Below are 72,089 nucleotides of genomic sequence, written 5' to 3'. Positions count from 1 at the left end.
GCAGATTTTTATACACACAGCTTCAGCTTTAGAAATGTTAATTTCTTTTCTTCATCTCTCTCATACACCCCAGAATAATTCACTGCTGAGTCACTTTAAAGTTGAAGTAACAAAACATCTGTTTACTCACAGTTTGTAGTTAGATTATATTCAGACAGGCTTATATATACATAATACTATACATTTGGATTATCAGCTCTCTCCATGTGCTTAGATGGTAATGGATGCTCACACCACCATAGATCCTCTCAGGTTAGGAGAGATCATGAGCTCCATGTGCTGTGTCTAACCCCCACAGGAAGTTGCATGGGTGTGACCTCTCTAAGTAATTCACATCAGAGGTCACAGAGTAATCACAGAGAAAAAACATTTCTGACAGGCAATGCATGTAAAATACAATACATTCCAACACTCTCCCCATCCGTACCTATCAGACTCTCACCGCTTAACACATACGTCTCCTGTGGATTTCTCTTCCCTAAGTGCATCACTTTGCATTTTTTCGCATTGAATTTTAATTGCCAAACCTTAGACCATTCTTCAAGCTTCCGCACTCCACTACTCACCTTTCCCTCCTCCGAGCGAATTCCATTCACCACCACCTTCTGGCGTCTGTCCGTCAACCAGTTCTTAATCCAGTTCACCACTTCGGGTCCTATCTTCAGCCCATCCAGTTTATTTAAGAGCCTCCTGTGGGGAACCGTGTCAAAAGCTCTGTACCTGCTAACCTACAACATTTTATGCATGTATTTATGTATTTATTACAGAGGTTTACAGTTAAATATATAAAAACAAAAAAGAAAATAGAAGTTACAATATTGGCAGAGAGAGAGAGAGAACTAGAGAGAGAGAGAGAGAGAGAGAGAGAGAGAGAGAGAGAGAGAGAGAGAGAGGAAAGGAAAGGATGGAGGGCAGAAGGGAATAACAAGAGAATGTTAGAAGGGAAGGAGAGTTGAGAGAAATAGGAAGGGGGGGAAGATAAGGGACAGAGGAAGGAAATGGGGAAGGGACCACATATAGGATAGAGGATGCCAAACAAAAGGAAGGGCCATCATTCCAAATAAGCAACATATTTCCTCTCCCCTCCCCCCAAGACCACAAGGAGGAGCAGTGGGATTTGACCTGGGCTTCCCTGATTGTCAACCTGATGATCTAACCACTAGGCTACTCCTCCACTCCTAATAATCTGATTGTGTGCATAAATTATTAGAATACTGGCATATATGTGTTTATGTGTCCAAATTCCAGATATGTGCCTATGAGCTATTCTGTAACAATGTACATATCTTTGATAATGTATAGTTTGCAGAAGGATGCACACATGGGTGGAGTCTGGGTGGAGCATGATTAGGGCGCACAGTTATGTACATAACTTTAGAATACTACATGTTGCACGCACATCTCCTGCAAGTAGATGCATGCCCTCACAACAGTTCTCTAGCTGGTGTAAGTGCTTGAGTTTATGCATGTACGCAAATATATATCTGGTTATGCCAGTATTCTGTAAAGAAAAGAAGGCACCTACTTTCCTTTATGAAATAGGTTCCTATAAGGTACTCTCTAGACATCCATATATAGGCTCACTGCTATAGAATTACCCCCTGTTTTGTTCTGTCTCCTGATGGGGGCTCTCTCTACTCAGAAGATTAGCATGCAGTTAACCAGAGTATAGAACATCAGTATGATGACTCAGAACTTGAACCAAAATCTTCTTTAATGCAAATTCAAACAAAAGGAAATAACTTACAATTAGATGTGCTGGACAAGAGTCTCTGCCTTCTAGAACTGGGAGTATGCTGTGAATACAGCAAGTCACCTTCACATCTTAGAAAAGCATGCTGCAGACACTCTCTCAACCCCACTGGAGAGAGAAGGGATGGACTACTGGCCCAGTATACACAGGGACATGGGCCAGCCAATAGGAAAAGTACCATAAGGCATAAGGAACAGGCCACTGCAGGAAGACTAAGATTTGTACTGCAAAGGCACTTCTTGACTTTTCTAAAGGCACAAGTAATGTAAATTGTTACAGGCAATGCAATCTGATTATAAACAATGTCCAACATATACATAAAAACAACATGCACCCTGCCTTGATGCAATTGGGGGCAGCACTCCCCGCATGGTATTAGTATATACCATTTTTTAACACCTTAACTTATCAATATCACCAAGTTAATGCAAAGTATATAAACAAAGCTGGATCTTGAAGGTTGACAACTTCTTGCTTGTCACTGGTCCACTGCACCTCTGGCACCTTCTCTCTTGCGGTCTCACATGAGCTGAAATGAGAGGCAGACAACACAAACAACAAACAATATGAAAGAGAGAGAAAAAAGTCTCTGAGTCTCTTTGTGGTGTGGATCACTGGCTCAATGATGGCTCTGCTGAAGAAGTTCCTTGTCTTCCAGGGAAGTCTTGGGTTTAAGTTCCCAGGTGGTGTCAAGTTGTTATTCATAATCTGTAGTTCTGCATCTGTGATGGCATTTTTGTGGTTAGGTGTCTGGTCTTTCATCCACCCAGGAACGCAAAGAAATCTTCTCGTACATTCCTCAATCTTCATCCCCCCAAGTGCAAAGGCCTGAAATACAAACTAATGCACTCATCAACCTTCTCCTACATGAGCACGCAGTTCTGGAACGCGTTGCCACGTCACCTGAAAACGGTCTATGAATTGACCAACTTCCGTAAAGCATTAAAAACTTATCTCTTTGACAAGATATATCACAATGAGCAACACATGTAACTGTACAACCTTAATACATCCAGCATTATCTTATAATGCCTTCTGCTCTTACACTATCATGTATTTCATCTTCATGTAACCCAAAACACTCTGTAAAGCCAAATGTATACTCTCTTCTATTTCAGTATCCATGACAAATTGTAAGCCACATTGAGCCTGCAAAGAGGTGGGATAATGTGGGATACAAATGTAACTAAATAAATAAAGAAAGAAAGATACAATGTTGGTGGCAAGAACGGTCATCTCTGGACAGATCTCTGTGTCCGAGTCAGATTCTTTAAGTTCAGAAGAGTTCTCTCTCACTGGAGAAGTGTGGTCAGGTTTTAGAAGAAAGTCTGGTCTTGATGGTTTCCACTAGATGAGATGTTGTCACTGCTCTGGTGGCACAATCTGCTGGATTTTGGTCAGTTGACATGTAATGCCACTGTTCTGGTCATGTTGACTTCCGTATATGCTCAACTCTGTTGCTGACATACACATAAAATCTGGTTTGGTTGTAGATATAGCCCAGAACAACTTTACTGTCAGTGTAAAATTTGACCATCTATTTGAATGTCCATTTCATTATCATTTCTGCTATCCCTACTGCTAGCACTGCTCCACACAATTCTAAATGTGACATGCTATGATTTGGTTGTGGTGCTAACTTGCCTTTGCCAAAGATGAATCCCACATGACATAGCCCATCTGTTTCTGTAGTTTTAATGTAGGCCACTGCTGCTATTATCTTTTCTGACATGTCTGAGAAGATGCAACTCTCTTTGTGAGAGGCAGTACTGAGTGCTGCAGGGATGTAAGTGCTTGGGATTTGCAGTTGTTCAAGAGTCTTTAGAAAAATCTTTCCATTTCTCCAATTCCTGTCACATTTCTGGTGGTAGGGGAACATCCCACTCATCAGTACTTTGGGAAAGTTCTCTTAGTAGGGATCTTGTTTAAATGGTGACTGGAGCCACAAACCCCAGTGGATCATACAGACTATTGACAGCCCGTAGGTTGCTTCTACAGGTGATGGACTGTTACCAACATCATGAACTCTCATTCAGTATTCCACAATCTCCTGGTTGATGCCGTTGTTATGGTACCACAGGACTCTCAAGTAATTTCTGTAGTCTGGGTGTACAACAAAGGAACAGAACATTTGTAGGATATCTGAAGTGAATCAAGACTCCTAATAGACTGTTAATCGTGTCAGGCTCAGAAAGCAGCACATTGTTGATTGAGATTCCTTGAAATTGAGCACTGGAATCAAACACAATCCTGATCTGGACTGGTTTTTTAGGATAATACACACCAAAAGGTAGCTAAGTACCAACATTTTTCATTGTCTTTTAATGGTGGAGCAGCTGGCTCTGCATGGCCATTATCCAGCATGTTCTGCATGAATGTTGTAAAGTGCTAGTTTCTCTCTGGTTTCCTTCTTGAAGTGTTTTGAAATGAAGCGAGATGAGAGAGAACTTCCTCTCTGTTGTTAGGTAGTCATGTTCTGGATGTCCAAAATGGTAGCGGAGCTACCCAGTTGTTGGACCAACTTCGAGATACTATCGGAGGATCTCATCTCCCAAACGCTTAAAAGATTCGCCAAATCTCATTGCAAATTAGACATATGCCCAAACAATCTTATGACATCTGCCCCTCAACAATTTATAACAGACCTAACGAATCATTTGAATTATATGTTACAAAATGGACCTACCACCCAGGAATGCTAAAAAACCATCCCGCACATTCCTTAATCTTCACTTCCCCAACTGCAAAGGTCTAAAATACAAACTAATGCATGCGTCAACCTTCTACTTGAGCACACAATTCTGGAACGCGCTACCGCGCAACTTAAAAACAATCTACGAACTAACTAACTAACTTCCGCAAACTACTGAAGACCCATCTCTTTAACAAGGTATACCACAAAGATCAACAAATGTGAACTCCTACACATACATCCAGAATTGCCTTACGATATTTGCTTGTTATACGACTATCATGCTTTATCATTATCATGTTACCCAAGATCCTTATGCAATACTAAATATCTATTTTCTAATGTATTTCCGCTATTCATGATGTAATGTAAGCCACATTGAGCCTGCAAAGAGGTGGGAAAATGTGGGATACAAATGCAATAAATAAATAAATAAATCCTTGTAGAATTCCTTTTCCTTGATTCTCAAGAATTCTCTGTCTTCTACTGAAAGTATTGGCTTGTCATCTTCCTTGCTGACTTGAAACACCAAGTTCCCCATATGTTCTCCTAACTCTGGTAGAGAGGTGTTCTGATTGATGATTGAGCCATGGTCTGGTTCTTCCCAACTGTAAATCTCCTTCATGTACAGATGATTATAACAAGGTTTGAACAGTGGTGCACCCATTTTCCAAGGCACACATTTTGTAGTTATCTACACTTGGTCTCCTCAGTCTGTTAAGGCAGACATCACCTACTTCCACACATCCCATGGTGAGCCAGTGGGTGTATGGGGCCTCGGGTGAACCTGCATGTGACCCATGAACTCTGATCAAGGTGGGTGCATCTCTTCCCAACAAGAGTAAGATCTTGGCATTCGGGTCAAAAGGCTGCAGATACTCCACTATTGGTTGGAGATGACAATGGTGTTGTGCAACCTCTGGTGCGGGAATTTCTTCTTGGTTATCAGGTATCAGATTATATTCAATAAGAGTCGGTAGATGGGTCTTGTTGCTACCATCCATCACTTCTATCATGTATCTACTTACTCTTCTCCCTGTCCTCTTTCTCATCCCTGAACAGGTCTTCAGGTGGTAGGGATAGTGAGTTTCTTGGATGTCAAATAGGTCAAAGAACTCTGTCCTTGCCAGGGACTGGTTACTCTGCTCATCTATGATGTACATCTTAATTGCCCTTACTGGTTGCTCTTTTGGATATGCTTTAGCTATACATATCTTGGTGCATAACCATACACTGCAGCCTCCTCTGCACACTTGTGTACAGTTTGGAGTAATTTTTGGTGGTGAGGCTTGTTCTACCTCCTTCTCCCCGCTGTGGCTTGACTCTGGGGCTGGGGTTTCTATAGATGTAGGCTTACTTTTGTCAGGGTGTAGATAACTGACATGCTGGTCACGATTGCACTCCACACACATGATGGCTGCTTTATAGTCTTGAGCCATGTGTTTGGATGAAGAGCAACATTTGTAATAAATTCTGTATTTTTTTCAAAAGATTTTTACATTTTCTTAAGGGTTTCTTCCTAAACCCTTTACATTTCTTATGAGGATGAAGTTTCTTGTGTATAGGACACTGTCTGTCTGGATCCTATACTTTCTCTATAGTAAGAGGATGATTAGTTGGTGGTGTAGCTGTGGACGACACATTTGTCATGTGTATAGCAATAGGTTTCTTGGTGTTGCTGTACGTCTTGACTGGCCTTTCATTTAGGAAGTACCTCAAATGTGAAGCTGGGATCATTTCTCCTCTTTGCCAAATCTCGGATAAACTTGACAAAGACTGTGAAGGGAGGAAGTTTATTTTGGTGGTTGTTTTTATACTTGGCACCTACTGATGACCATTTTTCTCATGTTATGTGGCAACTTTAATCTCATTTATGCCCCCAAGCTATATCCAAGTAGTGCAGGCCGGGAAGGTTTGAATCAGCTTTGAGTGCTTCCAGTTCCTGGAGGAGATCTAACCCCTGTAATTTGATATTATCTTTATTTATGATCTTTGGGAATCTCCTTATTCTTTTCATCAGTGCCTGTTGGATAGCTTCTGGGCTGCCATAGCACTGGTTAAGTCTCTCCCACATTTCTTTCAATCCTCTGGAGGGGTCATGCAGATATGTATCTGGTCTTCCCCGCACAAGCTCGGCTAACTCTGTTCATAGCCATTTTAATTTCAGGTTCATTTTTTGATTCAGGGTGGGCTTTATAATTGCTATGGCCTCCTTAAAGTTAGATTTCCATCTTCTCTGCTTTTCAGGGCAGTCATTGAACTGGGTATGCCCCATGTTTACCATCTTTTGTGAGCCATATATGTTGCTATATCTTCTCTCTCTGAAGTTTGTAATGTGTTGGCAGTAGGTACCTGTGGCTGGCTGCTTGCTGCAATTTGTGTAGGGTCAGGTGTGGAGTATGTCTGGTCAGGTGGCTCCTGCTTTATCTGAGCCTAGTTCCTGAGTGGCACAAGAGACTGTGGTTGAATTAAAGCAATTTCCCTTGCACTTTCCTGGGGTGAGAGCCAGTGATAGTGCATCTGTTTGAGTATGAGTGTGTGGATCACTGCAGTGGCAGTTCACTTCCTTGGCATGCTTTACCTTAGGCTTGCTTTTTTTCCAGTGAGCGAGACTTTAATGTATAGCAGTGGCGTAGCCAAGGGTGGTTTGGGCTCAGGCCCACCCAGTAGCAGCACACCTTTGATGTGGCTGGCAGGGATCCGCAAGCCCCACCAGCTGAAAACTCCCAATAACTGTCCCTCCTGCATACCTTGTAAATAGCAGATCTTCGCCTGCCTCAAGCAGCTCTGATACATACTGCTCACACTGGCCTCATAGCCTTCCCCTCTGATGAATTCCTTCCTATGCGTAAACAATAACTTGCGTCAGAGGGAAGGCTGTGGGGCCAACATGAGCAGTGTATATTAGTTACTGCTCGCTGCCAGTGAAAATCTGCTATTTAAGGGGTATGCGGGGGGGGGGGGGGGGGATGTTTGAGAGACCATATGGCATGCAGGCGAGAAAGGGAGAGACCAAATCACTTGTGGGTCAAGGCAGAGTTCTTCTGCCCACCCATCTTGGGCCTAGGCCCACCCAAAATTGGGTGTCTGGCTACGCCCCTGATGTATAGGAACGTGCTTGCTCAGTATCTGATGACTCTTTTGAGTCAGACTGTGACTGTGTGCTTTTGTGAGCCACAGTATGTGCCTTCACATATGCTGCTTGTTCGCTGGGCAGAATCTTCTGTTATAAAGTGGCTGAGCTGGATCTCCCCACCATCCTGCCTTGTGGCTTCTCCAGTGCTTTTACTTGGGCCTTGAGGATAACTGCTTCTAGGCGATGTCTAACTTTGCCTTCTTGCATTCTGAAGTGGCTTTCCCTTATTCTTCTTCCAATTCTGCTTCTAATTCTGCATTCCTGCATGCAGTGGCAGCCGCTGCTCTCACCTCTTCTACTTAAAATTTCTCAAGTTCCATGACTCTTCTTGTTCACTAAAAAAGAACTTTTGATTTGACATCCATTACATCCATTTGCAATTTAAAAGCAATCGACCATAGCATACCTGCTGGAATGGCTTGTCATGTGTAATTTAGAGAACTAGGAGGTCTAGAAGTTCTGTTGCTATGCCTAGAGCTGACTCATTCTCCTCTGCAGGACCTGTATGTGTTTCTGTGCCTATAACATATTGTGTCATCAGGGCCCGATGTGTAAAGTCTGTGGCCTGTTGTCTCTCCCTTTGGGTCAAACTGTCTGATGTATTTTTTCTACTTAGAAATTGACAATACTCTTGTGACTTTTGCTGATATTGCTTATAGGTTGCTTGCAATTGGTCTACATAGTGGTTCTCAGTCTAGTTTCTTTCTGATACCTCACTTATTTTCTGCACTACTTTGAACCAGAGTCTTTCCAGGACCAGGAAATACTTATGCACTTCTGTTTCACACTGCTCTCTGGCTTTCTCTGTAGGCCTATGTGTTCTTTTGGATTCTTCAGAGCTTTTTTCATTACTATGGCTGGCTTGTGCTACATCTAAATTGCCCTGTAATGCAGCCTGTATTACTTGTTTCCTCAATTCGGTGACCTCACATTCCTTACTGTCTTTGAATTGAGCCATAGCTCTGCACTAGTTGAAAATAAACCTTTTTTTTTTTTTTTTTTCTAACAGTGAATCTTCATGGCTCTGTGCCAAAAATATTACTTTTTGTTGAGAGGCTAGGAAGTCTATATAAGGCAGTCATTTTTTTTCTTTTGTGTGCAGTGAATGTGCTTTGGAGAGGGTGTGTGTGACTCAAATGGATGCTTTTTGCTTGAGACTGCAAGAAGCTGAACATCTTGCAGGCAGTGTTTCTTAGGTCTGTGCCCAAATTGATGGGCATTTTATTTGCAGTGATATGGGAAATATCAATGACATCATTGCATTTTGTTATCAAATGAAAATGAGCAGAAAAACAATGAAAATAATCCCCCCAATATTCAGCCGATGGCAGTGTGTGTTTTTTTAAATGCTGATTGTCAGTGGCTAAATGATCCTTCGATAATTAGTACCAGGCCATGTCCGGGCACCAGCACTGAATATTGGGGGATAATTTGGGGCGGGCAGGCTGCTGGAACTTACGCGGGCCTGGCTGTATTCAATCAGAGCTGCATAAGAGTTATACATCCTCAGATGAAAATCAGGCTGGGGTGCACATAACTGTTTTTTGTAAAAAATTTTTAAAAAAAAAGCCTCTGAACCCTTTCCTGCTCCCCCCAACAATGATCCTATTTTCTGCCTCCAACCCCCAGCTCGTGACAAGAAACCACCCCCAGAAGGCCCTGCCCCTCAGTTGTCCATGTAGGCTCTCCCACTGGGTCTACCTGTAGCTCTGGTGGTCTGTGGTGCTTGTTAGGGGCAGGAGCACAGGCCCCTTGCTCCTTCCCCTAGTGGCAACTGAAGAAGAATGGTTGCTGTGACCTCTCATAGCAGCTTGCTACACAGCACCACAAGCTGGTGGGGGGGCGCTGTGGGGGATTTCTTGCCACGGGCAGGGGGGAGGTGGGAAGGAAAGAGGGCCATTGTAGGAAGGGGCTTTTTAAAACAACAACAAAACAAAAGTTATATGGGCCCCAACCTGATATTTAGTGCTGGGACCAGCATAGCCAGGCCAGTCAAAGTTAGGAGAGCTTTGGAGATGTCCTAAATTTGGTTGCTTAGCTATGCGGGTGCTGGCACTGTATATTATTAGCACCTGCATAACCACGGGCTCCTCCCTAATGCTGCCTCCCCCCATACTGCCCCTGACCTGCCCCTTTTTTTGGCGGCATTCAGAAGCGATGTTCAGTGGTACTGCCCGCTTTAATGCCACTGAATATGGGGCGACAAGCGATTTAAGCGGGCAGGAGCCTCTCCTATCCACTTAAATTACTTTGAATATTGGCCTCAATGTTTTATTGTTTGCTGATAAGAATGCACACTCAAGAGGGCACCAATTGCGCATGTGCAAACTATTGAGTATTTACGCATAGGGTCTTATTCTATAAAGGTTATGCTCCTAAATTTATGCTAATTCTAAGAGCATAATAGGCCCTAAATTAAGAGCATAAATTTAGGAGCATAGATTATTCTTGTAATTTAGGAACATAAATTTAGGAGTATAACCATTATAGGATAAGGCCCATAGTGTGCACTCTTTCTAAAAGTGTGCCCACTTTGCAAATAGACAGAGCCCTTTCAAAAGAGTGTGCATTCAACAACTTTGCTCCTGTGATGAAGAAATGGCCAAACAAAAATAATGAATATTCCCGGAAACGATTCGAGAACCAATGCAAAACAAACATTTTCTGCCTTCCCATCCCTAACTGTTGATGCTGCTTTACCTTTCTCCCACTGACTGCTGCTGGCTAACTTAGACTCAGATATGTAGTGCTGGACCCTATCTGGTGCCCAGAGGTTAGGCAGATATGGCCAATATTCAGTGCTGTACCTGCATAGGTAATGGGGCTGACTTAGGACAGCAGTTTATGTGTCATATATGCCTTCTTAGCCATGGGGTACCAGTAATGACTATTGGTGGTGCCTGCATAATTCCCGATTCTTTTCCAACTCCAACCAGTCAATGCTGTCACAGTCAGAGCTAATATTCAACAGCACGGTCTGGTTAAGGATCAGCCTGTATAATTTAATTGGGCAGGAGCCTCTCCTGCCTTATTAAATGGCTTTAATTATTGATCCCTAAGAAGCTACCCAGCTAGATCAGTATGGCTGAAAATGATCCTCTGCTGAGTAGCTCGCAAAGATAAATGATTGTGTCGATGCTCCACCGGCAGTACTCAACGTTTCTTTAAATTCGACCCAGATATCAGGATATGGCACAGCATTGAATATCTAGGTCATCAGTGAACCCATAAGTTACAGATGTACCAGCTGATATTCAGTGCTGTTTTTTATGCGGTTCTGTCTGCTTGCTCAGGTTTGAATAGCCTTAGTATCCACAGATCTTCTGGTTCCACCCTGACTCTAGCCCTGGACCGGAAGATTTCCAAAACTGTGCCACTGAATTTTCTAACCCTCAGTTTCGAATCTGTGCTCTACTGTAGAAATTAGAGTATCACATCTTTGCAATTCTGCCATAATGCAACATATAAACCAAAAATAGTGAGCCCGAAAAAAGCTGTAATGTACCACCATACTATAAACTGCAGGTTGTTAAAGCTAGGACTTGATCCGTGGATCACAGGGGACCTCATGACTGTACCAGAACTCATGATGTACCTGTGAAATGTACCAAGTCTTATGAAACCTACTGTAGCCATACCTGGAATGTAATGTAGGGAGATCACAAATGCAACATAATGTTATAAACTGGAACACTGTGGAAGTCAAATGCCATCTTTCTTTTAAGGTTAAGGACTAACAATTATTGAAGTCTAGTTAGTCATTAAGGCAGTTTAATCACTCCAGTGTTTGAGCTGCAGTCTTCCAGCCTAATCACAGAGTGGGACTAACTCATAATATTCTTTCTGAAAGGTGAGAAAATGACAGATAATATGGCAGGCACACAGCCGCATTCCGGATCATCCTTTCTTATCGTCAATTTACCTGCCAGTGTCAAAATTGCAGAGCTGACAAAATCCCTGGCAAAAAAATAGTCATTAAATGGAATGCACGGCATTGGGAATACCGAGGGGTACTCATTACATTATCAAAAATGATGGTTTAAGGAAAGCTATCCAGGCTGTCATAAAATTAATTATTGCTGTCTTTGCATGCGCTGCATGAGATGTAATCATTGTCCCCATTGATTTGTGTATGTGCATGTGTAAGCAGAATCTAGAATATTGCTCCTGCCAAATGTGTCCATCTTCAGATGTCATTCTCATTTCAAAGTTGTAAGGCAAAACATTTTATTTGTAAGGAATACAGAGGAAGAGAGGGGTGGAGCCTGCACCACGAGAGAGAAATGGACACCTACTTCTCCTCTCTAATTCCTGACTAGAGTTTGAATCCCTCACTGTCATTATCACCTTTAATTAGTGATTTTCAACTTTTTTCTCGCAGCACTCTGAGAAGGTGCACAAATTGTACACACCATCAGTTTTTAAGGACATATATTTTATCATTTAATAAACGAGTATTAAGATTGTGTTTAAAGTTCAATAACTAAATTTGTAATCATTGTGTTATCTTTATAGTTGAATATTTTTACTTTACTTCTTGTATTCCACATCTACCCATAGAGTTCCGTGTGGATTACAATATGAGACAAACAGGCAGACCCTGTGAACAACCATTCGATATATCATATTATTATGTAGTTAGCCTATTCTAATTATAAAACTTCTTAAAACGGAAAGATTTTAGAGTCTTCCTAAAAGCAGGTAAGCTCTTATTTTTTCAAAAACACTATCATACTTATGATTAGAAGACAATAATCGTGCAGTCGTATTGTGAACAGTTTGCATCTTCCTCAGGTCTTTTTGAAAGCCTGCATAAATAATATTACTGTAATCTAAAATAGATAATAGTAAGCTTTGTACAAAATTATGAGAGTCAAAAATTATGAGAGTCAAAAATTATGAGAGTCAAAACAATTACAAATTCTTCTGAGTTTTCTCATCATAACAAATGATTTCTTAGTGAGTAAATTCACCTGTGAGTATAAAGACAGAGTTCTTGATATAGTAACACCTAAGATCTTAATGTTTACTTCAAAAGTAAAATGTGAACTACTTAACTTCAACACATTATCATTCCAAATATTTGTAGGTTGTCCTGATAAAAGAAACTTCGTCTTATCCTTGTTTAGCTTTAGGCCATGAGTTTTAATCCAGGTTTCAAGGAGTTGAATACAGTCTCTTACTCTGATAGCCGTATCCTCAACTGTCTTATTAATTTTATTTATTTATTTACTAGTAAAAAAGGCCCGTTTCTGACACAAATGAAACGGGCGCTAGCAAGGTTTTCCTCGGAGTGCGTATGTTTGAGTATGTGTGAGAGTGACTGTGTGTGAGAGAGAGAGAGAGAGAGAGTGAATGTGCGAGTATGTGTGTGTGACAGAGAGAGTGAGACTGGGTGCGAGTGTGTCTGTGAGAGGGAGAGTGTGTGTGATTCTCCTCTCTCCCCTGCCCCCCCTCCAGCCACCCAGCGATTCTCCTCTCTCCCCTGCCCCCCTGCAGCCACCCAGAGATTCTCCTGTCTCCCCTGCCCCCTCCAGCCACCCAGTGATTCTCCTCTCTCCCCTGCCCCCTCCAGCCATCCAGCGATTCTCCTCTGTCCCCTTCTCCCCCTCCAACCACCCAGCGATTCTCCTCTCTCCCCTGCCCCCCTCCAGCCACCCAGTGATTCTCCTCTGTCCCCTGCCCCCCCCTCCAGCCACCCAGCGATTCTCCTCGCTCCCCTGATTACCTCCGTCGAAGCGGCCACGTTATTGAAAGCCCTGCCCATCTGTAGCCTTCCCTTCAAGTTCGTTCCCTCAGAGTCCCGCCCTTGTGGAAAGAGGAAATGACGTCAGAAGGCGGGACTCTGAAGGAACAAACTCAAAGGGAAGGTTGGAGATGGGCAGGGCTTTCAATGACGCGGCCGCTTCGACGGTGAGTCAGGTGGCTCTTTCTTCAGATCAGAAGATAGAGGGCTCCAAGGGCGGGACACTGAGAGCGATCAGATCAGGAGATGGAGGGCTCCGAGGGCGGGGCACTGAGAGCGAGTGCGATTGCCTGTGGTTGGTCCCTTCTCCTTCTGATGTCACATTACCATGCAGCCTTCCCTGCCCTCGGAAGGCGGAGCGATTACGAAGCCTACGAACACTACAGGGCTTCACTACTACATGGCTTCACTGCCACGCTGCCACGGAGTCAGCTTCAGAACGTTGGATGTACGAATTATTATATTAGATTTGTAACACTTGTACCCCACATTTTCCCATTTGTGTCGGAAGATGGCCGCCCTTCTCCTTTGAAAATAAGCAGGATTGAACACCTCTCCGGTACTATGTAAGCCACATTGAGCCTACAAATAGGTGGGAAAATGTGGGATATAAATGTAATAAATAAATAAAATAATTTAACATAGACATTTAAACATTTATTTATTTATTTATTTAAGAGCATTTGATATACTGCCATTTGTGGCCATCACGGTGATTTACATAAACCAGGAGATATAAGCAGATAAAACAAGAACATAGATCCAAACTTTTAAAAACAAAGATCAAACAGGAAGGTAGGGGAGTTGAATAGCACAACAAATGCTACCAAAGAGAAATGCCTTACAAACTTGAGCTATAAATGGAAAAAGGGAGCCCAAAACCCAGCACAAATAGAAAAGGCCAAAAAAAAAGGCTTGGGTAATTCCCCTCCCCCCTCAAAGAAACCCAGGTCTTTAAAGCAGACTTAAACTTCTCAGAAGACTTGTGCCAAGATGAGGGAGCAAAGAGTTCCAGAGAATAGGTGCAATACATGAAAAAGCAGTTGAACTGAAAGAATCAAGCCTCTCTGGGTGACCATAGAGTTGGATCAAGGGAGAGCGCTAGATGTAGTGTATTTAGATCTTAGCAAAGCTTCTGACATGGTTTTGCTAAGATGACTAATAGATAAACTATGTGCCTTCAGTATGGGCCCTAAAATGACTAACTGGGTTAAGAACTGCTTGAGTGGAAGACGACAGAGGTAGTGATAAATGGAACTCATTCTGAGGAAAAGAATGTTACCAGTGGTGTGCCACAAGGTTCAGTTCTTGGGCCAGTTCTTTTTAACATTTTTGTAAGCGATATTGCTGAAGAGCTATCTGGTAAGGTTTGCCTCTTTGTGAATGATACCAAAATCTGCAATAGGGTAGACAACCCTGATGGTGTAGATAACATGAGGAAGGACTTAGGGAAGTTAGAGGAATGGTCTGGATTCCTACACCCCCTGTGCAGCATCTCTTTTCTCTCCCTCCCCTCCACTCCCATGGCCAACAATTTTCCTTCTCTCCAAACCCCCCTCCACTCCCATGCCCAAACAGCCCAACAATTTTCCCTCTCTCCAACCCCCCCTCCCAACCCTGTGCAGCATAGGGAGCATCACAGCACCGCAGCACCTTTCAAAGGGTAGCCGGCAGCATCGGCAGCATGTAAGAAAGAATCGCTGCGCTGCTGCTGGCTGACCCAGAAGCCTTCTCTCTGTTGCGTTTCTCCAAGGAAATTATGTCATAGTTGGGGGGAAAGCCACGGCAGAGGGAAGGTTTTTGGGTCAGCCAGAAGTAGTGATTCTTATACGCTGCTGACGACCCTTTAAACAGGTGTAGTGGAAGAGGGAAGGCTTCTGGGTCAGCCGACAGCAACAATTCTTACATGCTGCCGGCAACCCTTTGAACGGGAGCTCAGGCATTGACAAGGGTGCACTGCTGCTGGGTGGGCCTGAGGCCAAACTGGATAGGCCCAGGCCCACCCATAGCTACACCCCTGCCTTATTCATTGAGTTCCTCTTCCCTTGGTCTCTGGACCTGAGTTTTTGTTTCAACTTCTTTGGCCCAAATCTTTTTATTTCTCCTTAATCCTGACTGTTTCTACTTTGCTTATTTGGTCTAAGTCTCACATCCAGCTTCCTGGTCAAGTTTTTTTTTGCCCAACAAGAGGGAGAGCTATTTTAGATCTAGTCCTTTGTGCAGAGATTTCAACCTTTTTTGTCTCACGGCACACTTGCATGGTGCTAAAATTGTCAAAGCACACTCCACACAAGGCCAGTATTCAGTGGTGTGCTGGTAAATGTTTAACAACAGGCTCTCTCCCTGGTCCCCCTCTGTGCCCCCCCCCCCCCCCCAAATTGCAGAGCTGGCTATAGCCGGGGAGAGAGCCTGGGGGGGGGGTGGCAATGCATTATTCCAGGAAAAAAAGAATTAAATGATCCCAGGTTCCAATCTAATTCATGATTAATGTGCGATAAAATGCCATAAATAAGTAAATAAATAAATATAAACTTGTAATGTTGAGCACCTGATTCTCAAAGTGAACATATTCCAGACACTAAAATGAAAATAAAATGATTTTTTCTACCTTTGTTGTCTGGTGACTGTTTTTAAAAATACATTATATAAAAGCTGTCGAGACATGAAATTAACAAGCTTTTTTCAGTGTTTTTCATTTTAATTCTGATGGAGCCAGAAAAGCTATACTTGCTCTACCTCCTCCACACACCGGTTTAAAGACATGTCCAGGCTCTTCCACAGCACAGCAGGATGTACACCATATTGTGCATCCATACTGCCATATGTATGCCCCTCTGCTTCAAGAACTGCCAACGATGTGACAGAAAGTATTTTTTCTTTTTTTTTTACTTTCACAGTATTCATTTGTAAGCAGTAACTGAAAAGTGAGCTCTGATATTAGAGTGCTAATCTGCCTTACAGTAGCCACCAAGAATAGAAGGAAGCAAGAGCCTAATGTACCTTAAACCAAATGTTCTGAGAAGAGAACGCAGAAAAGATTCCTCAGTTCTTCATAAACACGACTCAAGAATTCCACATCCATTCCTGCCGAAGAAGGATCCAGAAGCACTTGCCAGCTGATGACAACAGGCATGCAAGTGATGGCAACAGGCTGCCAGCGCTGACTCTCCCCCGCTGGCGCTGCCGGTTCGCGCTTCAAAATGGCCGCCGAGACTTACAAGGGCGGCCTCCAAGACTTCAGCAGAAGTCTCGCGAGGCCGCCTCTGGAAGTCTCGGCGGCCATTTTTAAAGCGCGAACCGGTAGCGCCAGTGGGGGAGAGTCAGCGCTGGCAGCGGCAGGCAAGACTGCCCCGAAGAATTCGAAGAGTCAGGTTGGTGACAACCGGCTCTTGCGAGCTGACTCCAGCACACCACTGCCAGTATTTTACCTTCTAACCCCCCCCCCCCCCACATCCACACATAAGCCAGCATTTTTCCTTCTTTCTTCCCTCACCCACACCTCCACACATAGTCCAGTATTTTACCTTCCCTGTCCTCCACAAATAATCCAGCATTTATCTTCTCCTCCCCCCACCCTTATAAATAGTGCAGCATCTGTCCCTCCTGTCCCCTCTCTAACCAGTGGCCAGGGAGTTTCCCCTTATCCCTCTTGTGTACCTTTTAAAATGTTTTCTTATTTCAAGCGGTCAGCGAGTAGTGAGCAGCAATTCAAACAGCCTACTCACACCAACTCCAGAACCTTCTCTCTGGCATTTTCTGCCTATGCGGAAGCAGGAAGTTACACTAGAGAGAAGGCAGGGGTGATATGATACAAACGTTCAAATATTTGAAAGGTGTTAATCCGCAAATGAACCTTTTCCGGAGATGGGAAGGCGGTAGAACTAAAGGACATGAAATGAGATTGAAGAGGGGCAGACTCAAGAAAAATGTCAGGAAGTGTTTTTTCACGGAGAGGGTGGTGGATGCTTGGAATGCCCTTCCGTGGGAGGTGGTGGAGATGAAAACAGTAACGGAATTCAAACATGTGTGGGATAAACATAAAGGAATCCTGCTCGGAAGAAAGGGATCCCCAGAAGCTTAGCCAGGATTGGGAGGCAGAGCCGGTGGTGGGAGGCGGGGCTAACGATGGGCAGACTTATACGGTCTGTGCCCTGACAATGGCAGATACAAATCAAGGTAAGGTATACAGAAAAAGTAGCACACGTGAAATTATCTTGTTGGGCAGACTGGATGGACCATGCAGGTCTTTTTCTGCCGTCATCTACTATGTTACTATGTTACTATGTAGAGAGAAGGCTCTGTGGTTTGGCACGAATAGGCTGTATGAATCACTGCTCTCTGCTTGCTGATGCTGACTGTTAGAGACAAGAAAACTTTGACCCTCAACTCCCACAGTACACTTGTGTAACCTGCCATGGTGCACCTGTTGAAAAATGTTGCTTTAAATATATACACAGTGATCATATATATAACTCAAATATGTCTGTAAGCAAACAAAATAAAAATGAACAGGCATTCGGCAACCTAAGTGGTGGAAAAAGAACAAAACAAAATTTACCTACTCCAATGAAGATGGCAACACCAAGAGAAACGCAAGATCTTCTCGATCCTATTATGTTAGAACCAGGTACAATTAAATCTATTATTCAAGACAGTGCTCAAAATATTAATGCGGTGTAAAATGAAGTAGCAAATCTCACACTGCAAATTAAATCCTGCTCGGAATGTATGGCAGAAGCAGAGAACTGAATTTCCAGGTTAGAAAATGAGGCCTACAAATGACAAAACAACTGAGAAAAATTAGCACTGCTACACAGAGAATAGGAGGAAGCAAACAACAGGAGTGTAAGAGGGAAATGGGACCTAAAGGGGGAACCCTGCTAGTCCTGCCACCTTTCCCTCTTATTCCGTCAAAGAAAATAGATAAGCGGAAAAAAACAGATACTACTAAAGGTTTCCCCAGTAGAGGGCGCTGGGACGCAGTTCAGCCAAGGGGAGGGGAGGACTCTAGATGGGGGGAGGGAAGGTCTAGGAAAACCCTTGTGGTTCTGCCCAGTTGGAGAGAGGTTTCCTGGGAAAAATATGGGCTATATAAAACCTCAGGGTGAACAAGAAAGTGATGGAGAGGAGGAGACAAGCCAGCTCATGGAGGTGGAGGAATACCCAGGACTTGAGGAAACTAATGAGGAAACTATTACTACTACTATTTAGCATTTTAGCATTTTTATAGTGCTACAAGGCGTACGCAGCACTGCACAAATATAGAAGAAAGACAGTCCCTGCTCAAAGAGCAAAACTATGAGCTATGATAGAGGTCTATACAATAATGAGTGGCGTGGAAAGGGTAGAAGTGAATCACTTGTATAGTTTTTTCCAAAAATACTAGGGCTAGGGGGCACGCAATGAAGCTACAAAGTAGTAAATTTAAAATGAAACGGAGAAACTTTTCTTCACTCGATGTGCAATTAAACTCTGGAATTTGTTGCCAGAGAATGTAGTAAAAGCAGTTAGCTTAGTGGGGTTTAAAAAAGGTTTGGCTGGCTTCCTAAGGAAAAGTCCCTATACCATTATTAAAATTGACTTGGGGAAAATTCACTGCTTATTTCTAGGATAAGCAGCATAAAATGTATTGAACTTTTTGGGGATCTTACCAGATACTTGTGACCTGGATTGGCCACTGTTGGAAACTGGATATTGCTTTGAACAAGGTTTTGTGGACATTTTGTTTTTTTGGTCCATTAAAAAAAAAAAGTCCAAGTGCAAAATGCACAAAATCAAGCCATTAGGATGTAGGAGGAGCCAGCATTTTTAGTCGACTGGTCCCCCTGACATCCCAAGAAAGCAATAGGGCACCCTAGGGGGCACTGCAGTGGACTTCATAAAATACACCTAGGTACACATCTCACCATTGCTCCTTTACTTTGCCTGCTGAGCCCCTCAAACCCACCTAAAACCCACTACCCCCAACTGTACACTAGTACCATAGCCCTTACAGATGAAGGGGGCACCAATATGTGGGTACAGTGGGTTTCTGGTGAGCTTTGGAGGGCTCACAGTTTCCTCCACAAGTGTAACAGGTAGGGGGAGGTAGAAGTCTGGGTCCACCTGTCTGCAGTGCACTGCACCACTACTAGACTACTCCTGGGACCTGTATGCTATTCTAATGGACCTGAGTATAGCATCTGAGGCTGGCAAGTAATGTTTTTAATCACATTTTTTGGGGGGTGGGAGGGGCAAGTGACCACTGGGGGAGTAGAAGGAGGTCATCCCTGATTCCCTGTGGTCATCTGGTCATTTGGGGCACCTTTTTGTGCCTTATTCGGTATAAAAACAGGTCTAGCTTAAAACATCTGAGTTTTAGTCATGGACGGTTTTGTTTTGTTCCATTATGGTGGAAAAACGTCCAAGTGTTAGGAACACCCCATTGTAATTTGAACGCACTTGTGACGCACTTCATAGAAAAATGTGTAGAAATTGGTTTTGAAAATACCAATTTGGACGTTTTTGTGAGAAAAATGTCCAAATGCAGATTTATGAAACTTTTTAGACGTTTTTCTGTTTTGAAAATGAGCCCAATAGTAACATAGTAAGTGACGGCAGATAAAGACCTGTATGGTCGATTCAGTCTGCCCCAAAAGATAAACTCATTTTACATGGTACGTGATACTTTATATGTATACCCAAGTTTGATTTGTCCTTGCCATTCTCAGGGCACAGACCGTGGAAGTCTGCCCAGCACTGTTCTTGTACTAAAAGTTCTGAAGCTAATGTCAAAGCCCCTTAAAATTTACACTCCAGCCCATCAATTTCTATTCAGTCACGATCAGGGCACAGACCAGAGAAGTCTGCCCAGCACTGGTTTTGCTTCTCAATTACTGGTGTTGCCACCAAATCTCCACTAAGCTTCCATGGATCCATTCCTTCTAAACAGGATTCCTTTGTATTTGTCCCACGCATGTTTGAATTCCATTACCGTTTTCATTTCCACCACCTCCCATGGGAGGGCATTCCGCGTACAGTCTTTCCTCTTCTCCTGTTCAGTTCCATCCTGAGCTGCAGGCAAAAATAATAATCCTACACTTAGAATAGAGATAGGCGTTCTCTTTCCTTGACTGTGAAGCTAACAGATTTTAGGTCTTTGACTTACTGTAGATCTGCCCTGACTCTCTTGAAGTAGAGAGCTACAGCTACAGGATTCTATGGATTTGCTTAGATTTGTCCTCCACTGTACTTGTTTCCCTAGAATACTTTCAAATGATGGAATAGCTGACACTGTTTTTTAGTTCCCTCTAGTGGTCATCACCTGCTGTTGCTAAAGTGTGAAAGCAATGACGGACTACATTTTTTGACAGTAAATCCCATCTGATAAAGCTTTGACCCATAAGGTATGCTGAGAAAAAAATTTGATTTGCTTTCAGATCATTTTCAAATTTGTGGATAGTTTGTGCACAGTTTTTCAGTTCATTGCAGAAATTAATGTGTGGAAAATTTGATAAACGTAAATTTTGTAGTGCATGCAAATTAACTTTATTTACATTAATTTGGAGGCATGAAGGGACATTTTTGATATGATGCCCAAGTAAAAAAACAAAACAAAACACCTATCTGAAAATGCCCTGAGAAGCACACGTAAATGGGTGGTCAAGAAAGATGTTTTTCAACGTTCGAAAATACACCCAAAAACTGTCCACATTTAAGACAGACAGCAGACTGACATAGAAGTCTGTGTCTGTCAATAAAAAATCAGAAGATGTCTACATGTGGAGGTGGTCCTGTGGTTAAAAAACATCATCTGACAACATCAGGAAGCCCTCTGCACGTGAACCACATCTATATATGGTGTTGCATGTGGAAGGGTGTTTTCCATCTGGCCTCAACATGTCTCTCAGGAGAGAGTCAAATGTCTCTTCAGAGGAGTCTCAGCTACTTGCCCTCCTGTGCCTTAGGCACAGAAAGGAAATTTTCAAGAGGCATCACCATCCCACAATGTCTCCATGAGGGCCTGGAGGCTCATCATGAGCATACTGGCACTGTGACAGCAGAGCCAGCAGCAGAGAGCACTGCCACTCTCACAGAGACACAGGAACCGCAAGGCCAGGAGACCTCTGTAGGGAAGGAGAGCAGCAGGAGTTACCCCAGGAACCTATTTATTTATTTATTAGGATTTATTTACTGCCTTTTTGAAGGAATTCACTCAAGGCGGTGTACAGTAAGAATAGATCAAACATGAGCAATAGACAATTACAGCATTAAAAATATTCATAAAACAATACAAAGTATGGCATGGTATACTATTTACAATGTCAACGCAATACATAATAGAACATTATAATTGATAGCAAAGGGTAAAGTAAAGATGTAACATAGAGATAGGTAAGAAAGTAGGAAGAGTTAGAAAGTAAGGTGATTAATTTAAAGAAAGTTGCACATGAGGTCGGAGAAATGGTTAAATATTATCTCAGCTAGGTAGGAGTGGATAAACATATCCTGCTGCAGTATATGCAGCCTGAGTCACTCCTTGTGTGTGTGAGTGAGACTAACCAGTTAGTTACTTCTACCATTAAAGGCCTGGTTTAAGAGCCAAGCTTTCACCTGCTTCCTGAAGTAGAGATAGTCTTGTGTTAAGCGCAGCCTTTCAGTCAGTGCATTCTAGAGTGTGGGGGCTATGGCTACTCTGGAAAAGGCTTGCTTGCGGGTATCACGTCGTATAATATCTTTTGGAGAGAGTGTGGTTAGTGAAAGTCCTTGGGAGGACCTTAGTGTCCTTGGCGGTGTGTGAAGGATCATCCTATTTTTCAGGTACTCGGCGCCATTTCCTTTCAGGAAGCAGGTGAAAGTCTGGTTCTTCTCCTAAACCTTTAAAATATAGGGTGACTGAATATAAACTCATTCTGCATCTGGACTAGCTTGCTACACACACTGTAACTTAGATTACTTCATTATCTCCTACTTAACTATCCAACGAACTTGCCTTGAATTTAGCTAACTACCAAATTATCCCAACTGACTCTGTACCATGCATCTTGTTCCCGTCATATAATCTGCTCTTGGTCCCTCAGCTATACAGTAAGCCATATTGTAGAAAATCTTTAGTATCGTATTTGTTAGTTGAATGTTCTAATGCATGCTTATTAGGTGTATTATGCTAACATTGTATTATATCTCTGGTATTTGAATTCTTGTGCTGTTAAATGTGTATATTTTTGATACTGTTTCACGGTAGTTCTATGATTAGGTTTCAATTTACTGTTTTCAAGTTTAACTCTTTTATTGTATTAATGCTTTTTCTTGGTTATTTTACTATTGTTATGCTTTTAACAAAATTATAAATTTTATGTTAAACTGTACTTGCTGTACACAGACTTGGGTGAATCTCTTCATAAAGGCGGTTAATAAATAAATAAATAATCCTATTGAACCATTTCAGTAATTCCTTTCTGGACTGCCTATACTCTTTCTTTTCTCATTAAATAAGATTTTTTAATCTTGTAAATTGCAGTTTTGTAAATAGGACTCATCAGAAGAAAAGTACCTGGGATCCTCCTCTTCCTCCAATGAACGGTCATCTTCAGGATTGGATAAGACATCCCTCAGAGCAGTCCGAAACTGAGCCTGCCTCGACGCCGAGGAACGATGTCCTCGATGGCGGTGCCGAGAAGTTGACGCCTGCCTGGACTCCACTGAAGCTTCCTCCATCAACATCGAAGAGGAGTCAACCTGGGTGGCAGCCAACACCGATGCCGCAGGCAGCACCGAGGTCGGGGACTTCACCACAGGTGAAGGGCCAGATGCCACTGCAGCAGACGGTCTGGAAGGCGCAAGCACCCCTGACACCGAAGCAGACTGGCGCAGCAACCCTTCCAGAAGCTCTGGAAGCAGGGCCCTGATGTGCTCATTGAGAGCTGCCGTCGGACAAGGCTGCGGGGTCGTTAAAGGAGCCGGTGGCAGAATCTGTCAAAGCTCGGGAGCAGGTACCGGGCTGCTAGATCGACGCATCAGCACCTCCTGAATAGAGGGAGAGCGATCCTCTCGGTGCCGAATCTCTAGACGCTCCGGAGCTCCCAGCACCGTGTGTCGAAGGAGAACGATGATGATGCTTCTTCGCCTTCACTCTACGCCCGTCATCGAGACTCCTTGGTACCGATGAGGAAGACGTGGAATCCTCACGTCTCTTCGGGGCTGGGTCCGATGAAGGTCAGTCCTGGGGGCCCTGCATAGCAGGAGACCTCGAGACAGGTGGAGACCCACTCGATGCCTCACTGATCCCAGCACGAGTTGGTCGTTCCGCAGCCATTACTTTCGCTCCCGACATTGATGCGTCCCTCGATGTCGACGCCGCCAACCTCGGTACCAATGTTGATATTGACGTCGAAGGACCGGACTGAGCCCCAAAAAGCTTCTCTTGTTGGGCTTCTCAAGACACTTGGGTCCTTTTCTTCATGCGAAGACACAGACTGCAAGCAGCTGGGCTATGGTCGGGCCCAAGGTACTGGATACACCAGACGTGGGTATCGGTACCCAAGATGGTCCGGTTGCACCGAGTACAACGTTTGAAGCCGCTGGGTGTCTTTGATGATATGGAAGAAAAAACGGCTTCGGCGAAATCAAAAGACGCGATTGTGCCTTTGAAAAGAAGAAAGGCACAAAAGAAAAAGGGGTAAGACACGACCGAGTGGCCTAAAACATGGCCACTTCGAACAAGAAAGAAAACTTACAAAAGAAAAAATACGGGAAGGTAAAAGTTAAAAAAAAAAAAAAATGACGCAAATTGCCGAAAGACTCTTCCTGGGCCAAAAACCGAAGAGATGAACCGAAGTATGCTGTCTCTCCACCGCGGACAAGAAAAAACTAAGTGGGAACGCTCATGCGATGGGCGGGAAGTTGTCCGCGCATGTGCGGTGTGCGAGGTTCGCATGCCAGAAGGCTCTGGCAAAACCTTTTTATTTTTGCTCTGAAATAATTTGCCATTTCCTGGGCCGCTGTGGACGCCGACCCACATGTGAGAACAATCAGCCTGCTTGTCCTCGGAGAATTGATTGTTACCATTAATTAATTGCTAATTTATGGATCATTAGCTAATTAGAATGTGTGTGCATCTGGAATCCATGCTCAGTTTTCAGCACCAAAATCTCAGCACCATACATTTAATTTAATATAATTTAATTCAACACATTTATATTCCATTTAGAGCGGATTGCAAAATACATCAAGAGAAAGATAACATAAGCATAAGCCCATAAACATCGACATAATGGGAAAAGACCAAGGGTCCATCAAGCCCAGCATCCTGTCTCTGACAGCGGCCAATCCAGGCTTCGATAACCCGGCAACCCCCCCCCCCCAAAAAAAAAAAAATAATGTTCAATGGACTTTCCCCTCACATAGACTTTTTTTCATTTAAAAATAAAACAGGAGGAAAAGACCTCAAAAGACCTTCGGTGCTCAAGTGAACTTGTCACTGATACATTTTCAGCACACACCGGCCACTCATGTCATCATAGGCAAAAAACTCCCTTGAAATTTTAGCTTTTTTTAACTTCAAAATTAGTGACAATATCAAACTCTGTGTCCATAAAAGTGTATAATAACATGATGCAAACCTTTGACAACTCCCAACCGGGTCCCATTTCCCCTACCGGCTTTGTCAAGGGAGAAAACAGGATGCTTTGTTGTTGGGTTGGACCATATACTGTAAGTCAAGCTAAATCGCTCTAATGATTTAATTATTATTTTGTTGTCAAAAGTTTGAGTGGAAGTGATTCTTATATTCTGTAGGAGAAGTTTGATATTTGGTTCTGTAGATCATAGCCTATAGCGGGCCTTAGTATATTTTATCAATGTAATATCATGTAATGAATGGAGGCATCTTGAAGGAGTGTGTGTTCCCAGACATACATCACTGACACTGACAGAATTATTTCAGTACACTGAGGCAGGCTTGACTCACATAGAGGGGCATAATCGAACGTGAACGCCCATCTCCATGGGCGTCTATGTCTGAAAATGGGTATGTGAAGAGGCGGGACAGACCATATTATCAAAAAAGATGGGCGTCCATCTTTCGTGTCGAAAATACGGTTTGGACGGACCAAATGCCATGGATTTGGTCCCTTCTGAGATGGGCGTTTTTTTTTTAGCAATAATGGAAACTAAAAACGCCCAGCTCAGAAACGTCCCAATCCAAGCAATTTGGTCGTGGAAGGGACAAATGTACAACACTACCATAGCTCTTAGGGGTGAAGGGGGTAACTACATGTGGGTACAGTGGATGTTAGAGGCCTCCCATTTACCACCACAAGTGTTATAGGTGGGGGGGGGGGGGGGGTATGGGCCTGGGTCTGCCTGCTTGAAGTGCACTGCAGTACCCACTAAAGGTGCTCCAGGGACAGGACTTGTTGCTGGTGTATAACCTTGGCACAGCAGTTCACACCTGAAGACTAATCTCGCTGAAAACATCCTTTATTTGAATAAGCACGTTTGCTCACAGTTAACTGCAGATCAGAGGTTGTGCCCCACTGGCAACGAGTCTCGCTGGTACTGAGATGAGCAGCAGGTCTGAGCTGGCACAATGGTGTACAATGGCCTCTTTCAGCAACATTCAAGGTAAGAACTAAGTGCTGTAACGTGGCTAACACATGAAAGGGATCTAAAAGTGTCTTACACAAATGGCCACTACCTCATGGACTACCGGAAACAAAACAGGGCACACTCTGACCCAGTAAGCAGAGGGAAAAGCACCATGGGAGTAGAGCCTACCAACTACCAACATCGTGAGCATTTAACACAAGCTAGTGGAATCACGGAGCCCAATACCCTACACCCACCACAATGCATTGCTGATGTGACTCTGCAGTGCCCTTAACAGAAAAGGTGTCATACTCACCCGAGACCCACATCAGAACCAGGGAAAGGCTGTCAGAGGATAGAACACATTCTGCTGTCATGGAGGTGGGTACGGCATTTGAGGCTGGCATACAGGCTGGGAAATAAAGTTTGTAAAGTGGGTTTTTTTTGGTGGGAGGGGGTTAGTGACCACTGGAGGAGTCAGGGGAGGTCATTCCCGATTCCCTCCGGTGGTCATCTGGTCAGTTGGGGCACTTTTATGGGACTTGGACCTGAAAAAAAGGGTCCAAATAAAGCGGACTAAATTCTCGTCAAAAACGCCCTTCTTGTTTCGATTATCAGCTAAAGACACCCATCTCTCCTCTGCTGATAACCACGCCCCAGTCCCGCCTTCGCCACGCCTCTGACATGCCCCTGTGATCTTTGTTCGTCTCCGTGACGGACTGCAGTTGAGGACACCAAAAATCGGGTTTCGATTATACCGATTTGGGCGCCCATGGGAAACGGACGCCCATCTCCCGATTTGGGTCGAAATATGGGCGTCTTTCTCTTTCGAAAATAAGCCTGATAGAAATAATGGGATTTTCACTGAAAACCTGAAGTCACACTGACTGCCTCTTCTGCTAGTCAGTCACTCACTGGGCTCTGATTTTTAAAAGAAAAATTTCTCCTTCACTTTTATCTGTTTCTCCCTCACTATGGTGGTTATTTTAGAAACTCTGTTCTTGTTTTGGATGTCTGAAAATTGGCATTTAGACATCCATTTTGCATGGACATATACAAATCCCAATTTTACACGATGGCAAGACGGTGTGGACTGGGTGTGTTTTGGGCAGGACTGGGGAGGGACCAAAATATGGACATGCAACTCCGATCACAGAAGGGGAAGGAATGTTTAGGAATAAAAAGATGGACGTCTGTATTTAGACCTGGTATTTGTCACATCCAGGTTACAGAAAGGTGCTCTGATTGAGCAGTTCTCCACTGAATGGAGATATAGGGTTACAGTACGTATTTTTCAGTTCCTGAAGCATTGAAAGTAAAAAAAAAAAACTACAGTGGAACTTGAACTGGAAACCTCTGGTATTCTGCTTTTGTTATCAGCTGGCTGCTTTAACCATTAGGCTGTTCTGCCACATGGAGGGCTGTGTGACCATTTTACAATATAGATGTTCATCTGCTGCCACAAAGCTTTCTATGTCCTTCATTTTCCCCATTCATAATTTGGACCTTTCAGTTTGTAACGTGGCATCCATCTTGTTCTAAAATACATGCGAGATGGATGTCCATTTGTAAAATATTAACTAGAATTTTCACATTCTGAGTTGGATGTCTTTCTAAAATACTGCTCTACATCTGTGACAGAATTTCATCTTTTTATGTCAAATTTCGGTGGCTTCCTATTGAAGCAAGACGCTGGAATGATTTCTCTGGGGTGTTTCTGTCCTTCCACTCTTACCTGGCTTTTAAAAGTAGATTAAGACTTTGCTCTTTTGGAAATTTGTATTACATAATGATTAAGTTCTAACCCTTAAGGTTTTTATCTATTGATTTCCTAGAGGATTGTTCTGGTTGTTCATGTTTTTATATACCGCTTTGAACTGCAAGGTATTAACGGGCTATAAGACCAGATGTTATGTTATTTTATTTTATCTGTCTTTTCACATGCTGGAGGTTAGTGCAGCAGACTTTGATCCTGGGGAACTGGGTTCAATTCCCACTGCAGCTCCTTGTGACTGTGGGCAAGTCACTTAACCCTCCATTGCCCCATGTACAAAATAAGTACCTGTTTATGTGTAAACTGCTTTGAATGTAGTTGCAAAATACCACAGAAAGGCAGTTTATCAAGTCCCATTTCCCTTTCCCTTATGGCTGTGTGCCCACTGGAAGTCATGTGTTGAGCCAGAGCACCCTCTTATGGTACACTGGACAAGAACATGTAAAGGGTGATGCTATAAACTGAAACTTTAAGATATGTAACAATTGGGACAGAGGTGTAGCCAGATATCCAATTTTGGGCAGGCTTGAGCCCCAAGTGGGTGGGCATGGGAATCCCACCCCCAGGCAATCCAGCATCTCTTAACTTCACTCCCCCAATCCTCCCGGGTACCTTTTAAATCATTCAGTGATGGGCTGGCAGTGAGCAGTGACACATACTGGCTGCTTGCGCTGGCCCTAAGCCTTCCCTCTGATGCAACTTCCTGGTCCTACAAACAGGAAGTTGTGTCAGAGAGAAGGCTCAAGGCCAGTGCAAGCAGCCGGTATGAGTTGCTGCTTGCTACTGGCCCAGCACTGAATCATTTAAAAGGTACTGGGGGGAGGGGTTGGGGAGTCAGGGAAAGAAGTTGCCGAGAGTCTTCAGCTGGCAGGGCTTGGGGAAACCCACCAGCCACAAATGTGTGCCATTGCTGGGTGGGTCTGAGCTCCAAATGGGTGATCCTGTGCCCACACGGGCTCACCCATTGCTATGCCACTGAATTGGGTTTGTAAGTTATAGAATAATAGCACTTATGCACATGATTGGTTGCCACGATTTGGCAATTAACACTTGTAAGTGCTTGGTACTACTCTATAACATATACACCACAATCGCTTATTGCGTAGGTTTGAGGGAGATGCACACACGGGCAGAAAGTGGGCAGGTCATATGCATGTCTCTGAGGTATGCACGTAACTTGGTACATGCACTTTAGGGCACACTTAAGCACCAACAGTTAAGACTGCCATTGACTCAGCATAACTATTGGCACCTAACTTTAGGTGCATTAATGCCAATAGGCTCATATTCTATAACTGATGCTGTTACAAAATTGGCGCTAAGCACACAGCATTGGGGCACCTGAATCTTGGTGCCAATTTATAGAACTGCCACCTAAGTTTTTCTGGGACCTCTCTCATCAGACCTCCCCAGGCCAGGCAAAGATGTAGACAGAGACTTTCAAGATGCCAAAAGGTTTAATAGTCCACACATCAATACCATGATTCCCCTACATCCCCAGGCATGACAATAACCCTGGCTCCAGTCCCAGCTTGGTTAACTCTTAAGATCTGGTTTTATGACATACCATGTTTACTCCCAGCATAGCCTTAAAACAACACCTTACTGCTTTAATGTGCCTATAAAAAGTCCATAGTCTGTTATTGAGACAGACGTGGGGAAGCCACTGCTTGCCATGGGATTGGTAGCATAGAATATTGCTATTAATTGGGTTTCTGCCAGGTACTTGTGACCTTGATTGATCAATGTTGGAAAGAGGATACTGAGCTAGATGGACCATTGGTCTGACCTAGTGTGGCGCTTCTCATGTTCTTATGTATCCTGCTTTATAACTGGGAACAACCCTTTGCCTTTAAAGGATTACAGTCTAATATTGTAACAAAAATCCCTTTAATTTTACCTCTCTTGTACATGAGCATCATGGGCTCTTTAATAATGTCAACGCTGGTTCCTGAGGAAGACAAACGAAATGGGGTGCCTTGTCTAAAGAAGGATGTCATCTTGCATGTGAAGATAAGTGTTTATGTTGCTCATGTAATAATCTTATGCATTGCTTGTGGTCTACAGATTGAGAATGGACCTTAATCACTGTAGAGTGGATTTTGAACTTTTAAAACAAATTGTCACAAGAATTTTCAAAGACATTTCTAGCATTGAGTCACTCTAATACGCACTAATGTGGAAAGACTGGTGATAGTCTATAAGAGCAATTAATGATTGGCTGTGGTTAACTTTTAATAGTGTGCTCTGAGGAACGGTGAAGGTCTTATTCATTTCCTCTTTTGAGGGTCCCTCAGTCATTATTTTATACTATTACAACAATTGAATCAATATGTGTTGGATACATTATTCTGACTTTCACTCAAGTATTAAGGAAGCTTTTTTTATTTGGTTATATATCTAATCTATTTTTTTAAGTTAGTGAATTGGGGGTGTCGTTATCAGCATGGGCTACCGTTAAGACATGTTATTTTACCACTAACTCCTGCTGTTTTAACACAGGTCCCATTTTATGCAGTGAGACCTAGTTACTAATAACTGGGGTTAACAGTAAAATAACACGTCTTAAAGGTAGCCCACATTAAAAAATTCCCCCATAGTTTCACATGACTGCACATCCCTAGAAACTGATGGACTTCTAAGCCACTGGCCTTTTACACACTAAATAATAATGATTTTAAATCAAATTCTTTTCTTTCTAGGTGATAGCTTTCAAGTATACTGAGGGGCCCTTTTATAAAGCTGTGCTAAGCACTAATGCATGCTTACCGCAGCAAAAAATGGCTTGCTGCAGGGCACGCTGAAGCATCCTGCAATAATTTTAGGATGTGTGCATTTTACCCACTGGGGAGGGTCTGGGGGGTGGAGAGTGGGCATATTCTGTGTTAATTTGTTAATGTGTGAGCATTGCTGCGCATTAATTGATTAGCTCAGGTTTAGGGCATGAGTCTCTACTACCTACAGAATAGGTGGCAGTAGATGCTCATGTGCTAATGGACATGCTCTAATGGGAAAATTAGCACATGGCCATTAATAGGAAAAATAGGAAAATTGGCCATTATACTCCAGCGATAAAAGGGCCTTAGCATGTAGTAATGACCCAAGAAAAGGTACGCTAAGACCACTCTTTGCTGCTCTTTGATAAAAGGGACCCCCAAGTAATTTATGAGTACAGTTGAGGTTATATGTTGCTTTTGGCTACCATGAAAGAGTGATTCATACACCAAAACATTTCCTAAAATATATTTAAGTTCAAAATTAAAATTAAAGTGCCAAAAAAGTTTTGACACCCATTGTTGAATTTGAATGTACATTATCGATGACCAGTTAGAAGAAGGGAAAGATGTGATAACATTGACATGTAGGACCCGTTTCACAAAGGGTGCCTTTTACTAAGCTGTGTAAGCATCTATGCGTGCCCAACGTGTGTCAAAATGGAGTTACCGCCTGGCTACTGTGTGGCTCTTGCAGTAATTTCATTTTTGCGCGTCCGATACGTGCATCTGAAAAATAATTTTTATTTTGGGATCCACACCAAGTGGCTTATAGGTCATTACCGTCCAGTTACCACATGAGACTTTACTGCTAGGTCAATGGCTGGTGGTAAGGTTGCAGACCCAAAATGGACGCGCGGCAATTTTGATTTTGCCGCACATCCATTTTCGGCAAAAATTTTAAAAAGGCCTTTTTTACAGGCGCTGAAAAATGGATTGGCGCACGCTCAAAACCCACGCCTACACTACCGCAAGCCATTTTTCAGCACACCTAAGGTTTTTCTTGTGATCAATGGAAATGATGTTGATAAAGTAGGCCAAAGGGAACAGAAAAACAAAACTCTACACTTCACAGCAAGGCACAGGAAACAGTGGAGAAGACAAAAAGCAAACCAACCAATGGTGCAAAAGTGACTTTACTGAATATCTTCTAAACAACTCGACACGGGCCGTGTTTTGGCTGAATGGCCCTCATCAGAAGTCTGAAAATATTCTAATCAACAATTGAATGTTGGTACTCAATACCTTCAATGAACAAATCAAGCCAAGCGTGGCAATATTTAATATCATGAGTTTTGTACTATAAGAGCACAGCGTCGTGTTAATGTGGGCAGGCCTTTTGACTGGGACTGTACTGGCAGGCCTACTCACATTGCCACAACGCTGTGCTCTTATAGTATAAAACTCATGATATTAAATATTTCCGAGCTTGGCTGGATTTGTTCACTGAAGATATTGAGTACCTCAATTGTTGATTATAGAATATTTTCAGACTCTTGATGCAGGCCATTCAGCCAAAACACAGCCCCTCTCGAGCTGTTTAGAAGATATTCATTGAAGTTGCTTTTGCACCATTGATTGGATTGTTGAATTAGGCCTATAATATCTATACAGCATCAATACATCTTTGTAACTTATGATGGTAAAAATCTAAATTAATTTTCTTTATTTTTATACATAGAAACCATCAATACAAAAAAGGAAACCTCAGCGTGTACATTTTTTATGTACAAAAACCACATTAAATACATTCTGTAATGAGGTAATACTGCAAAGATTGTGTAGCAACCAAAATGAAGTCCATATTAAAAAGTACAAAGAGGGCTTGTTTATTATGTGCTGTTCAAAGTGCAATGAACCTGGGTTTTGATGGCGCATAGTAAGAGAGAAACCCCTGATTTAACAGAACTCTTTCCCAACTTATTTCTTTCACATAAAAGTATCTCTTATGCTTTACCTTACAAAACTATTTTGAATTCATATAGACCTCTTCACTCAGTTTTAAATAAATGTCAGTGTTTGAAATAGATAGGTCTATTTTCAAAGTTTTCTTTCCCTATTCATACAGCGATGAAAGAAATCTTTCTAAAGCTAGGGCCTAGGCTTGTCTTACATTTATGATTTATATATTTGTGGTCTAAATTTGCTCTCCATCTTAACCATTCCTGGAAAAAATTCATTAGGATAGAACTGCAATGTCCAAAGCAGATTATCTTCAGCTTGTGGCTGTCATAGCTTCAATAGGATGAATAAATTAAGACATACTCGTTCTATTGCAAAAGTCACACCTACAGTTTTTAATATATATTTTAATATCCGTCTTGGCAATCATTGTCATCTGCATCTCCCATTGGTCTATTATGGTAAATTTCAAACATTAGTTTTCTGCTTTCAATTTCATTACTTTTTGATACACTACTAGTATCTTCGTCACTTTTTGATTCACTCGATTTACTTTTTTTCTTTTGTTCAGAATTGCTGTTTGATTCTTCCATAGATTTACTTGCACCATCTTCTGAAGATTCGCTAGTGTTGTCCATCATCTCTACAGATTTGCTATTATGTTCATCTGATTTACTGGAAGATTGCTCTTCAGATGTACTACTACTCTCTGTTGAATTACTCTGTGAAATGCTGTCATCATATTCAGAACTGCTCTTATCTTCTGCTATTATTTGTTGCTCTTCAGGGGAACTGCTGTCCTCTTCTGATTTGCTGTCATCCTCTTCTTCTATTGATCTACTCTTTTGTTTTGTTAATTTCATGTCATCCTCAGTTGATTCACTGTCTATGTTATCTTCATTGGATGTATTTTCACTGCTCTCTGTTGATTTGCTATTATCCTCTATGGATTTGGAGCTATTGCTTTCATTGGATTCATGGCTATCTACTTTGGATTCTTTGCTATCTTCTTTGGAGTTGCTGGCATGTTCCTTGGAATTGCTGATACCTTCATGAGAGTTGCTGACATCATGTTCCTTGGAATTGCTGATATCTTCCTTGGAGTTACTGACATCATCTTGTTTGGAGTTGCTGACATCATCTTGTTTGGAGTTGCTGACATCATGTTCCTTGGAATTACTGATATCATCCTCCTTTGAGCTGCTGGTATTTTCTTTGGAGATGTTGACATCGCTTTCTTTGGATTTGCTAATATCATCTTCATTAGATTCGATTTTTTCACTCTCCTTAGATGTGCTTTTTATGTCTGGTGTAGAATTATTGTCATCATCCTCATCTGATTTACTGACATCATCATCTGGGGAATTGCTGTTATTATCATTGCTATTATCTTCCTTAGATAGCAGATCTTCCTTGGACTTGCTCCCATGTTCAGCAGACACAAGCTGGGTCTCATTCTGTACCATTAGTTTACTACCATCTTGAAGCTTCCTAATGCCTACCTTCTGACTCATTTCTTGACTGCTTTCTTTTGACTGTGTGGTAGAACTACCACTATTCATGCTGGAAATCTTGCTATCACTTGCGAATGAACTTGGTTCATCACCTTGCATTCCATTATCATCAAATTCATAGCTGCTTTCTCGGCTGCTGCTTTCATTCTCTTTACTACCACCTGTAGGCTGATCATTATTCTCAGTGTGTCCATCATGTTCTGCACTCTCACTGCTGCTACTGCTGCTGCTGCTGGTGCTGCTGCTGCTACTGCTATCTTTCTGATTTCCATTGCCATCATTGTCAACAACAGCACTTTCACTTGACGTTCTAGCATCAGCTTCGGTATCACCATTAACATCATCACGATTCCCATGTTCATCATCTTTTTCAGTGTTGCCTTTGACATCATCTCCACTGTAATCTTCTCCTTCTATTTGATGATTGCCATCATCCTGCCTGTGGTTGGAAAGTGCTTCGGTTTGTATATTAACATTTTGATCAACTTTGATATCTTGCTGCTCTTCTGATTCCCTGCTGTCGCTGATTGTCTCTACACTGTGTTTATCACTGATGTCTCCGCTGTCATTGTTATCAGACCTTTCTGGAGTCACATCTGAATGTTCCTATAAATAATTATAAATATAAGGAAAACTGAATTTTCAAATATAATTGAATATAGCATTTCTATACCCACTTTACCCAGGTACCTCATTTGATATGGTTTACAAGAAAAAATATACACTAAAACAAAGTAAAGATAATACATGTAATTTTTTATTAACACAGACATCACATGTCATAACAAAAAAGTAAAATGAATAAAATATAATAAAGACAAATTACTAGAGTATGAGAGGAAAAAACATCAAACATCAGCTTAATCCTTCTCATAAAGGCTGGAAACCTCAATAGAATATTCTCCCCAGCAATTACTAAAAAAAATGGAGAAAAAGGACATCGGTATATAAATTTGGTCTTTTAACGTTCAAACCAAGCTACACCATCATGGCAGGTATCTCCTCCTTTCTGAAGAGAGACTGTGTTGGTAGGGACAGTACTGTATGCCATGGCCTTGACGAAGCAGGTCACAAGAGGACAATTCATGAGTCTAAGAACTGTGCTTATTTTCCTCATAACTGTGAACAGATTCTCCCCAACCCCGGCATATTAATAAATTAGTTTATGTTCACCTTTAACCCACTATGTGACCCCATTTATCAGGGCTCTTGGCCCATCCTTTGTCCATTTTCCCACAGAGTCCTTTTCCTAAAGTGTGCTAAACACTTATCGTCTCATTCTATAACTATTAGGCTCCAAGCATGCATATAATTTATAGAATAGTACCATTTAGCGCATCAGAGGCTCCAATAATCAGCATTGATGTGAGTAAATGCTGGACACTATTATATAACACATGTCTCAAAGTCACCTATGGGCCCCTTTACTAAGCTGTGGTAAAAGGGGTCCTGTGTTAGCGGCGACAGATGTTTTTGCTATGCGCCAGGACCCCTTTTACCGCTGGGAATGAAAATAGGCAGAAATGAACTGGCCATGCAATAAGTTCATACTTGCTGTGCGGCCATTTTTTTTTTTTGGGGGGGGGGACACTTACCACCCCCCATTGAGGTGGCGGTAAGGTCTCCTGTGCTAACCCGGCACAGTGCGCGAAGCTGGCCGACTACTGATGAGTAACCCGCTGAGCAAATCTTTAAAAAAAAATATTTCCGCTAGTGCCGGAAATGGCACGCACTGGGGAGTGGAACTACTGCCAGCACCTGCGGCATGTAAAAGGGCCCCTTAATGCCCCCTCAATAGGAGCTGCTAACTTCAACCGCACTAATGGTGACCAGGTATTCCATGTGCTAATGCACATGTCCATGCAGGACTTGGGTGTGAATGTATGTGATGATCTTAAGGTGGCTACATAGGTAGAAAAATCAGTGATGAAAGCTAGAAGGATGCTTGGGTGCATAGGGAGAGGAATGGCCAGCAGGAAAAAGGAGGTGATGATGCCCTTATATAAGGCTCTGGTGAGATCTCATTTAAAATATAGGCTGCACCTTCAAAAAGAAATAAACAGGATGGAGTCAGTCCAGAGGGCAGCTTTGGACATATGTTGCTAAAAAAAGACCCACGCTCTCTTTAAAAAGACGCGATGCTAAAGGCGGAGTAGCAAATACGAACAGGGTATGCAAGCGCAATTCCTTGCATATGTCTAAAGCCATTGAGACATCATATAAAGACCCCTGAAGCAGGCACTGTGCCGAAACACGGTGCTGTGTCAGGTCCTTTCAAGACTAAAGTATTTTACCCGCCATTCGTCCTCCTGTGAGCACTTTTCTATGTTGTGAGCTACAGTCTTCTGCTTCTGCGGCTTCTTTCCCTGCTAAATTTTGAGTGCCATGTATAGAATTCCCCATGGGAAGGAGCTCCTAGGCTTACTGGCAGGCTGTGTCTCCTTCATCTTTGAGTAGACTTGAGACCCTCTGTGGCATGGGAGCTCAATGCAATGGCCTGGTTGCTTCTCCTCAATGCTGGTTCTGAACCCTACTGGAATAGATATCTCTTATGTTTTGTAACAGGGGCAAGAAAGTCACTCTGAGTACTTTGATTGCCATGGTTGCATGTCCTTGACCAGCATTTATCCTCACTGCATTAATTAGCAAAATATAAATATGAGAGCCATATTTATGAAATCTTATTGATATATTACTTTATTTGTATCTAATATTGTATAACTAGTTTGCTCTCCAGTATTATGGGCTCAAAATAAGCAAGGGTGTGAAGCTTAAAAAGGGTCTGAGTCACATAAGGACATATTTCTTCATAGAAAGGGTGGTGCATACATGAAACAGCCTCCCAGTGGAAGTGGTGAAGACAAAAATAGTCTCAGAATTAAAAGAAGCAGGGGACAAGCACAGAGGATCCTTAGTTGAGAGGAAATAATTTTAATGCCAGAGATCAACTGTGGTTTGTGGCATTCCACCAGGATGGGAAAATGGACAGACAAAATGGGCCTTGTGGTCTTTATCAGCACTTGTAGTCTGTGTTTCAATGCTGGTAACTTATAAAAGCTGCAGTATTAGGAAGTTAGTTTTGATTATTGACTTGTCAATTTAACTATGGATGCATAGACCTACCCCAACCTGATTTGAATCCAGGCTCAGATTTACAAATGTTTATCTCAAATGTACTCACATAATTGCTGTCAACTTTGATCTGGTTTTTAAACCTATAGTTTTTTTTAAATATATATAAATCACAATTTACTCTGGTTCTAAATCATGCAATTATTCATAGATTTCAATGATTCAAGGTATACAAAGATAATACAATTGTTAGTATACTTTGTTAAAAGTGAGAATCCTGAAACCAGAGGAGATAAAGATTAAAGTTCATTCAGGGCAGAGTCTAATTTCACCAAGTCAGAACTTGCCCTGTTTTGTCTCTGATTACTCAACTATTTCTCCTGGTTTCCACACCTTAGGAATATCAGCTTCAATTCCTTAAAATCATTTACTGTAGAACTACACAGGTCTTGTTGAAAACCAATTAACAAAACAAGGAAAGAGTTTCATAAGTACCTCTTCCTCAGGACTATCTTCCGGTGATTCACTGCTCACCTGCAGAAATATAATAAGCTAAAAATTAATACATTATACTTGTTAGGGTTAAATTTGATCCAGTAATTCCTCCTTTCTCTTGTCTTTCCCTTCTTATCTTAAGCTAGTGCTGGAATTCTGGAGCTTTCACACTTACTCGGGGCTCTTCCTGCTGTTCTAGTCTGCTCATTGCAGTGACTATCCTGGGGAAGTAGCCCGGGCTGTAAGGAGATAATTCTAGATGGTGGTGCTAACATTAAGGTGCCAAATACACTATGCACATGACCAGAATACCAGCATCTATGCACATATGTGCACACATATGTGTGCAAATGCCAATAAACTAGCTACATGCTATTCTGTAACTTTGCACATATCCTCAATAGTGCGTAATTGCAGGTGTATGTTCACATGGATAGAATCTGGGTGGAGCATGGGCAGGGTTCACACTTATTAGTACAACTTATAAACTACTGTAAGTTATGCATGGACCTCCAAAACCTAGGTACAAGAATTTACACCAGCTCTATGGCACGCATAAGTACTTGTGCATATCCATATCCGCACATATAAACCCAGTTATGCTACCATTCTGTAAAAGGAAGTAAGCACCTACGTTCCTTTACAGAATAGGCTTCCTCTGGGGGCCCCTTTTTAGAATTGCCCAGTATGGGCCAGATTCTATATATGACGCTTAAAAAATCCACGCAGAAAACATTTGCACTTAAGCATATTATATAAACGGCACCTAGATTTAGGAGTGGTATATAGAATATGCTTACTACTATTACTACTACTATAAATCATTTCTATAGCGCTACCAGTCATACGCAGCGCTTCAGAATTGAACATGAAGAAAAGACAGTCCCTGCTCAAAAGAGCTTACAATCTAAATCAGGACAGACAGACAGGACCAATAAGGATAAGGGTAGGACAGACAGAAGGACACATAAGGAAAGGGACTATTGAAGAGAGGAAGACAAGATAAAGGTTACGAGCAAGTGACAAGTTAGGAGTCAAAAGCAGCATCAACGCTTAGTTGATATCCTAGCGCCTAAAACTACATGCATCCATTTACACCAACAAAAATGTGGTGTAAATCCCTGTGTGTATTCTATAAATACGTATATAAATTTTGGAATGCCCACAAAATGCCTATTTCCCCACCCATAACCATGCCCCTTTTGAACTGCACACATTAAAATGTAGGTGCAGTTTATTACAGAATACGCTTAGCTAGTTGTGCACGTAAATTCTGATTATTTCCAATTAGGGCTCATTATTTCTTGTTAAATGCTGTTATCAATGCTGATTAGCTTGTTAAGCCAATTAAGCAACTTTCGTTGTTATAGAATGCACTTAGATTTCAGGGCAGAACGCTAGGCACGATATATAGAATCCAGGGGTATACTGGGTGATCAAGTGTAGCTCTTATTCAGAATCATGATTCCTTCCCCTGTAGGGGCTATGAATGTTGCTGTCACAGCATCTGCAATCCAATCAACCTGAGGTAGAGAAGACTGCACTGCCACTGAGCCACTGGGCACTGAGGCAACCCTTACTTGTTTTCAGTTTTAATGGCATTAGATGATACAGTAATGTTGAATGTGGCCATTTAAGAACTAACAATTCCACTGAGCCATTATCTCTAGATTCCTCATAAATAATCCTGGATTACTTGTAGATTATCATGGGACTCTGAAGTTTTGGACCCTGCACTAAAATTAAAAATGCATGGATATTCTAGTTATATTTTGAAGTGTCCAAAGATATTTTAAACACATGTGATTATGATAAGGTTGAACCCGGGACTTGAAAGGGCAGTAGCGTTCCTTCAGAGAGATGGAAGATGTGTGGAACAGTGCCCTAGAAAAAGTGGGAAGGGGATAGGATAGGGTAAATGAAAATAAAAGCTGGAGATCAAATAAGGTTGTGGTATTACAACAAGTAGGAAAATGGGCAGGGTAGGTGAGATCTTTATCTACTGCACTCAGGGATGGCCCTACCACTAGGCAGACTAGACATCTGCCTAGGAAGACACAAATCTGGGGGTGACACCAGTGCTGGCATAGCAGTCATCAGCAGCACTAAATCACATTGAAAGTTGTTGGCACATAGCCTTGAGTAGACAAGTGTACTCAAGGCTTTCTGGGTTCTACCTACTCTGAACAGGAAATCTGGAAGAGGTAGGACCCAGCAGGCCTTGATCATATGTGTCTGCTTGAAGCCCTGTGCCAGAAGCTCTCACAGTGCCTTAGTGCCAGCCTTCTGAAGGGCAACAGCAACAGAGCAGCAGCTCCAGCAGTAGTGACAGGCATAGTAATAGAAGGAGGTAATGGTAGATGACTCTTGGAGGGGAGGAAGAGAAGAGGTGTGATATTGGATATTGGGGGGAAGGGAAGAGAATGAAGGATGCTGGAAACTGGGGGGGGGGAGGGGAGAAGATAAAGGGTGATGCTAGACACTAGGGGGAATAGGGAAGGGAAGGAATGATGCTAAACTACATGTGTGGGGAGAGTAGGGAAGGGAAGGGTTGATGCTAGACTACATGTGGGAGAGGGGATATTTATTTATTTAAACATTTATAGCCCACCTATTAACTAGGCTGGTTACAGAAAATGCATACATAATCATTAGAACAATCCACATACATACACACATATAATCATCAAATATAATTTTAAAAACACTGTTTCATCATTCTCATAAAATATATCAACATCTAAATTCCAAAATATGCCTGTGCAAATAACAATGCTTTTAACTGTTTCTTAAAAACATCAAGATCCTGCAATAAACAAAGCCTCAATGGCAATTCATTCCACCCAATAGGGCCATCATAAGATAAAGCCACCTTTGCAGTGACAGAAAAATGCACCTGCTCAACAACGGAATAATCAATTGTTGTGAATTCACCGAGCGCAATGCTCGAGTAGGCATATAAAACTGCAATACTTTCTTAAAATAGGCAGGAACTGACTCATGTAAAGTTATAAAAAACAATTGAAAGCAAACCCTATATGCAAGAGGCAGCCAATGAAGTGCCTTCATTGCACCCGTAACAGATTCAAAACAACTAAACCACAGATCATACGAACTGCAGCGTACTGCACAACTTGCAGCACATGCATTCTTGCTTCCGATATCCCTAAAAACAAGAAGCTACGGTAATCCATCTTTGTTAGGGAAGGGAAAGGGCAATACTGGACTATGGGGTGGGAGGTAGGGATTTAGATGCACCTGGGAGGAGGGGCATGACTGAAGGTTTTCCTAAGGCATTGGATACTTTTGGGCCCGCTTTCAAAATGAACACCTAAGTATACTAATGTTTAATCATGTGAGGGGAGTAGGGAAGGGGGGCATGATGCTGGACTACATGTGGGGGAGGAGTAGGCAAGGGAAGGGATTATGCTGGACTACATGTGGGGGAGGGGTAAGCAAGGGAAGGGATGATGCTGGACTACATGTGGGGGGAGGGGCAGGCAAGGGAAGGGATGATGCTGGACTACATTTGGGAGGAGGGATAGGGAGGGGAAGGGCAACACTGGACTAGGGGGTGAGAGGGAGGGATTTAGCTGCACCTGTGGGGATGGAGCATGACTAAAGGTTTGCCTAGGGCATTGGATACCCTTAGACAATCTCTGATTTACTCATCTCTATGAGTAAGTTTCTTACCATTAATGATGTTGATATCTGAGACGAATACACATTTTCTATCTGCAACCAAAACAAAAAGTTGTAGTTTTAAAGCCATGCAGTAAAACACTGTCTTATTTTTCAAGTTTCATGGGCACATGCTAGATAAAGAGGTGAAAATTGTTTAAAAGCATTAAGTACAGATTAAACCCTTGACAATAGTTGCTACTACTTGAAATTTCCAGCTTAAGCTAAGAACATTAGAACATAAGAACAGCCACACTAGGTCATACCAAAGTTTCATTAAGTCCAGTATCCTGTTTCTACACTGATCAGAATATTAAGTTTGTATAGATGTTGTTATCCATTCACGACAAAAGAAGCCCAATTTAATACTAATGGGCTTTTTAGTATTTAGCATGTGCTAACTCTGTTAGTGAGCTCTAAGCTTTAATAAAGGAGTCCTAAATGAAACCAGATAAAGATAGGACTGAGTTTGAAACGGTCCGATTTGTTCCGTTAACTTACCCTCCCCCCCTTTTACAAAGCCACACAGCAATGCCGACACAATCCATTCACTTTGAATGGGCTGTGCCGAGATTACCGCACCGGCAGCCGCTAGCTCAGCTTTGTAAAACGGGGTGGTTAGGCAGTTAAGTGCTGAAAATTGGCACTTAACCACATAAGTGCTGACTTCGTCCCCAGACCACTCAGAAAAAGTGCATGAAAGATGATTATTTAATATTGAAGTTTTCTGTTACATTATCAGTAAGGCTGGTTAAATAGCTTTTAACTGGCTATTCAGGAATATTCAGCAGGAGATATCCAGTTATCTCCCACTGAATATTCCCAGTCAGCACTTAAGCCCAGATTCTATATAGTGCGACTTGAGCTGCATGTACAAATCCACCAGTATTCTGGATTTGCACACACAACTTAATTAGCTTAACAAACCAATCAGCACCAATAATTGAACTTGAATTTATGTCTAAGCATATTCCATAAAGTGATGCATGTAAATTCTAAGACATAGATCTGAAAAGGGGGAGTGCCCATGGGTGGGTTGTGGGCATTTCTAGAATTTATGTCACTGTTATAGAATATGTCCGTTCTCTGGTCTGAATATTGGCCCCACTGTCTTTTAAGAACAGCAAAACACATTCAGCATATACATACCCTATATATTATCTTGGTGTTTCAGCCAGTTGCTGAGGCGCACAAGTTTTTCTACATTGCCTGGTGAAAGAGCTGCTCTTGTTTTTATTGACTATGAGTTCTGATAAGGAAAACAAGCGCTCATAAAGGACAGTTGTAGCTGGTGTTCCTAAGTATTTCATAGCCAATCTAGCAATGCCAGGTTGTGAAGCATCATGTTTCCTCCACCACCGAAGTGGGCATAACTGTTGGTCTATCTGAGGTTCGGTAACCATGTTACCAGATGTTGGTTGCAGTAATGGATCACAGATCAGGCATGCAGGCAGGCAGCATACAGTCTGGGGGGGGGGGGGGTAGGAAAGAAGGAAAGAGAGATGCAGTCACACAGGTTGTGAGTGACTGCACCCCTCTTTCCTCCTGTCCTTCCACCCCCCAGACTGTGTGCTGCTCTGGCCAACTACAACATCATTCAGTTGGGCATACAATTAGTTGTTTATGTGAGGAAGTCTATAGGATGCTGCCATTTTCCCTTAAGAATACTCCCTCACAGTCAGAACCACCTTAACCCCCATAATCTGGCCCAAAGAGGAAGTGACAAGGAAGGGGTGGAGCCAGGAGGACAGCTGCCTTATAAGAGGCAGGGCTAGAGTTGGATTAAGGAGGCCCAGAGAAGGGTGAAGTGGGCCCACAGCGTATGCCTTCATTACCTATGTATAGCTACTATAACCTGGCTCGGGTAGGCCAAACCTCAATTTGAATGATTGTGAGAATCCTGTTCCTGACGCCTGGCTGGAGTCAGACCAGTGCTTGTGCCACCTGAGAGAGAGACTGTGCAAACTATATTTTGGGAGAGAAGTCCAAAAGAGGAAACAGCAGTCTGCAGATCATACAAAGCAGTCCATAAAAGCAAAACACACATCTTAAGCTCTTAAAAAGGCTTTATTCACATCATATAAAATAACATCCCCTGACGTGGTCACATTTTGCCTTCTAAAAGGCTGTGTCGGGGGCTACACTTCATAGCAAAACATGTAAATGAACAAAATTATAAATAAGATGCCAAACAAGAAACCATATAAACAAATCATTATTTATATAAAGCAGCACTGATGTCAGTAAGACACAAACAAATAGGTAACCTCATGTTAATATTAAATACAACATAAGACTGACTTGATCAAACCACAGCCTTTTTAAGAACTGAAGACGTATGTTATGCTTTTGTGGAAACTATGTTTTGGGGCCTGTCAGCCATGGGCCTGGGTTCAAACTTCCTCTCAGTCTCAAGAAACTTTATCTTTCATTATCTGTACCTGTGAAGTAACAGACACGGGGAAGCCATTGCTTACCCTGGGATTGGTGGCATGGAATGTTGCTACTATTTGGGTTTCTGTCAGGTACTTGTGACCTGGATTGGCCACTGTTGGAAACAGGATATTAGGCTAGATGGACTGTTGGTCTCTGACCCAGTATGGCTATTCTTATGTTCTTATGTTCTGAGTTAAAAAAGAGTTTTGTTTTACCTCTGTAAGCTTGTCTGGCTGTATAACCTAAAGGCCCACCCTTAACCCTCACTCACATTATCACAACTTACCATAAGTGAATTTTCAGATGGCAAATTTTGATGCTTGAACACCTGATCAAACACAAACACATATTATAAATTAAAAATGCACTCAGAGTTTAGCAATGCGTTTGGGCAGCTCACACTTGTCTCATAATATAATGTTTCAATCTGAAAAGTTCAGTTCATAAAGCAGTGTAGAAGTACCATACTCACGGGTAGAGCGAAAGTGAATCCACAGAGACAGATGAATGTGAGTGCAACCTGCATACTGCAGCCGAATATGATGCCTACAAGCAAAATGTGGAGAGGCGTTACTGTATGATCCAATGGCAGGGATAAACACACATGCAGCACACTTTTCTGTTCCTTTCAAAGGCTGTTAACAACATGAATGCATTCTCAATCTGAAAGCAATATAAAAAAAAAACAATACTTTTCATGCACTTTCATAAGTGCAATGTTAAAAAATATGGGCCAAGGAAACCTAAGGACTTCGCTACTAAACCCTGTTAAAACTGGATATTAACAGCTGGTATTAACATGAGCCAGTTACAGTAGCAGTTAATTTAGTTTGGTTTAATTGCCTGTTTAACAACCTTTCATTATTGACCACAAAACAGTGTATAACAATTTACTCATGAGAACAGCAGTTTATTGAATACTGTGGTAAGAGGTTGTTCTTGTGACCAGGAAAGCGCATTACTGCTCATCAGAAAATGCTTAAAAGGACTACAGTACTGACTTAAGACAACTGTCCCCTTTGCAGTATTGACAGCATTGAGCATCTCACCTCACACCTCACACCAAACTACAAAAAGACACCCACCCAGCAGGTCCTGCTAATGTAGCACTTCCCAAAAGCATAAGGGGGGAGTTATCAATCTGTGGTACAACCAGATGTATAGCCAGACCTTTTGCAAAATAGGCCTCAGTATGAAGCTGAAGGGCTGATCCCCATAGACTCCATTTTATTCAAAATCCATTTGGGGGACTAGCTGCTCCCCTTGCACCCCACCTAGCTACTCCTCTGGGTAAAACAGTTTAGTTTACTGTGGGAGTCACTAACCTGTGGCATCTAAGTTTTGGGTGGGCCAATAGGTGGAATAAGTAGGCCAAATATATTTCCTCTCTACTTTCCACTCTTCCCACTCCTCCCACCACCACCAAACTTAAAAACTAAATACCTTAGCTGGTGAGGAACCCCATGACCTGACAGCTGAAGATATTCTCAGCTTGCCAAATTCCTGGGCTGTAAGAACACCACGGCAGTCAGCGGCAATGCTCTCAGCCACCAATGCTAGCACCTTGCACATGCTCATTTCTAGTGCATTAACACAGCATGATTGAGAACTAACCACGTGGGTGATGCTGGCATCAGCATCTAAGAGCGTTGCTGCTGATTGCTATAGTATTCTGATGGTCCAGTACACTGAAGATGTCTTCAGCTGTCAGAGCATGGGGATCCTCACCAGCTACAACAATGCTGGGTGGGCTCGAGCTGAAAGAGAACAGGCCCAGACCCTCCCAGGTCCTGCCATGACTACAACCCTGTAGCTCAGTACCTCAGGTTACTGACTTCCGCAGTAATTCCCCTCCCCCTTTTACAAAGCCGCTTGGCAATGCCAACACAACCCATTCAATTTGATTGGGCTATATTGGCATTACCGCACCAACAGCCACTAGTGTGTCTTTGTAAAACGGGGGTGGGAGTAAATGAACAACACAACTTGTGATCAATTGTGCAAGCTGCAATATTGTTCCTCCAAGATCGTTCCTGCCTTCTTAACCTAGACACCAGGGAAATGCTGGTGTTCGAAACATTTATTCACACAACATGTGCATAAATGTGCACCCCTAAGTTATAGAATTGCCTTTTATGTTTCAGTGTATCTAAGTTTTACTGACATATACCCCCAAATAATTTATGAGACTACTTGATTGTGTAAAATGCCATTCAGGGTCAAGTCCATTATATAATTAGCACCACGGTGATAAAGAGGGGCATAATTGAACAAAAACGTCTATCTCCATGGGCGTTTATCTCCGAGAACGGGTACGTGAAGGGGCGGACCGAACCGTATTTTTGAAAAAAATAGACGTCCATGTTTTATTCGACAATTTGTGAGCTGGGCGTTTTTGTTTTTCAGTGATAATGGAAAATGAAAGCGCCCAGCTCAAAAACGAATTAATCCAAGGCATTTGTTCATGGGAGGGGCCAGGAGTCGTAGTGCACTGGTCCCCCTCACATGCCAGGACACCAACCGGGCACCCTAGGGGGCACTTTTACAAAAACAAAAAAAAAAGGTAAAAGAGCTCCCAGGTGCATAGCACCCTTCCCTTGGGTGTTGAGCCCCCCAAATCCCCCTCAAAACCCACTGCCCACAAGTCTACACCATTACTATAGCCCTAAGGGATGAAGGGGGCACCTACATGTGGGTACAGTGGGTTTGGGGGGCGGTTTGGAGGGCTCCCATTTACCAGCACAAGTGTAACAGGTGGGGGGATGGGTCTGGGTCCACCTGCCTGAAGTCCACTGCACCCCCTAATAACTGCTCCAGTAACCTGCATACTGCTGCCAGGGAGGTGGGTATGACATTTGAGGGTGAACATAAAAAGTTGTGAAATGGCATATTTTTGTGGTGGAGGGGGTTTGTGACCACTGGGGGAGTCAGGGGAGGTCATCCCCGACTCCCTCCAGTGGTCATCTGGTCATTTAGGGCACTTTTTGGGGCCCTATTCGTGGAAAAACAGGGTCCAGGAAAAGTGCCCTAAATTCTCGCTAAAAACGCATATTTTTTTTCCATTATCGGCGAAAGGCGCCTATCTCTGATCGGCCGATAACCACGCCCCAGTTCCACCTTCACCACGCCTTCGACACGCCCCCATCAACTTTGTCCGCATCCACGACGGAGTGCAGTTGAAAACGTCCAAATTCGGCTTTTGATTATACCGCTTTATTCGTTTTTGGGAGATAAACGTCTATCTCCCGATTTGGGTCACAATATAGGCGTTTTACTATTTTGATTATAAGCTGGAAAGTGAACTGTGCACCAATTAGTTAATTTCTAAAGAGAAATTTCATGAATAACTCTGTGTGCAACATTTGTTATATTTCTTTAAAGAGGTGAATAAACATGTGGATAAAGGAGATCTGGTTGGTATTCTGTATCTGGATTTTCAGAAGGTATTTGACAAAATACCTCAAAAACGACTCCTGAGGAAATTAGAAAGTCATGGGATAGGAGGTAGTATCCTATTGTGGATTAAAAACTGGTTAAAAGATAGAAAACAGAGAGTAGGGTTAAATGGTGAATATTCTCATTGGACAAGGGTAGATAGTGGGTTTCCCCAGGGATCTGTACTGTTTTTTAAAATATTTATAAATGATCTGGAAACGGGAATAATGAGTGAGGTTATTAAATTTGCTGAAGACAGAATGTTATTCAAAGTTGTAAAATTATAAAAGGATTATAAAAAATTGCAAGAGAACCTTACAAGATTGGGAGACTGGGCATTCAAATGGCAGATGACATTTAATGTGAGCAAGTGCAAAGTGATGCATGTGGGAAAAAGGAACCCGAACTATAGCTACGTGATGCAAGGTTCCACATTAGGAGTCACCACCCAGGAAAAGGATCTAGGTGTCATCGCTGATGATACGTTGAAACCCTCTGCTCAGTGTGCAGTGGCGTCTAAGAAAGCAAATGGGATTTTAGGAATGATTAGTAAAGGAATGTAAAACAAATATGAGAAAATTATAATGCCTTTGTATCACTCCATGATGCAACCGCAGCTAGAATATTATTTGCAATTTTGGTCACCGCATCTCAAAAAAGATATAGTGGAATTAGGAAAAGTACAGAGAAGAGCGACGAAAATGATAAAGGGAATGAGTCGACTTTATTATGAGGAAAGTCTAAAGAGCTTAGGTCTCTTCAGCTTGGAGAAGAGATGACTGAGGGGAGATATGATAGAGATCTATAAAATAATGAATTTGAATCACTTGCTCACTCTTTCCAAAAATACAAGCACACAATGAAGATACTAAGTACTAAATTTATAGTAAAACAAATTAGAGAAAATATTTCTTCACTCAACATGTAATTAAACTGGAATTTGTTGTCAGAGAATGTGGTAAATGTGGTTAACATAGTAGGGTTTAAGAAAGTTTTGGACACGTTCCTAAAAGAAAAGTCCATAAGCCATTATTAAGATGGACAGGAAAATCCTTTATTTATACCTGGGATAAGCAGCATAAAATCTGTATAACTCTTTTGGGATCTTGCTAGGTACTTGTGACCTGGATTGACCACTGTTAGAAAGAGGACACTAGGGTAGATGGACCTTCGGGCTGACCCAGTATGACAATGCTTACATTCTTACGTTCTTATGTTCTTATGCTCTTATGCTGTTATGCGTGACTGCATACTCTGCCCCGTCTGTTGTGACTTGTTACATTTGTACTCCACATTTTCCCACATATTTGCAGGCTCAATGTGGCTTACATAGTATCGTAAGGCGTTAGTCGCCTTCGATGATGAAACAAATACAAAGTGATGTTATTATCAAAGAGATTCATGTGTTACAGACACATTAGGAGAATCGTAGAGAAGAAGGCTGATTGGCTTATTAAGCCAATTAAGTTATGTGCATTGTTATAGAATACGCCTGGATTTCCGTGTGGATCTCTAGGCACGCTATATAGAATCTGGCAAGTAGTGTGCACGAATGCCAGTGCACTAGTTGAATAGCACTTCCACACCATTCTCCACCCATGACTTGCTCCCTCCCCAAAATTTAAAATAAATACAGCGCACTCCATTTAAGTGCACGTTGGATAAGCGCATGCTCTGTTTAACTGCATACCGTACTTCGGTCCCATTTTTGGCATCATCAATTTCTATGGGGATAAACTTCAGTTTAGCACACCACTGATAAGTGCAAGATTCGCTTATATGCATGGTTTAAGACTGCTCCTCTGTAGGAAAGACTCCGCATAAGCGCATGCTCGGAATATGGAAGCCGATTGGTGTGTGACAACCAACGAGATTTCAAATTTACCGCCTCCTAACTGCCAAAGGCAGAATAAGGGAAAGAATGTTGTTAGAGTGTACACTGGGGTCGTCGTTGTTGTCGCGGCGGAACTGTAAGACTTTAACACTGGCTGAACGAATAGAAGTTCTTAAAAAATTAGAAAACAAACACAGTCAAGCATCTATTGCTAAAGAATATGGTGTCAATCACAGTCAAATTTCACGTGTCTTGAAGCAGAAAGACCAGCTTCTGGAAGACTGGCAGAACAATACAAATCCACAATGGAAACGAAAACAGGCGGGAAAAGCTGAGGAGGTAGAAGATGCTCTTCTTCGGTGGTTTTCTCGAGTCAGGAGCAGACAGTTTCCTGTCAGTGGTCCACTACTTATGGAGAAAGCTAACCAGCTAGCTGAAAGTCTTGGACTAACTGAATTCAAAGCCACTGTTGGATGGTTGGAAAGATGGAAGGAGAGGAACAGCATAAAATTCAAGAAACAGCATGGTGAGAAACAAGACGCTGATGACTTTGGTGCTGAAAATTGGGTTGTTTCAGTTCTTCCTACCATCTTGAACGAGTTTGCACCTCATGACATTTTCAATGCTGATGAAAATGGTCTCTACTGGTGAGCGATTCCTGATGGAACACTTGCATTCAAACGTGCCGAAACTACTGGAGGTAAAACGTCGAAGGACCGACTGACGATCCTCCTTTGCTGCAATATGGATGGGAGTGAGAAGTTGGAACCCTTCGTCATTGGAAAGAGCAAACAGCCCCGTTGCTTCAAGAAAGTTAAGTGACTTCCTGTGTCATACGAGGCTAACGCAAATTCATGGATGATTGGGGAAATTTGGAAGCAGTGGCTAAGTAAGTTAGACACTAGAGTGCGGGCACAAAAGCATCAGATTTTGTTGCTTTGTGATAATTGTGCTGCACACAGGGATGATGTCAGGCTGTCTAACGTCAAGGTGGTCTTCCTGCCACCAAACACTACCTCTCTGATCCAACCTATGGCTCAGGGTATAATAGCCAATTTCAAACAACATTATCGGGCTCTTGTGCTACGTCTTCTGATGAGCGTTATGGATGACCAGACTGGGAAGGATAAATGTGCTGTTCAACTGGCTCATAATCTATCACTGTTGGATTCCCTACATATGCAGAAAGAAGCCTGGAATCATGTTACACAGGCAACCACTGTTAACTGCTACAAGCGGGCAAGCTTTGTTAAGGATGTGGAGAGGGACTAAACAGATGCAGCTGTTGCAAACGCGTCAGATGAACAGGTTATTGACATCCCAGCCAGTGTTACTGAAGAAGAGTTTCATCGCTATGTAACTGTTGATTACGATTTACAAACAGCTGACGACAGCACTGATGTCCAGATATGCGCCTACACGTAGGCAACAATGGCTGATGATGAAACAGATGATGAAATGAGCAGCGAGGCACATGCTGACGAAATTCAACAACCTCCTCCTGTCACTTTTGCAAGAGCGCTGGAGAGTCTCAACACCGTGCGGGCCTATCTGGAGGCCACTGGATGTCAGTGCTATGACAGTTTTTACCATCTGGCAGACGTAGTCTATGGAACTCACAGACACAAGAGTGTACAGAGGACTATGACTGATTACTTCAAGTAAGCCTAACGTCAGTTAACGGAGACTGTATACTGTATGTATAATAATAAACAGTACTGTGCCAGAGCCGGTGGTGGGAGGTGGGGCTGGTGGTTGGGAGGCGGGGATAGTGCTGGGCAGACTTATACGGTCTGTGCCCTGAAGAGGACATGTACAAATCAAAGTAGGGTATACACAAAAAGTAGCACATATGAGTTTATCTTGTTGGGCAGACTGGATGGACAGTGCAGGTCTTTTTCTGCCATCATCTACTATGTTACTATATGTTTATCAGATGTCAAGCTTCATTGGGTCACAACGGTTAACTACACACTCCGGTTAACTGCATGCATTTCTTTGGTCCCAGACCCTTGCACTTAAGTGGATTGCACTGTACTTTGTGTTTAGCAAGTGCAGATGGCAGACCTAACACAAAGCACTTTACCATGTATTAGGCCATTTTCCCAATGTTAAGTGTGTATTCACGTTTAACACAGTTTAGTAAAAGGCTTCCTTTGTTAACACAGTTTGAAATAGTATATTGTTTTTCAATGGACTTTTTTTTAATTACTAGAAGGAAAAAGAAATGTCAGAAAAAAAATGTGTACTTAAAACCGTGAGCAAAAACTAAACAAAGAATAAACAGTACAGAATTTCTGCCTGACTTTCAGTGGTACTTTGGGGCAAAGATTCTAAAATATAGTTGCAGACGATTTTTCTCACATTTTTAATTTTTTTGTTCTGTGGAACTTTGTCCTTTCCAGAAAGTTGTGGAAATGCAATCCCCCAGGCAAAAGATGTGCTGTTTCCAAATTCTGCAAATACATGCTGACTAGCAATTTACACTTTTTAAATCTTCCTTTAATGTCTGGTCTTAAACCTGGTTTACGTTCTTGGCAACAGGAGATGAGATGTTTTGCTGGTCTCCTTCACTCTAAGGCACAAATCATACATTATTATCCTAAATTCCTTTCAAGTGTTATTTAAAGAACTCGCGAGGATCAGGATTATTACAGGTTGGAGCTAAACAGTACTACATAAGTACTGGGTGGCTGTTATATAAAGCCTGTAAACCAGTCGCATTATGAAATCGATCAATGAAGACACCTTGGCAAATCCAGTTAGGGGAAAAACTGCAGCAATGGAAATTCTCAGAGACAGCGAAAACCACTGGCGCATCACATATAAAACAGTTTAACTGCTTTGCTGGCCCCAGGATACCAGTGAATTTCTTTAACAGCCAGTTCGTACATTTTAGATCATAATTCAGCAGCCATATATCAATTTGGATTTAAAATTATAATAATAATAAAATGTTTCTTGGTGCATATGGGTAAATAATTTGGGAATTTCATGAACTTAAGTAAAATTCATTCCTCTGGAAATGTGTTTTAAACTATTTTGGGAACAATTTTCTCTAAGCAACAAAAAGATAATCTTATTATGAGGTACTTAGGCACTCAATCACATAGATCCATTATATAGTACATTATGGCCTTCATTTTACAAGCCCTTAAATATTTATCTTGCATAAATATCTAAGTCCTCATTTTACAAAGTTGGGATATGCATATTTCAAATCCAAGTGTTCAAATGGCAAGGGGCACGGTCTGAGAGTGTGTTGGGTGAGACTGCGGGGAGGCACATTCATAGACATTTACCCCCAGATTTTGTATAGCGTACCTAGTGTTCCACGCTGAAGTCCAGGTGTATTTTATAACAGCGCACATAACTTAATTGGCTTTACAAGCTAATCATCATTGTTATCAGTTTTTAATAAGCAATCATGAGCACTAATTGGCAATAATTAGAATTTACACGCACAAATTGCTAGATGTATTCTGTAACGCACTACGCCTACATTTTAATGTGTGCAGGCAATAAGGGGCATGGTTATGGGTGGGGAAATGGGTGTTTCATGGTGGGTTCCAAATTTACACACACTGTTATAGAATATAGCCTTCTGCACCCAAATCTATGTGCCAGAATTTACACCACGTTTTCGTTGGTGTAAATGGAGGTGTGCAGTTTTAGGCGCTAGTATATCAACTGAGTGTATTCTATATACCACTCCTAAATCTAGGCACTGTTTATAGAATGCGCTTAGGTGGAACTCATTTCCGTGCAGATTTTTTAGGCGCCATATATAGATTCTGGCCCTTATTGCCTATTTCACAGAGGGACTAAATGTCTCTGTCCTAAAAGAACAACATCAGGAGTTACACCTGCTAGAAAGCACATTTAGGATTTGGGAAACAGCTGCTATCAAGCAGCACTCCACTGGATGCATTAGAAGAGATTGCTCCCTTGATCCCTCAATGGTTTTTATCCCTTTGAAAAGCCAAACTGGCAAGGGATGCCAGTCTATGTGACAGAGCTGGGAAAATACACAGTTATTTTTCTAAAATGGCAAAGATAAATGTATATATGCCAACACATACACATTTATGTTGCTATTTTACAACATAACCGTCTATGTGCCGGCAGAGACACATTTTACCCCGGATTCTATATATGGCGCCCAGATTTGAATGTCCAAATTTGGGCGTGCTTCAAAGATGCTCATGCAACTTAATTGGCTAATAAGGTGTTAACCATCAATAATTGGATGTTAACAGCTAATTATTGATTTGTGCTCTTATCTGGCTGTGTGCTATTCTAGTGGTTCCCACACCTGGTCCTGGAGGCACCCCAGCCAATCAGGCTTTCAGGATAGCCACAATGATTTTTCATGAGAGTAATTTGCATTCAATGAAGGCAGTGCATGCAAATTTATCTCATGAATATTCATTGTGGATATCCTGAAAACCTGACTGGTTGGGGTGCCTCCAGGGCCAGGTTTGGGAACCACTGCACTATTTCATAACTCTGGGTGCCTAAATCCCATAGGGGTCTTTTTTACTACGGTAGGTTAACAGATTTAGCGCATGCGCTAAATGATAAGATGCCCATCCTATATAATAAAATGCACCTCCAACATTCTGAAGCTGACTGCATGGCTGAGGCATTCCTGCTCTCTGTATCCATCTCCTGAATTGACATCACGTACTTCCGGGTTCGTCACAAGCAGAAGCGACCAACCACACGAGGTTTCTCGGCTTCAGAATGTTGGAGATGCATTCTATTAAATAGGATTGGTCAGTTCCTTGAAGCACAGCCAGAGCTCAGCGTCCTGCACAGTAATGCTCAGACACCAGAGAGAGAGGGGGGGGGGGGCCTGACACCAGAGAGGGGGGGGAGGTATCTCTGTCGCACACACAATCTCTCTCTCTCACACACTATCTCTCTCTCACAGTCAATGTCTTTCTCTCTCTCACTCTCACACACTGTCTCTCACACACTCTATGTCTCACACTGTATCACATTCACTTTCTATGTGTCACACAGTCACTCACACACTCTCTTGGTCTCATACACTCAGTCTCACAGAGAGTCTGTGTCTCACACACACTCTCTCTCTCACACACACTGTATCTGTGTGAAACGCACTCTCTCTCTCTCACACTGTGTCTCACATACGCACTTGCACACACTCTCATTCTCACACACACACTCTCTCTCTCAAAGACACTCTCGCACCGAGACTCACTCTCTCTCACACACACACACACTCGCACATTCACTCTCTCTCTCACACACAGTCACTCTCACATACACTCTCTCAAACATACAGACTCCGAGGAAAACCTTGCTAGTGCCCGTTTCATTTGTGTAAAAAAACGGGCCTTTTTTACTAGTAGGAATATAATGAGCATCTTATCATTTAGTGCCTGCTAATTATTAGCATGTGCAAAATCCATTAACGCAGCTTAGTAAAAGGACCCTATAGCAGGCAAACCAAAAGGGGGCATGAGTGGGTCAGGGGCATTCCAAAATGTTTTGGGCAGTGTTATAGAATAATAGGTCTCCATGCCCAACTTAGATGCTGAGATTTACAGAGTTGGTATGGAAATCAGCACTAAATGGTGTTGTATAAAGGGTATGTGACATTTATAGAATAGCACTTAGCGCCAATCATTTTCCTGTGCCCGATTTTGAGCATCATGTATAGAATTTTCCCCTTTATGTGCTGGTTTACAACCTGTTGAACTTTTTCAATAGTTTTTTTTTTTATTCTAAATGGATATTTATGTTGCCCGCACTCGGTATATTAATGTCCATTTCTCCTGTATTTTAGAACAGCCTCTACGTCAGCAGATTCTGTTCTAAAATACTAGTGAAACTTGAGACTTCCTGACCTGGATGTCTCAATTCTGACTTTGACGTCCTTTCTAAAATGGGGCTGTATATGTTATAAAGGTCTATCACAAAACCAGAGGTTTAGAATCTGCTGATATAATTTTGGAAACCATCCACTATATAACTCTATCACAGAAACCAGACACTTTCCTTTTATGAATCTTAACCTTAGACCTCAGCGGTGCAGCTCTCCAGCGGCACTAGTTCCTCTTTATGGCAAGTGTTACACCCCCACCTCGTCATCGGTCAATAGGTTATAAAGAAAGTTCTTATATTTTCTCAGTCTCTAACTCTTATAAATACATTCACGCTTTTCAATTACTTAATAGCATGTTGAAAAATATTCATCTTTGATGAACAACAAAAGGGCTTTAACCCAGGGGAATGTTAAGTAATTGAAAAGCTTAATGTATTTATAAGAGTTAGAGATTGAGAGAATATAAGAACTTTCTTCATAACCTATTGACCGATGACGAGGTGGGGGTGTAACACTTGCCATAAAGAGGAACTAGTGCCGTTGTAGAGCTGCACCGCTGAGGTCTAAGGTTAAGACTCATAAAACGAAAGCATCTTGTTTTGTGATAGAGATATATAGTGGATGGTTTCCAAAATTATATCAGCAGATTATATTATGTTATGACGGTGACGTTAAACTCCTATGTGCCTTCATAAAAGAACTGCAGGGAGAGCAGGCTCCAAGGCAGGCGTAATTATGTGAGTGTATATGCCTATAAGAAAAAGCACAAATATGTGTATTTTATAAAATATCCCATGGATTCTATATATGGCAACTAGAGTTGCATGTGTAAATTTGGTCGCATTCTGTATTGCATACGCAATTTAATTGTCTTAACAAGCCAATCAGTGCCGACAATTGCCACTTAACAAGCCATTATTGCCACTAATTGGCTTTAATTAGGAATTACACGCCCAACTTTCTAGGCGTATTCTATAAAGTGATGTGCATAAATTCTAAGGTGCATATCTGAAAAGGGGGAGTGGCTATGGGAGGAGCACAGGCGGGTCATGGGCTTTAATTTATGCTCAGTTTATAGAATATGCCCGTTCTATGCATAACTTAAACATCGGCATTTACAGCAGGTTTTAGTTGGCTTAAATGACTAAATATAATCGCAGGAAACAAGTGCTACAACTAGGCGTATCTTTTTCAGCGCCAATTTTTGAGGCGCCATATATATAGAATCTAGTCCTAGGTGTTTAAGTGCCAATCTCATACCTGCTTCACTCATTCTCCACCCCCCAGAATGCCTACATCTATACTGTGTAAACATAGTTATTGTGATTCTGTGCATCTAAGTTTTGCTCGTGTGTGTCCCTGGATAATAAGAGTATATTTGATTGTATAAAATGTATTTCTTCAAGTTCAAGTCCAATATATAATTACCTCCATGGCACTGTTCCCTCTAAGCTGAGCAGGAGTCCTCCAACTTCCAGTGTGTGTGTGTGTGGCCGGGGGAGGGGGGGGGGCCTTCAAATTCAATCACTAGGGGCAGCCAGCTTCCCTGAAGTCCTGCAGAGGTTGCCTATCCCTCACTATTGAAAATTTGATAGTGAAACAGCACCTCCCACTGACAGGACTGTAGGTGGAGGACTGCCGCTCAGCTTAAAAGGAAGAGTGCTCCATAGTCATAAAGAGCACTGCATACCAATTAGTGAATTCCCAAAGAGAAACTGCATGTTTGGAATATTTGATAGTGGTGCGTGAGTGTAAGAGGAACTGCATACTCTGCCCATGCTGTTTCTGTGGCTGGGATAATGCGGAGACAAAGTGTGTGTATATATTTGAAAGTCCAATTATAGGCACATAGGGGCAATTCTATAATTTGGCACCAAGAAGGAAGTACCACAATGGGGTATACTTAGTGCCAATTCATTATAGAACACTAGCACAAACCCACTCTGGTACGCCAACAGTTAGGTGTGATCACTTTCACCAGGTCATTGGCTGCTGTAAGTGGGCGTGCCTAGATGCACCAATCAATGCACACCACTGATAGCATTCTATAACTTGTGCACATTATTTGGCGACACGGCCATGGCCTGCCCATGCTCCGCCCACATTTATGCCACCTTGCAGCTATGCACTATAGCATTTAGGTGCCACCTTATGGAATGGCACTTAGTGTATATATGTGTATCACAGCAGATTATCAGTGCCAATGAAGCGCACAAGTGGCAAGAACTTATAGGCATCCATTTATAGACTTGCCCCATATAATGATTCCAGCAATGCCTATTTTAAAAATGTCTGCTGTAAATATACCCTCATAGTAAAACTAGATTGTTGATTGTTTATTGAATTTGATATACTCCTTCTTTTGTCAGATAAGTGAAAAGTGTTAACAATAAAATTATAATTAAAAGAAATAAAGAGAGAGAACTCAGTAAAATAATAGGACGGGATCATTCCTACTTAAAGAATAGAGAAGTTAGTCAGTCACATTGATTGAACCCACTGTACTCCAATTCCAGGTCCCCCAACTAGGGAATACATTCTTCATTAAGATGTTTAATAATTGCAAAAAGCCAATTCAGACAAATGAGTCTTCACTAAGGAGCAAACAGTATTATAAGGCTTTTGAGTTGAATGTAGTTTGGCAGAGAATTAGCTGGGGTTAAAACATAGAATATGTTATTCCTCAGTCAACTCCCCATCTAGCCTTAGAAGGATGTGGTAGAACTAGTCTATTATTGTTGAGCAAATGAACTATCCCCCTAATTTTATAACAGGGCACCTAAATTGAAATACCATTTGAACTCTTAAAAGTATAGAATACTAGCACTTAACGCAGGTGAATGTACACTTACGCATATATCAGCAGAGTGCTCAGTGGTATTCGATGAAGTATGTGCACAAAAGCCTTAGGGGCCCTTTACTAAGTGGCGGTAAGTCCAGTGTGGGCTTACCGCGCACCAAACAGGAACTATCGCCGGGCTACGGCAGCAGCCCAGCAGTAACTCCCACCCCCAGTGCCCACCATTTATTTTCTATTTTTGTCGCACCTGTGTTTACCAGGCGGTAATCGGGTAGGGCCGCACACTACTTGGTTACCGCCGGGTTAGTGCAGGAGTCCTAACTGCCACCTCAGTGGGCGGTGGTAAGTGCTCCCCCCTGAAATGGTTGCGCTGTAAGTGATTCACTTACAGCACAACTATTTCTTTAAAAAAACAGGCAGCCTTTTTACCCGCTGCTGTAAAAGGGGGCCTCAGCATGCATCAAAAACAAGTGCTGACGCTAACGCAGGGCCCCTTTTACCGCAGCTTAGCAAAAGGATCACTTAGACTATAAATGCAACGGGCAGGGCATAGGTGAGGCTGACAGTTACATGCATAACTTACAAAATAGGGAAAGGGACTTGATACACTGCCTTTCTGTTGTTACAATCACAGTGGTTTACATATTACGTACAGGTACTTATTTTGTACATGTGGCCTGGAGGGCTAAGTCACAAGGCCAGAGTCACAAGAAGCTGAAGCAGGAATCAAACCCAGTTCCCCAGGGTCAAACTCTATAACACTAACTACTAGGCTATTCTTCCGCTCCAAAAAGTACTGTAAGTTATGTACTTAAGTGCCCCATTTATGGCTGCCATAGACAAGGCCGCCGAGATCGCCGAAGCCACTGCTCCCCCCTCCACCCCCTCCGAGGTCACTGCCGCTCCCCCCCTCCGTCTGCCACTGGGCCGGGCCCCCTGCATTGAAATCGCAGTCTCACCTCCGTGAAAGCAGCGCTGCAGGAAGAAGAACGCCTCCCTTCGGCCCTCCTTGTGTCCCGCCCTCGCGGAAGTTATGTCAGATGAGGGCGGGACACAGGGAGGGAAGGAGGGCCGAAGGGAGGCGTTCTGCTGCCTGCATCGCTGCTTTCCTGGAGGTGAGACTGCGATTTCAATGCAGGGGGCAGATGGTCGATGGCGGAGGGCGGGTGGGTGTCCCCCCTGCCCCCCCCTCATGGCTATGGCCATAGACCTGCTATAAAAAGGCACTCCTACATGAAGGCACATTAATGTTGACTTACACTAGTATTCTATAAGAACACTTTCATGCGTGCAGATTCTTATGGAATATGCTCACTACCCGCAAAGGGGGGAAAGTTATCAACATGGATTACTGTTAAGATGTGTTATTTTACTGTTACTCCTAGTTAATAGATATTAGGTCTCATTGCATAAAACGGGACTTGAGCTACAATTGCATGAGTTAGTGGTAAAGCAACCCATGTTAATGAAAGCCCACACTGATAACTACACCCTTTATTTGGGTACCAAAATTGTGGTGCACGGTTATAGAATTGCCCCCTATCTGTAGCCGCTTACCCCAGGTTCTTATATATGGCACCAAAATTTCAGTGCGGATCCGAGATGTGCACGCGCTCAAATTGGTCAACTTTCAATTGTTAATTATCAACTGACCTGAACAATCAATTTGTACTGATTTGTTTTTGCGCATGCATCTGCCTATTCTGTAACACTGGGCGCCTGAATACCATAGCGTGCAACTGAAAATAGGGCGTGGCCAGGGGAGGGGCATGGGGGGTCAGGGGCATGCTGAAAAGTTGCACGCAGTGTTCTAGAATAGTGCCATTAACGTGCCGAAATGCTATGAGTTGGGTGCTGGCATTTACACCAGCTTACAGCTGGCATAAATAGTAGCTCTCAACTTTCAGGGCAGGGATCGGCTCTAAGCACTATTCTATAAAGGGCATTCATTACAGAGTACAGAATAGTGCTTAGTGCCAATTTTTTCCAGCATCAATTTTTGAGCACCGTTTATAGAATTACCCCCTTAGTGGATATACTATTCAAACCCAGGGATCTAGGTACCTAAACTGTTCGATTTCTTATGAAAATTACCCTTCCCTCTTCGTTTTTTAACCTGAAGCATCTTGCTTCTCCCTGAGGGTAGCTAGTTCCTTTAGTCTTCTTGGGCACCATAAGCCTCCTTTTTACAGGCCAGTGGGGGTTTTCTTCTAAAGTAATCCTTCCCAGCCTCTAGCCTGGCTGTTTGTCCTTGTCTGAGAGGCACAGGCCATATTTCACATAGGAGCCCAGTAGAGTACAGGCTAGTAGGTGCCATTGCAGATAAACAATCAGGTACTCTGTCTTCCTGGGAGCTATGGATGCTGCCCATACATTGTCTTCAGTATTGATTGGCCTAAAGATTAGAAGTCTAGTTCTACGAATCAAGCCCTGATCATGTGCACATCAACACCCACTACAATGGTCATTGGACTATCTGATTAGCCCCATTCCAGTATAAACAAAAAGAAAGAATTAGAACAAATAAAATGAAATGATACTGATGCCCCTAATTTTTTTTTCTAATGACATCTACAGAGGTCATGCTGGTTCTAGCAAGATAGTCATAGCTTTGCTTATTTTCAAGTTTTTCTTTTTTTATTGCTGAAGTGAGCAAAACAGGCCTACAATGCTATCTACAAAAAGGTAGAGATAGATTCTTGGGGCCCGATAGTCAGTGGTGATCAGTGTTTCGCTGACCGCCACTGGTGTTATCCCTAGAAATGCAATGCTGGGCCATGTCCGGGCTCTCAAATTGTGAGTCCATTTGGGACAGAAAAGTACATGCAAAAATAGTATAAGTAAACTGCTTTGATTGTATTTACAGAATGGCAGTCTATCAAGTGTAAAATAAACATACACATATCTGGTTAAGCATATAACCAGTTATGGTGACCTGCATAAAGATAGGACTGACTTTTATTTGGTCCTATTTATGAGGTTATCTTGGCCAGTTCTGAATATCAGCATTTAACTAGCCAAGTGCTGACTCTGCCCCAGAACACCCCCAAAATATCTGGTTTTGGCTTGAGCACTAACTGAACACTTTCAGCAGTATTATTTGGTTAACAATGCTGAATATGCCTGGTTAGTACCAGACAGGCCATTTAAATAGCCTCTCCTGGCCATTTAAATCATTTTAAATATCGGGCCCTTGGATTCCAAAACTGAGCCATGCAGAAAAGATTGCATTTAAGAACATAACATAGGAAAAGTCATGCTGTATCAGATTAAGGTCCATCGAGGCAGATCAAGTCACAAGTACCTGGCAAATCCCAGAAAGTTCTTATAGGTCATTTCCACTGATAAGCAATGGCTTCCCCATGTCTACCTGGCTGAGTATAATTTTTAATGGATTTTTCCTCCAGGAATGTGTCCAAATATATTTTGAATCCCAGTATGTTTTTTTTTGTCCTGATCATATCCTCCGGCAGCAGGTTTACTAACTTGATATGAACCTAAGAATTGCCTTATTGGGTCAGAGCAAAGGTTTATCTAGCCCAGTTTCCTTTTATCAATAGTGGCCAATCCAAGTTACAAGTACCTGGCAGGATCTCCCAAAATAGCAAAATTCCATTCTACTTACCTCTAGGGATAAGCATCTCTTTCCCCCGGTCTACCTTAATAATGGTTTATGGACTTTTGTTCCAGGAATTTGTCCAATCCTTTTTAAAAAAAATTCAGCTCTACTACCTAATTTTATCCCATTCCCCAGCAAGAAGTTTCAAAACTTAACTATGTATCATGTAAAAAAAATATTTACAGTGTGAAAAAAATTCTACAATTTGTGTTCAACCTGCTGCCCATTAGTTTCATGGAGTGTCCCCTTGTTTTGCTGTTGTTTGAAGGGTTAAACAACCATTCCCTATTAAACTGCTCCACCCTACTCATTATTTTATAAACTCCTATCATATCTTCATATCCTCTCTGCCATCTTCTCCAAGATGAAGAGCCTTCTTGATATGGGAGGTGTTCTATGCTCTTTATTAATGTTGTCACTTTTCTCCGCTATATCCTTTTTAAGGTAGAGCAACTAGAATTTTGCACACTACAGCTGCATGTAACTTCCTTTATAGAAGTTTGAATGTCTCCAGGTTTTAGGACTCAAAAATAAGCAGCTGTTTGTAGTCCTGAAGCTGAAACTTTTGCTGTTCTTCCACTTTACTTTCCTAATCTAAAATATATCTCCCCCCCCCCCCCCCTTCATGGAGCTCGTAAAAATGAATCTCAGTTAAATTGTGATGCTTACCACTATCTATTTTTAATGACCTGGGCTTCTATTTCAAAGCTACCTTTAGTGTCATGATATTAATATTGGTATCCAGTAATCATTCATTTAGAAAAATGTATTTAAAGGAAATTTTTGAGCTCTAACTAAGGCAAACAAAAGAAAAATTGCCTTTATACATGCACCTATATTTCTGTCAGAAAATGAATGAAAAGTATATTCACTTCAGTTTATTAAAACTGTGGGTGAAATGTTTGTTGTGTAATTCATAGAATTATTAGAAAACAAACAATATTAAATCCAATATGTAATATAACATATGCCATAGTGTGTCTAGCTTTTAGCTAATGCATATTCTTAGTCTTTTCTAGGGCGTGGCTGTGCCTTTAAGTATAAACATAACACTGATCAGTCTATCAAAAATACAGATGCTAGCTCCTCTACCACATAAAACAAATTCCAGCCTAATATACATAATCCATTACATTAAAAGTCTTACCTCTTTAGTATGCCTTGCTAAGCAGATTGTCTACCAGATCTTCCAGATCTATCATTAAAGACAGACAGATGCATATAAGGTGATACTTAATCTTGCCTAGGATATTTGAAAATCCATTTAACACTCCAGGAATTTAAACTCTGCTGCAGACAAGAGACAGCCAATCGGCACCCTAGGGAGAGGGAATGATGTCACAGAGTGTCATGGAGAGTCTAGCACACCCACACTTCCTACAGCCTACCAGGTGAATTTTCCCTAAAAAGCTTCTGTGGTTTCCAAATGACTAGACCAGCTTTCATTTAATTAAAGATCTTACTTTGGATTTATTTTTACAGCTAAATTTATTCTGGTCACATATAAGCTGTTTCGAGAGAATAAACAATTATCACCCCCACAGTAGGACTGTGTCAGGGGCAGGATGTGTACTCTTTCCTGTTAATGTACTCTCTTTATGTTATGCTGCATTTCTGCACAGCCTCCAATCCGTTTATTGAATATGAAGTCATGGTAAGGGACATCGAACAGTAACCTTGAAGAAACATGGTGCATTTCCTTTGCATATTGAATGCAAATTGTCACCATGATTTTATTAGGAATAAGTAAATACCTGGCCTCAAGTTAGCTCAAATACAAACCATTGTTTATTTATTTATTATTTATTTATTTCATTTGTATCCCACATTTTCCCACCTCTTTGCAGGTTCAATGTGGCTTACAATACATCATGGATAGTGGAAATGAGAAGAGATTAAACATTTGGTGTTACAGAAGGATTTGGGTTGCATGGTAATGGAATACATAAAAGTAAAAAACAGAAGGCATTAATTTACATTCATGGTATAAGTGGGAGTTTCACATGACTTGGTCTTTGTGATAAGTCTTGTCGAAGAGATGGGTCTTTAGCAGTTTCCGGAAGTTGGTCAGTTCATAGACCGCTTTCAGGAACTATAAAGCAGGGGTTCTGAATCCAAGATTCAGGACACACCCAGCCAGTCAGGATACCCCTAATAAATATGCATGAGACAGATCTGCATATGGAGAAAGTGTGGATATCTTGAAAACCAGACAGCATTGTGTACTGGGTTGAGAATTCCTGCTATAAAGGAGCACAGGTGCTATTTTCCTTTATAGAATACTAGTGTAACCAGGCATATACACAATTAAAATTTAGGCATAAGCACTTATAGCAGCCATGGAACTGCTGTAAATATGAACTCCTAAATGTGTCAGATCCCCATGTAACTTACGGAATTCTGTATATTACACATGTAAGTAGGAGCCCAGCCTTTGTCCCACCCATGCTCCTCCCCTGTGTATGCTGCCCTTGAAAATACATTGCTATCTCCCAAATTCTATATAGCATGCCTTAATTTCCACACAGAAATTGAAGCATATTCTATAACAATGCGCGTAACTCAGGGTCCCTTTTACCAAGCAGCGGCAAAAGGGGGCCTGTGCTGACGTGTGTTTTTCACACGCGCCAAGGCCCCCTTTTACCACTGTGGGCAAAAGAGAAGTCTCTCTTTCCTGCAGGAAATGACCGTGTGGCAAGTAAAGCACTTGCCATGCGGCCATTTGGGGGGAGCCCTTACCGCTACCCATTGAGGTGGCAGTAAGGGCTCCCGCGCTAACCCGGCAGTAACCAGGCAGCATGCAGCACTGCCCGATTACCACCAGGTACACTCTGGTACTACAAAAATAAATATATTTTTGTTGCACCGGATATGACGGAGTGCTAGGGGTGGGAAGTATTGCTGGGCTGCTGCGGTAGCCCGGTGGTACTTCCTGTTTAGCAAGTGGTAAGCCCGCATTGAGCTTACTGCCGCTTTGCCAAAGGGGTCCTTAATTGGTTAACTAGCTCATCAGTGCTGTGAATTGGATGTTAATAAGCAGTTATCTGCACTAATTAGCATTAATTATGATTTATGTGCACAGCTTGCTAAGTGTATTCTGTAATGTAGTGTGTGTAAATTCCAAGTCACACAGTTGTAAAGGGGGCATGGTTATGGACGTGGAATGGGCAGGTTGTGGGCATTTCCAAAATCTACGTGCATTATTATAGAATATATCCACTCTGCACCTAATTTAGGCATCGAGATTTAGGCCAAGTAAAACACAGCCTAAATGGACACGGCCAAATTTGGTCATGTGGAGAGGCACTCGGTGCATTCTATATACTGTGTGAAAATTTAAGCTGATTCTATAAAATTAAGGTCTGCTTTTGAGAATACACCTAGGTGTATTTTTTTACTGCGCAGATTTTTCAGGCGCCATATATAGAATCTAGCCCAATGTAAATTAAACAGGTATGTGCAGAATAGCGCTTTAGTGTTGCTAAAATGTATGAGATTGGCTACTCATAATACTATGAGTGGTGGAGTAGCCTAGTGGTTAGTACAGCAGGCTTTGATCCTGTGAACTGGGTTCAGTTCCCGCTGCAACTCCTTGAGACTCTGAGCAAGTCACTTAACCTTCCATTGAAGTATAAGCTTCCCACACTGGTCAGGGAGGTGCATATCTAAGGGTGAGAGGATAATATAATCTTTATGCATATGCAGTCTCTTCCTCTTTCTAATGAGAATACCAGGAAGGAAATGGTAACAATAATGATACTGTATTAAAGCGATGTACACTGGAAAGTGAACTGAGCCCACCAACTGATTTGACACTGGTTACCAAATAGTTTTCAGATGATAATAACCATTATTCACTAGAGGCTTTAATTTTCTTGTAATCTGTGATTGCGGGGCATTAAAGTATCAGTGTGGGCATTTCAATCCACTGAGCCACCCCACTGAATTCTGATTACAGGAAAGGGTCTCTATCCAGTTCAAGTGCAAAAATGAGGGTTGTAGTACATTTGGACAGCTGAGACAGGAGATAGAGGAAGGTGGTTGTTAAAATGACATACCTATACCTGTTATAGTAACTGTCAGTGCTTGCTTTATAGATAGTTGTTACTGTTTTTTTTTTTTTTTACCAGCGCTACCATTTCTGTCCAGGGATTCCCCAAACGGGGTCACAAAACCCATGTTTGAGGTCATGACCTGGGTGAGCCATTCATAAAACATCATTGGCTTGTGCCTTCCAGGGGTTGCATGCTTCCTGTGGCTACATGAATGCAGTTGGCACTAAAAGATTGATAAATGTTGATTTATATTTGTTGATTCTCTTTAAAATAAATTACTACATCAGAAAAATGTCTCAAGCAAGCTATCCAAGTGGTATATTCTTGTAACAGTATGAAGATCAGGCTCATACATTTTCAAAGCAAATAGCAATTTACAAGAAACTACCATGCCGATTCCATAAAATGGCACTACACATGCATCACCACTCATCTTGACCATATCTGATTATTTTTTCTATTGTTTTGTTTCATTCTCTCTTTTTTAAACACCCCCATCCCACAGCCAAGAGTTGTCTGTACCAAGTGCTGCTTTCTGTTTACCAAATGTAATCTAAGAAGTGTATCACACCAAGTCTCAAATAATGCATGTAAATATGTACTGTACAGTGTGGCTTGTGTCTATCAGTGCTACAGAAATGATAAGAATTAGTTGGTAAAGGAGGTGATTGCCTTGGAAAACTCACAGAGAAATTTAGGACCCTTTTTGCCAAGCAGCGGGAAAAGGGGGGCCTGCGCTGGAGTCAGCGTGAATTATTGACGTGTGCCGAGGCCCCCTTTTACCATAGTGGGTAAAAGGGTAAGTCTTTCTTTTCTGTAGGAAATGACTGTGCAGCAAGTAAAGTGTCACGGTCTCAGGTTCTAAACAAACAGTCACGGACTCTGCAACAACGTGAGCCCTTGGCCTACTGTTGTCGAGCGGCAGCAGGAGGCAAATTCCCCCAACCAGGACTGGACTAACAAGCAAGAATAGAGCTGAAGCTGTAGGCAGGCAGTGCTGGAACAGACAGGACTGGAACAACAGGACTGGAGCTGAAGCTTTAGGCAGGCAATGCTGGAACAGACAGGACTGGAACAACAGGACTGGAGCTGAAGCTGTAGGCAGGCAGGGCTGGAACAGACAAGACTGGAACAACAGGCCTGGAGCTAAAGCTGTAGGCAGGCAGGACTGAAACAGACAAGACTGGAACAGCAGGACCGGAGCTGAAGCTGTAGGCAGGCAATGCTGGAACAGACAAGACTGGAACAACAGGACTGGAGCTGAAGCTGTAGGCAGGCAATACTGGAACAGACAGGACTAGAGCAGAAGCTGTAGACAGGCAATGCTGGAACAGACAAGACTGGAACAACAGAACTGGAGTTGAAGCTGAAGGTAGAGGGAACTAGAGCAAGCAAGGCAGACTAGGCAGAACACAAAGCTGACCCACACAGATAAACAACAGAACTAAGGCTGAAGGCTGACCCTAGCACACAAACAAACAGAGAAGAACAGAAGCAGAAGTACACACAGGCACCCTAAACAAGAAAGCAAGACAGAAGTGCCCACGGGCACACAGACTATGAACAAGGCAGAAGTGTTTCACTGCACACAGACTGACCTGGAGACCTTTGGCATTGCAAAGGCCCTGAATGAAAGTCCACCACTTCCTTATAAAGGCCCTCACTAATGATGTCACAACTACAGGACAGAGGCAAGAAACACACTGAACACCAAAGTGAGACTTGAAACACACAGGAAATGGAAACACTACAGGACAGAGCTAGTCCAATAAAAAGATATCGCCTTATTTTCTATTATTTGGTTTAGTTCCTCTGAATAGTGTTGCTGAGCCATATGTATGAATTGAGAACATCCAAGTTACACTGCAGCTGAATACTGGCCTCTGCATGATCTTTAATTATTTAAAATGTATAATAGCCATGCTGGGTTAGGCCAACACTGACCAGTCTGGGTTGTTTGAAAGTATCCGTCGGATCCCAATAGGAACATTCCATTTTGCTCCTTCCTGGAAGTAAAATGTTGGAGACTTTCCAGTCTGTCTGGCTGACGATTATTCTTGGACCTCTCTTCCAGTAACTTGTCCAGACCTTTTTGTGGTGGTCTTAACTCAGCTATTCTATAAGTCTTGACCACATTTCTAGCAGAATTAATTCTGGAGTTTGCATGTTGGCTCAAAACATGATTTCCTAAATATACTGCTGGATAGTTTCATTGGAGCATCTTCTAGTCTTAGTACTGTTTGATAGTATAAATAACTTGTTCACACCATGCAGAATTTTATAGACCTCTGTTGGTATCAGCTGTCACTTGTTTCTTCTCCTAACCAGTTGAGCCTTTTTTTTTTATAAGAGGACTGATCAGCCCTATAATCATTTTTCTCATCATTCTGCTGTTTTGAGGTGCAGCTACCCAGAACTACTTGCAGTACTTAAGTTGTGGCTTCATCATAAATTTTCCCGAGGAGTCTTTCATGTTGCCAAGTGCCTTCTGAAAATCCATATACAATATATTGACCATCTTGCTTTAAGTTTTTTTATTTACACATCTTACTGGAATATTACTGCCCCATCCTTGACCATTTTTAAATCTAGATTGAAAGCCCACCTCTTTAACATTGCTTTTGACTTGTAACCACTCCCCCACATTAATTGATTTGCTTGCTTTATTTTTGTCTATTAGATTGTAAGCTCTTTGAGCAGGGACTGTCTTTCTTCTATGTTTGTGAAGCGCTGCGTACGCTTTGTAGCGCTATAGAAATGCTAAATAGTAGTAGTAGTAGTAGTAGAAACACACTGAACACCAAAGTGAGGCTTGAAACACACAGGAAGTGGAAACACTACAGGAAAGAAACAACAACAATGCAAGGTGAAAGAACAGACAGGAGCCAGCTCAGAAGCTGACCATCGGGAAATAAGGTGAGTCAAAGAGGGGTCACGACCATGTTGGACTTGCCACCGCTTTGTAAAAGGGGCTCAAAATGAATTCCCACATGATGTACCTCACTTCTACTGATGACTTCTTCCAACATCGTGTGTTGGCAACGATGAGGCAGTTCATGAACTGGTGGATTTCAGTGAATCTGTGCTAAGGTCTGAAAAGAACTACTGTGAATTTACCCCCAAATTCTAGAAAAAGTGCTAAAAATTGCGTGTGTAAATTTGGGTGCATGCCCAATTTACACATACAATTTAATTGAATAATGAGCTAATTAGCACCAATAACTGGCTTTTTTAACAAGCAATTATTGGCACAAATTAGAATTAATTAAAATGTACATGCATAAATTTAGGCATTGGATATACACCTAAATTTTATATGTGAGGCAAAAAATGGGGCACGGAAATGGGAGTATCATAGGCAGATCGAGAGCGATTCTTTCAGTTACGTGTGTAATTATGGAATAAGGAGGGCTCTGTGCCTAATTTAGGCACATGCATTTGCACCACGTTTCCATCAGTGTAAATGGCTGCACCTAAATATAGTCACGGTTTCTAAGCGTAAGTGCTATTCTATAAACCTCACCTAACTTTAAGCATGGTTTATAGAATAGAGCTGAGCGGGGTTATTTGCACTGATGTTTTTAGGCGCTGTATATAGAATTTAGTCCTTAATGTTCAAGACAAGAAATTGATCCAGATGATTTATTCGGAAAGTGTAAAGTCTTCTGAAAAATTCTCGGGAAACACAATAAGAATGTGGAGCAAAGCTTTCTGCAGTTTTTAGCAAATCTTTTGACTGTTATAAGAAGGAAGTTTTCAAGGTGTTTTCTATGGGTAAAAGGCTCTTTATTCATGTGAAAACCTTATTGATTATTTCCTCCCCAATCTGGGTAACCTACCTGTGCTGTTCATGGGACTTATGTTTTGAAAGTCATATTCGGACTATTTGTGGGTAAATATGCACCTGCTTCACATTTGCACTCCCATCTCCCCACATGGGTTGCCCTTTGAAAATGTGATTGCAAGCCCTCGGATACATTGCATTTGCATATCGATTGGGCCTGTAAGCACCATATTCTGTTTAATAACCATTCCATACACGTAATACATTCAGTGTTGTATAGTTACTAAGTAAATTTAACTAGTTACTGTACTTAAGTAAAAGTTTGGTCAGTTTTACTTGTAAAGAAGTACAAGAAACATTTGGTACTTTTACTGAAATAATAATTTTGTCAATTTTTACTATGTTTACTCAGTTATATCTGATGCTTGCAGTAAAAAGTAAAAGCAGAAGCCAGATGTAAATGATGATTTCAAAGTAAAACAAATAAAACAGGAAAACCAAGAACAGGATTATGCTATTGCAAACCTCGTCACGCAAACAGTGGATCATCTAATTTTAAATGTTGCTGTTCAGTGCCTATGAGAACAGTGCAGTTGCCTGTGTTTGTTGAACTGCTTACTAGTCTCCAGCCAAACAGAACAGTAATGAGTTTGGTCACTTTAAAAGGAAGATGAAGCTGAAATTGGTTGCAATTCTTGGTGAAAAAACGTATGTCTCTACAATAACAGACTGCTTTATATTGGAGTGACTGTCCACTGATTGAAAAAGTCTTTAGAGAGGAAGTCTGCTTGTCTGGGCTTAAAGCTGAAAGGTTCCCACACATTTGATGTTCTTGCAGCTCTCGAAGATATTCAAACACAGATGAAAAATTGTTAGAACAGTAACAGACAATGATTCCATCTTTGTGAAAGCCTTCTCTGTAATTGGCCATCATGATGATAGTAACGAAGATAAAGATGCAAGTGAAGAATTAGACAGCACTACTTCTAATGCAGATGATAATGATGATAATGATAATGATAAAGTTTTCTTTGTTGTATGGAAGTAGAGCATTTCAGAGATTCCCTTGATCAACATCTGCAGATCCAGTCAGAAGACATCGGTAATGTTGCAACCTGGCCTGATTGAAGGAACTTTTTCATCAGACAGAGCAATCCATTTCTGCTAGCGCAGTTGTTAAACACCTTTTCAGCTGTGCTGGATTAAAGACTCACAAGCACACTCGCATGAGTGAGAGTCATTTTCAAAATGTAGTTTTATTAACAGCAAAATGAATTGAATTGTAGAGCAATAGAGTTGTTGGGATAAAAACGTTGCATTCATTGTAGTTGTGGTAATTTTACGCCTGATCTGCGTCTAATTTAAGCGCTGGCATCTATGCCTTCTTTCAGCAGGCGTAAGTGCAGGCAACTTAAGTTAAGCGCGGATTAAGTGCTTAGGAGGTATTCTATAAAGTGTGGATGCTTCCAGCTGTACTGGCCTGCAGTTATATCAATTAAAAGATTATAATCCCACTTTAGAATTAAAAGCTTTGGTGGATTGTATTATTAATGAAGGTAAAGAAAAGAAACATATGATGGTGAAAGAACAACAGTTTTTACATGTTTCACATCCTATCATGCCTGTCTTATATATTTTACCAAAAACTGCACAAACTGCACCTGGTTGCCAATTATTTCATCGATAGGTTCTTTATTTGAACCTCTTTCTTATTTATGTTGACATCTTTTTACGGCCTATTGTACCTTCACTTTCTTCTTATGTTAGAGACTCAACTGATGATACTATGGTACAGCTGGAAGCTCTCACTCTGCCTACCCAACATGTAATTTTAGTTTCAGATGATAGTGAAGCCCTTTATACTAATATCCCCTGACAAGGGGCTCTCCAAGTGGTTCAGCAATTATTGGAGATACAAACAACTGAGGTTTTCCCACTTTTATCATTTTTGATAGATGTGTTATGTTTGGTTCTGACAAAAAAAACTTTTTTATGTTCAAAGACAAATATTACTATTAGATAAAAGGTACAGCCATAGGTACTACTGTAGCACCCAATGCAGTGAACTTTTATGTGGGTTTCTTTGAAAAAATGTTTGCAACCAGCTCCCTTTTCAATATTATGGGGGTCTTTTACTAAAGCTTAGCTTGAATTATCTGCAGCAGGGCCCATTTTATTCCTATGGGCCATTTTATTCCTATGGGCCCTGCTACAGATAACTCAAGCTAAGCTTTAGTAAAAGATCCCCCCTCCATATTTGTTTTTGTTGTAGATTTATCAATGATATTTATTTTTTATTTGGATTAGAGCCATTGAAGACCTACATTCATTTTTTTGTTTCTTTGAATGCTTGTGATTCTAATTTGAAGTTCACTTATACATTTCATATATTTTGAATACATTTTTTTTAGATCTTTTCATCACTGTTGGAGAGGCTGGCTTCCATTTTTCTATCATAGACCTACACATAGGAATATCATCTCATGGCTTGGTAGTTGTCATCCAAAGAAACTATGTGAAAATATACCTGTTGGGCAATTTTTGAGATTATGTTGAAATTTGTTCAACTGTATAAGAATTTAAATTACAAGCAGCTGATTTGTTTCAGAGATTATGGACTAGGGGATATCCACTCCGTGTTCTTAAGAAGGCTTATAAACAGGCACATTGGGCTGATTGTTCTCATTTGTTGTTACCTCTACAATGTTCTTCTGATGACCACATTGTTTGTGTTTTACCTTATTCTCTGGCAGCACAAGAGGTGAGAAAAATTATTTTGAAGTATTGGCACATACTTCAATTAAACACAGTGTGTTGTGGCTCTCCTTTGTTTGCGTTTAAGAAAGGAAAGAACTTAAAGAATATAGTGGCATCTTCTTTTTTGAGACCCATTACTACATCTCTAATTGAGGACATCCAGTTGGGACATTTTCCCTGCAGATCCTGTAGGGGAGAGTTAGGACAGCTGTTGTAGTTGGTGATTTGATCATTTGGCATGTAGATAGCTGGGTGGCTGGTGAGCGAGAGGATCGCCTGGTCACTTGCCTGCCTGGCACAAAGGTGGCAGACCTCTTGTGGTGCCTAGGTAAGATTTTATATAGTGCTGGAAAGGAGCCTGCTGTCTTCATATTTGTGGGAACCAATGACATAGGAAAATATGGGA

The 72,089-nt window shown here is 41.9% G+C and overlaps 1 protein-coding gene across 1 annotated transcript; it reads right to left on the bottom strand.

Annotated features, from left to right (window-relative positions):
- Window positions 1-32,133: 32,133 nt before the first annotated feature.
- Window positions 32,134-62,320, bottom strand: DMP1 (dentin matrix acidic phosphoprotein 1). The gene is made up of 6 exons (XM_030192506.1): window positions 62,235-62,320; window positions 44,015-44,088; window positions 43,829-43,870; window positions 41,119-41,160; window positions 37,426-37,464; window positions 32,134-34,464 (listed from the first exon to the last, which is right to left on the bottom strand). The coding sequence occupies exons 2-6, from the start codon at window positions 44,066-44,068 to the stop codon at window positions 32,752-32,754; spliced, it is 1,890 nt and encodes a 629-aa protein (XP_030048366.1). The 5' UTR covers window positions 44,069-44,088; window positions 62,235-62,320; the 3' UTR covers window positions 32,134-32,751.
- Window positions 62,321-72,089: the final 9,769 nt, after the last annotated feature.

The sequence above is a fragment of the Microcaecilia unicolor genome, chromosome 2, assembly GCF_901765095.1.
Source record: "Microcaecilia unicolor chromosome 2, aMicUni1.1, whole genome shotgun sequence".
Taxonomy (NCBI): Eukaryota; Metazoa; Chordata; class Amphibia; order Gymnophiona; family Siphonopidae; genus Microcaecilia; species Microcaecilia unicolor.
The sequence above is the reverse complement of the archived record's forward strand: the minus strand, read 5'-3'. Positions and strand labels throughout refer to the sequence as shown.

Excerpts from the sequence above, each read along its gene's own strand:
- DMP1 (XM_030192506.1), bottom strand. The coding sequence starts at position 44,068 with ATGCAGGTTGCACTCACATTCATCTGTCTCTGTGGATTCACTTTCGCT. Across the intron at positions 41,161-43,828 it reads CATCTGAAAATTCACTTATG|ATAGAAAATGTGTATTCGTC; the intron begins GTAAGTTGTGAT and ends TTTTGGTTGCAG. Across the intron at positions 34,465-37,425 it reads AAGATAGTCCTGAGGAAGAG|GAACATTCAGATGTGACTCC; the intron begins GTACTTATGAAA and ends AATTATTTATAG.